The following is a 72089-nucleotide window of genomic DNA, read 5'->3' as shown; positions in this document are numbered from 1 at the left end:
TGGTGTATGAGTGTGGTAACATGATGACCAGTGGTGTATGAGTATGGTAACATGACGACCAGTGGTGTATGAGTATGGTAACATGACGACCAGTGGTGTATGAGTGTGGTAACATGACGACCAGTGGTGTATGAGTATGGTAACATGACGACCAGTGGTGTATGAGTGTGGTAACATGATGACCAGTGGTGTATGAGTATGGTAACATGACGACCAGTGGTGTATGAGTATGGTAACATGGTGACCAGTGGTGTCAACACATAACGGTTAAATATTATTAAGTGTTTTTTTTCTTGAGGTGGTAGTTGCTTTTCCCAAGATCCCTTCCCACTCTGCCTTTTCTCAGGAGTGGGCGCGGCCTGAGCGGGAGCAGTGGAGCAACTCGAGGGAGTTCCTTTTATCTTGCATCTCCATGGCCGTTGGCATCGGAAATGTGTGGAGATTCCCATTCGTTGCCTTGGAGAATGGTGGAGGGGCGTTTCTCATCCCATATCTCTTGGTCCTCATTTTCATCGGAAAGCCACTCTACTATCTTGAGTTTTGCTTGGGACAATTCGCCTCCTTCGGACCGGTCAAGCTGTGGGAGTTGTCGCCAGCATTCAGAGGTAATAGTTAGCAGACTTGATTTATATATCCCTTGTTTGTTCATAGAGAAAACCCTAGATGATATGTTGTTTGACAAACAGAAGTACTTTAATATAAATGAGAAAGCAGGCGAGCAATTAAATTTACCCTGGATCGATAATCTAATCTAAAATAAAGATCCACGGAAAGAATTTTCCTTTTAAAATATAATTTCAGTCAGCGTGAAGAATGTGTTGTTATTCTTCCATTCACGTTAAATAAACCTTATATTTGAACACAACCACATATGAGTTTTTCTCTCTCCCTTCCACAGGTATTGGCTATGGTCAGGCAGTCTCAACAATGGCAGTTTTGACCTTCTACACCTTCCTGATGGGCCTTTGTGTATTCTTCTTCTTTGCCTCCTTCCATAGTGTGCTGCCATGGTCAATATGTGGTCCATGGGCCTCCAGCAATTGCTTAAACTCCAACACAAACACAACCCTCCTCAACTTCTCCTCCTTTACCACTGCCGCTGAAGAATACTTCAGGTAGGAATACAGTATCCAAGTAGCTGTCATACACATACCATTGTGTGTGTGTATGGGTCTTTGGGGTCAACAATACACTCTTTTGTTTGTTCTGTAGAGATTATGCAGCAGGTACCGATAATAATATGACAACTCATTTTTCATTCATGATGCCTATGATTTTTTTTTTTTTTTGTAAATGCCTTGCCTGTAGTGTTTTTGTCAGTGGTCATATGGCAGTGCTTTAAACCTTTACTGATAAAAGTGTTGTAACTCATCACATAACACCAAGTTTGTCAGTATTTCCTGCCAGATTTGTTGTCACTAATTTTCCAGCAATCCTTGAACCATTTATATTATTTCAAAGCCTTATCAGTTTCTTTGTGGGAAAGCAATAACTCTCTCTAAACCTAAGACTCCAAAACTGGTTGATTTTCCTGCTTGTAATAATCTTCATACTAGGAGATGACTAGAGTTCATAATAAAGGGAAGAAATTCTCTCCCGGAAGGTAGAACAATGTGCTCTTGAGTTCCATAATAAACCTAACCACTGAAACTCTTGGTTATGGGATACTTCAATACTGCACACTACCACAATATCAAACTGAGAGTTCTAACTTTTAGCAATTAGAACTCAATGCTCAATATAAATGCCACTCATAAGACTATATTGCTTGTTATAGAGTTGATTATCACTGCATGTGAATTATTCTACACTTTATTAGTCATTTGGGCCGGCGGTCACATTTCTGTTGCCCATTGTTGGCAAGAAATGGGCATATACTTACTCCAGTGTTGATAAAGTTTGATATTCAATGAGCTCACACTCAGTACTGTCAAAACACTCTCTTAACAGGTTGTTCCAAGACTTTACAACTCTCATTTCAAAAAAGTTTCCCTGACAAGTTTCTGAACTTGTGGTCTTTTCAACCGTAAGCTGTGACCTCTAGTGGGGCGGGCATTTGCCAACTGAGTAGTGCCCTTTGAGACATTTATAAACTTATATTAGTCACCCCTTGACTGCCTATAGTATAATCTAGGCCTAGGCAACTGCAAGTGTTCTAATATCTCTGGGTACCTGAGGTGCCATAGTCTAGGCACCAGCATGGTGACCCTCCTTTAGATGTTTTCAATCACCTGACAGTCTTTAGCATATCTTGGGGACCAGCTGGGATGGCAGTGCTCCAAAAGGGAAGCACCTCACGGGGTACGGACCATCTAGATCAGTGGGCTCTGAAACAATGTGTCACTACCCAAATTTGGGTCGCCGAGTTGTTCAAATGAGTCATAGATGCCGAACTGTTAAATTTATTGTAAAACCGTTCTCATCTTCAATGCCACAAACACTCCACTTCTGATTTCATTTTGCTACTGACCAGTACATACACGGTGTTGCTCATGACAATGGCTGGTTTGTTTTGAATTTTGTTTAAACACTGTTGTGCAATTATGTATGGGGATCAGGTTTTTCTAACTTGCTTTGGATCGTTTCATGCTGTGCCAATTTGGTAGTTATCTCGTTCCTTATTTCTTCTCCATTTTTTTTTATCTTTGTGCTCCTGGATTTTAATATTGTGCTGCACTTGTTTTAACTCAGGGTGGAGAAACATACTTTCAAAGGTACAATTTTAAATCTTGGATTCACTCACAAAACATGACTTTGCAAGTCATCCTGAGGATGGGCAGGCACATTGTCAAGAAGCAAAGCTTAGACCGCTCCTCTGGGGATGCCATGGACTGTCATCTGGTAGTGCCTGACAGCATGCACGAAGACATTGTGGAACCAGTCCTCAAAGATGTCCCGCCAGGACACAGGAAGATGATCCATGGATTTGTGCAGCACTCTTGGCCTCTGCGCATTTCCTACCACCATGGGTTTAATTTTGTGTGTGCCAGCAGCATTGGCACACAGCAGCACTGACACTCGCTGTTTGCTGGCCTTGAGTCCATGGGTGTTGCTTTCCTGCCAGGATGCCAAGATGTTATTGGGCAGGGACTTCCAAAAGACACTTGTAACTTCCGCGTTACATTTCATTGTCACGGGTGTGTTGCAACAACTTCTCTTTAAATGGCTGGACAGTAGCCACATCAGCACTGGCGGCACTCTCGCCAGCTTCTCACCTGTTGGAAATCCCTTGGTACTTATAAAATTTATAGTCACCCAAAGCTCCCATGGAAGTTAAGCACCTCCAGCAGCATAGCTGTACACATCAGTATCCACTGTTTTGCATTTCACGGCACCCATACAAGGTGGGTGAGGCTACCTTCTTCATTAACAGGATGGGGGCAGCCTAGCAAGAACGGCCTGGCTTTCTGCAGGCACCACACACCACCGCCAGCACTTCCCCCTCCACTGCCGCATACCCGGTTTCTGCCGAAGAGAGATGCCGTTGGGACATATGATACGCCTCCTTACCGTTGGTATGCCCCAGGTGCATCCTCTTACACTTCATGACATTGAAACTCAGCAGCCATTTCTTCGACCATTCTTGGAGCTCACAGAGATCCTTCTGCAGCTCTTCACAGTCCGCTTGGTTCTTGATTTCCTGAAATAACTTGGCGTCATCCGCAAACATTTGTATGGAGGAGTGTACAACGTCAGGCATGTAATTTATGAAACAAACAAACAACAGCGGGCCCAATACACTGCCCTGTGGTACCCCGCTTGTGACAGGTACAGATGATTTCGTGCCATTAATCACCACACACTGCTTGCGGTCTTGTAGAAAGTCTTCTATCCACGCTAGGACATTTTTCCGAATTCCGTACCCTTACAGTTTGATTTTCAGCCTTTCGTGCGGTACACTGTCGAAAGCCTTGGCAAAATCTAGGTATATGCTGTCGATATTACTACTCCGTTTAGAATATGGGTCCAAATATTCAATACCTTGAGCAATTGTGTTAAGCTGGAGCGCCCGGGCATAAAACCGTTTGGTAATCCCTTACAAGGTTGTTTCGTAGTATATGTTCCATCGTGGCATCTCTCATAATACTTTCAAGTACTTTACATAATATGCTGGTCAGGCTCACCGGTCTATAGTTGTTTGTGGAGTGACAATCGCCCTTCTTGAAGATAGGACTCACATGAGCCATTTTCCAATCATTGGGGGCCTTTTGTTCATCCAGGCATTTACAAAACAGGATCTTCGGGGACTCTGCAAGCTCGTTGCACAACTCTCTTAGCACTATGGAATGCACCTTGTCAGGGCCGGGACTCTTATGGACTTTAGCTGAGACAATTTACTTCTAATACCCTCTTCTGTGAACACAATGTGGGTCAGTGCTGTGTTGAACCGTCTGTCCTCAAACGCAGGAAGATTAACCGCATCCTCTCTTGTGAACACCAAGGAAAAGAAGCTGTTTAATGCCTCACCTTTCTCCTGGTCAGAATCTGTGTAACTACCATCTTCAAGCCTCAGGTCTGATACTCCTACTCGCGTTTTTAATTTCGACTTTGCATAGCGGTAAAACGCCTTTGGGTTTGACTTGACCTTTGGAACTCCTTTTCAGCCCTTCTGCACTCTGCCTTTGCTTGGTTCCTGGCTCTTGCATACATCCTCCTGTCCTGCTCATCGTTTGACCCAACCCACGTCTTGAATTTCTGTTCTTTTTCTTAACTTTGTTGACCGCCGCATGGTTCATGTGTAGGGATCCCCCTTGTATTCCTAGAAGCACTGGATTTGGTCTTGGGTATATATATTTATCGATCAAATGAGTCACTTTACTAGCTATGATATTCAGCGGAGTGTCTGCGTTCTTGTGCCTTAATGAGTCAGGCCAGTGGATATCCCTCATCTCTTCCCTCATCCCGTTGTAATTTCCCTTGTAATATTTGAACCTTGGCCTGGCCTTTTCTTGAACTAGGTACCAGTTAAATCTGAATATGGTGACTTGTGCCAACTGGGGCAAGATGTTCCAGTTTGGCCACCATACCCTCCTCATTTATTATGATGAGGTCAAGTGGCTTGGGTGTTTGCTTTCTCTGTAATGTGTCGGGTCTCTAACATGTTGGAACAAAAAATTATCTCTCAGAGTTTCTACAAAAAGAGTAGCAGTGTTATTCAAGTCATTTGGGGTGAACTCGTTTCTCCAGTCGGTGTCGCCATAGTTAAAGTCCCCCATGATAAGGAGGTGGCTAGGGTTGAGCATCGCTGGGTTGTCTATTAAGGCTCTTAAGTTCCTTTGATTTAGTGGGCCACAGGTTGGGTGATCTGTAGATACACCCGAAAATAAGTAAATCTTCTCCCTTTAATTTAATTTTACACCACTTGGACTCTTCAAAAACATCCTCTCCCTGTACACTCGCCTGGCTGGCTCCAGCAATATTGAACTCGCATTCCTCTGGGTCGATTCTCCTGTTCTTGCACAACAGTTCTAAAACTCCTACAATATCGGGTTGGTGTACCTTCAGTAGTGTTTCAAACTCCTCTCTCTTATCAAGGAACTTGTTAATATTAGTGTACATGACATCCAAGCCAGAATTTGTTCTCGGTAACGTCTCTGCTCTCCGCCCCCGCCCCCCTCCATTCTCAGAAGCTGCAGCATTTGCTAAGTGCTGTTTATATCATGCATGACCAGTACACAAGATTAGACTTTGTTTTTACATATTTTTTAAATTGTCCTGAATATAAACACATGGGGGGGGGGTAGGAGGTCAGGTGTATGCCAACGATAGCCCAGTGCCTGGGCATTAATAAATCTTCATTAAACAATATTTCTACAACACTGTATTTACTTTACATTTCAGTGTACATTATGCTATATAAACTTATGGTCTGTATTTCTTATCACACTTTTCATAATGGGCTTTATGCATTAGTTATAATAATAATAATAATAATAATAATAATAATAATAATAATAATAATAATAATAATAATAATAATAATAATTCCTGTTCTGGATAATATAAAAATATTTATAATAATAGTAATAATAATAATAATAATAATAATAATAATAATAATAATAATAATAATAATAATAATAATAATAATAATAATAAAAATAATTCTAATTTTATCTTTGTTTCAGGGAGGTGGTGCTACAAGTGGATCCCCTTGGGTTCAATAATGGCATAGGGTTACCAGAGTGGCGTTTGTCACTATGTCTGCTTGCATCTTGGGTGATCATCTTCATAGTGCAAGCAAAGGGTGTACGCAGCTCGGGCAAAGCAGCCTATTTCACTGCCATCTTCCCATACTTGGTGCTCTTTGTCATGCTCGGTCGTGGAGTCACACTGCCAGGTGCCTCCAAGGGCATCCTCTACTTCATCACCCCAAGATGGGAGAAGCTGCTTGAGCCTAGGGTCTGATGTTTCACTCACTTGTTTGTTTCACTGTCTGCATTGTTAATTGACGTGTTGCTTGCTTCTGTGTTCTTTATTGTTTTCTTCGTTGCTTGCCTCCATTTCCTTAATTGCTTGCGTCAATCAATTTCTGCCACATTGCTAGCCTAACTTACCATCTGTGAATGAGTTTAAGTTATCACTATGTACCAGTATTTTGTCAAAATAGCTCAAAATCAGTAGACCAGTTTTACCATGTAAATTCAAAGTAAGGTCAAAGCTGCACTACTTACAACTGAATTTTTTACTTTTCATTACTTTTCCCTCTCTGGGGAAAATAATTTAAGAGGATATAAAATTGCAATACCAAGAATAAAATTCAAACTCTTTCTTTTATTTTCCACCAGGTATGGTATGCTGCTGTGGAGCAGGCACTTTTCAGCTTGACTATTGGGTTCGGTGTGGTGGTGATGCTCGCCTCGTACAACAACTTCCGACACAACGTCTATCGCGATGCTACCATCATCTCCTTTGCTGACACCTTCACCTCTCTCCTGGCTGGTTTCACCATCTTCTCCATCTTAGGACACCTGGCCGAGCTAATGGATGTTGAGGTATCAGAGGTGTTGAAGGGAGGTGGCACAACATTAGCCTTTATCAGCTACCCAGATGCATTGGCCAGGTTCCAGTATGTCCCTCAACTTTTCTCTGCAATGTTTTTCTTGATGCTGTTCACCCTGGGTCTGGGCAGTGCTGTGGCCTACACTGCCACCATTATCACCGTCATTTGTGACCAGTTTCCTCATATAAAAAAATGGAAAGTGACACTCTGGGTGTGCATAGTGGGGTTCTTGGTGGGGCTCTTATACACCACCCCACAAGGACAGCACATTCTCACACTTGTCAACCACTATGCAGGTGTAAGTAGACTGAGCTCCACCTACTTGAATGTAGAATATATGATTGACGCTACATTTAGGGTTTTGAGAAATGACATTTGAGTTGCACTGGAGTAAACTTACAATAATTTTTGTCTATGCAGGGAGTATCAATCATGTTTCTGATGATCCTGCAACTGGTGGCCGTTATGTGGGTATACGGCCTCAAGAAGTTGTTATATGACATCGAGTTCATGTTGCACAGGAAGACAGGACTCTACTGGAAGATTTGCTGGGGTGTCCTCAACCCACTCTTCATCACCATTGTGTTTGTGTTCAGTCAGATTACTGCCAAGCCCCTCACCTATGGTGATTATGTCTTTGGCAATGTAGCCACTGGTAAGATTCTCCATTGCAATATGTAAATGTGAAAGTTTTCATTATTTACAAATTCAATATAATCATTTCTGGTCATTCTGACCACTTGAGATATCTTCATCGTCCACAGTTATGAATGTTTATTTTTCTAGTCAAACAATTGTAGTCACAGGAAACAAATTCTTTCATCTTTTTTCTTAAAAGCGGAAGGACACTAAGGCACATATGAAGTCTAATAAAACACAACAATTGTGGTACATGAAATCAGTGCTTATAGTCACTAGTCTAAGAATAAAACAAAGTACTGTATAGTACACCAATAAAAAATTTCATTTCTGACTTGTAATAGGCAAAGTTATGGAAGCATAAGATGCAAATTACATTCACTGACATTTGGTAGTACAAAGTACTGTATATTTTGTCAAAGACACAAGACCTCTGTAAAGTTTCATTGGTGGGAATGAAAATATCATACAAGGATTATCAAATGGAAAATGTTTAGGAAGGACAGACAGATTTTCTATGAGGTGATAGAACACACAAGTGAACTGAAAAAAATGACTGGTAAATAAACGGACTAATAGATGAAAGAAATATGAACTGACAAACTGACTGGCAACAATTAAAAGATAAGTGGACCTACATATCTAGCAGTACATTACAAGTTTGAAATAATTTTTTTGTAAAGAGATTTACTTGAAATTGCCTGGTTTTCAACAGATCTTTCATCAGTGTTCTCATGTTACAGGATTTGGGATTGGATTGGCAGGGTTTTCTGTGGCAATGGTACCGTTGTTCTTCCTCTTGGAGGTGTGGAATAAGAAGAACACTGCTGGCATCTCTACCCTGTGGGAGGTCATCCAACACACCTTCAAACCTACTTCTGCCTGGTCCCCCATGGATCCAGACCTAAGCAAAGAATATCACCACTTTCTTGCCTCTAAGAAACAGAAAAGTACAGAGGGTAAATAACCAATATCCTTTTGCATTTTGCAACACAAGAGACCCCTACAGTAAAACAGGAGTGAACTTGCTTAGCAGAGTTTGTAGCTAATGTAGTCATAAGTGTACAACAGATTTTACTAATTATTTTTTAAAGCACTATCACTCCTTGAAGTACTGTACATAAAAGAATCCTTGTATAGTATTTTCCATTTATCTATCCACAAATCTATGCAGGGTGATTCACAAAGATGAACAATAAATTGCAGGGCGTATTCCTGGGACAATTCTAGGCCACGATGTATGCAGTATACTACAAGCTTTGTTAATAAATTTGTTAAACTAAAAAAAAACTAAATCAGTAAAAGCATAACATTCACTTGACTTAATACTCTCTATGTGTCTGTTAATAGTTTCTAGTGTGACACATCTCATCACATCGGTGTTTAACATTTGCTTACTACCAACAGGAGTGTAATTAATAGGATCTGATATATCCAGCCAAGGAGGAATGGCATTAATGGGTTCGTCTGGGCTAACGAGCCGAAGGATAAAACAAAAGAGAGTCTTTTGTGGAAGATTAGCGAGATAGTCGGGATTACTTAGATAGAACATCAACTCAGTTTGAGCTGTAGTTTGGGGATCATTGTTCTTCAAAACTTTGACACAAAACATGGTATTAAGTAGAGCTATCCTCTCAGATAGGGAGGGCAGTCCGAGCTCTTTATTCATGCTTACAATTCTGGTTGATTTTGGGCAACCTAGAATGATGCGCATGGCTTCATTTTGCACTACCTCAAGGCTGTTGAGTTGTTTAGGCGGAATAGTCACAAGATGGAGAGCATGATAGTCAACTACAGAACGAATGAAGTGAAGATAGAAAGTACGAGCATAGGTGATGTTAATTCCATAGCCCTTGCCAACAAGGGTTCTGAGGGGCTTAATGCACTGCATTAGTTTGGCACGAAGGTTGCCGACAAAGTTGCATCATTCACACAAATTCCAAGATATTTATAGGAGCTACATAGTTCCAAAGGCATGCTGTTAATGTTAAAGCCAAGAGGCAGAGGGTGAGCAGGACGAGGTTTGAGGACCCTCGTCTTGTCAACAGATATTATGAGACCACATTCCACATTCTTCCGAGCAAATACATCCAGCAAGGCTTGGATCCTGAGCTTAGTCTGTGTCATAATGCAGATATCATCAGCATAGCATATTACTGTACAGCCTCATTTGGCTGAACTGGAATGTCAGCAATAAGCTTGTGCATCAGTATATTAAAGAGCATAGGACTTAACACTCCTCCCTGAGGCGTGCCAAGCACATAATATCTCATTCTGGCACTTTTAACTCCCCTAAACAGAACACTGGCATACCTGTTGGACAGATAACCTTTTATCCATGTCAGGAGGTTACCTTGGATGCCAAAATTAGCTAGTTGCTCAAGTATAATGTCTCTATTAGCTACAACAAAGGCTGATTTAAGGTCTATGAAGGCTGTTTGTGACTTATCTTTTGAGTGAACAAGATATTCTGCCAAGTATGTCTGTGTGCTACGCCCGGGCAAACTGGCTTTTACTGGTGGTTCTGTGCAGACAAACACAGGTAGAACAGGCAGTGCAATTGTAATATATAAATAAAAAGAGATGATAGTGTCAAACAAGCAAAGGCTGAACAACTGGGCCAGCACAACACAAACTGAACTAACTGGAATCTACTTAGCCACAGACTACCTTGAAGGAAATGGAGGTGGGGTGATATTCTGTGACTCTCAAAGTGCTTTGAAATCAATGAACAGCCCGTCAGGCTCTATGTCTAAAGTTGTATGTGATAGTAAAAGATATGTGATAACTGCCAATGAGAACAACTTGTATCGAATTTGTGTGGATTCCGTCCCATGTTGGAATTAGGCACTGTATCATGACCGTGCTGATAGACTGGCCAATGAGGCATGAAAGAAAGAAAATGTTGACCGTGACCTTGGCCTGTCCAATGCTGTACTTAAAAACATTAAAGTCAGAATCATGACCTCTGATCTAGAAGAAGTGAGAAATGCAGAGACCTGGCAGTTTTAGCATTAGTAAATATGACAAATTTTGTGACAAGAGGTACCGGTATGGCCAGCATAAGGACAGAACCAGACAATGTGATGTAGTCGTGGCCAGAATTAGGCTAGGATACAGACACATCTGGCAATTTAGTAACGGTGTACCCATACCGGAACACGCAGCATGTAAACTTTGTGATAAAGCTTTAAAGCATACACTTGAACACTATATTATTGAATGTGACACTGTCAGAGACTTCAGGCCACCTGGCTTATTGTATCATGAGCTTTGTAATTACTACATTGAATCAGGGGTGTTTGAGGACATTCTTGCTGTTTATCCCAAATTTGCTAGCCCAGACTGATTAGTCTTCAATTAGAACCAATGAATATGAACCACTGTCTTGCATGGCAGTGAACAGTGACATCACCCACATGACTCTTACCTATACTGTATATACTGCTTATGAATATGATGTATTTCTTTGTGTACGAACCTCTGCCCTGCATGGCAGTGAACAGTGACATCACTCACATGACTCTGATATATATACTGCTAATGCATATGATGTATTTCTTTGTGTATGAACCTCTGTCCTGCGTGGCAGTGAGAAGTGATACCACCCTCAGTGTCAAGACCTGACTGAATTACTCAGAATAGGCAAACTGTACTCCAAGCTTTGTCAATAAATTTGTTAAACTAAAAAAAATGATAAAACAAACTCTGCCAGCTCCTTGAATGGATAACAATGTGATGCGTCCATGTAGTTATGTACTTCATTCCAAAACAGGACAGTTTGTGAAACTTCATTCCACTTCACAAGATTGAGATCCTTTCACTGACTGTCTGAGTGTCTATACTCATGTAAGTATAATTATATAACTAAAACCGCTAGAAATCCGGCAGATATCATTTAAATCAGCAAAAAAAAAAACACGCCAGCAGCTAGACAGCAAATTTACACGCTAGATGGTGGGTTAAAACATTTAGATTTAGCGGGAAAACCACTAAAATGTCACCACTGTATTTGAAAAGTGCAAGTTGCAACTATTTAGTGAAGCCTGTGAAGGTGCCAGATGCTGTAAGTTATGCCCTGCTTACAACAGCTCTGATGAATTTGTGTTATATATTTAAGCGTACTCATATATTTGCATACATACACAATGCATACATGTATCAACTTAAAGAAAAAAAAAATTAGAGCAAAGTCCAAACGCAGTGTTGCCATATTTCGTGTAGCTCTGGTAACTATATAAACACACACACACAAAATAATAATAAAAGTATGCTCTTAAGTTTAATTGTAAGATTTGCTATTCGATATCAATTTTTAGCGCATGCACCTTATTGCTTGTCACCCAGTTATTGCTTGATCTAAATTATAATGGTTGAAAATAAGTTGTATTTATTAACCTTGGCTCATGAATGTATCTGAGGCTCTGAACCTACTGTTGGACTAGCGTATTACTAACCTTGCTAACAGGAAAGTGATATATTAATAGAATTAGTAAGTGATGATCATAGAAGTACAGTGAGAAAGAAAAATGTCGAAATAGAATAAGTAACTAATATATTATAACAGACAACAAAACACTGCCCTAAAGTTAGATTAACGAAGAAATACACTGGGCGATTCACCTAATATGGTTGAAGCGAAGATGAAAAACAAAAACAATGACACTTTTTTCGTGCATTAGCCCACCCAGGCACAGGTAACTGACCCAGGCACAGGTAACTGACCCAGGCACAGGTAACTGACCCAGGCACAGGTAACTGACCCAGGCACAGGTAACTGACCCAGGCACAGGTAACTGACCCATATCAGGGCCTGGGAGCGAAAATATAATAATAATAATAATAATAATAATAGTAATAATAATAATAATAATAATAATAATAATTTAATAGAAAAAATGTATAATAAAAATATAATAAAAATAATAACCATAAACCAATAAAAAAAATAATAAATCAAGGCGTGAGAAAATATATACAGTATGTATGTTGTGTTGTCAATAGTAAGATAAACAATTGAGACCCTGCAATTGTGTCTAAATGGGGCAGAAAGTCAGATCAGGGTCTACCATTAGACAACACATTATGCTTCCAATATCTTCCCAGGCAGTAAAGTGTACCTCCGTGTTTGGTAGCTGCCTACTCCACTACCTAGGATTAATACTAGTTTACAAGACTTCTGGGTGGGTTTTATTTCCCCTTCTACTGACAGAGGCTACTGGGGAAAAATTATCAAACAAATCTTAAAATAAAAATAAAAGTATTAACGAAAATCATATTACAGGAAGATTAAGTTATTGTTTTCTAGTATTATAAACAGGAATCTCTAATCTCATGAAGTAATTAATTATGATTTCTTCAAACTGTCCGTATTAAGATAGGTAAAATCGAACTATAAGCTTTAGAAACTGAGGCAACAAGTATTAGAATGGAAAATACGACCCGTCCGTCTCTGCGGAGCTTGGAGACTGCCAGAATAAATAATATTCAAATTCTGTAAGAATTTCAGAACAATTTAAATTTAATTCTTGGTTAGTTAAAAGCGTTAAGCATTTATGGAGAAATTGTAAATATGATACCGTAAACTATTTCTGTATCTGGTATATCTTTATGTTTATATCTTCTCGTGTAACGAAAATAACATTATGAGAGGTACTCAATAAATGAAACTTTTCGATGGAATTTTAATTATAAAGTAGGTCTTGATAATACCATGACTAGCTGAGATGTTAAGTGAGGACTAATAAGCTGATAAGTAGTGTGTTTGGCGGGAAGTTGAGTAAAACTAGTTTGACCCCGCGAAACTGGGACCACGGAGAAGCCGACGGATGGACGCCATTTGTATATCCTGGGATAACAAGCGTCACTCTAAGGTAAAAGTTAAGTATAACCGGCGCTGTTGTTTGGTTAATGTATACTCCTGGTGTTGTATAGTGTTTGAAGAAGAGAGAGATAGGGAGGTTGATGTATGGTATGGTGTTGCAGGTGTGAGGGAGACCACAACAAGAGAGTAGCGTCACTGGCTGCCCCTAAACATGGCCGACGTTGATATTGATCTCTACGGCGACGTGGAACAAGACTTTACTCAGGTCAGATACCTTTATTAACCATCATGTATCTTAATTAATTTTCAGATATTTTTTTTTCTTCGTTGAGATATGGTATAGGCTTTCCGTTGGCAGAGGCTGTCAGTGACCAATCTTGCCAGCATGGGGGTGAACTGATGCCTCAATCCATTTTACTATTGTAGATATATTAACTATCAGTACAGGTATTATAATTTGCTGTTTAGTATTCTAGATCAACTAAGTGGTCCGATCAAACTAGAATCTTAATTTAGAGGTTTGGTTGGTTTTATAAGAACTTCATAGCAAAAATAATGAGTACTATATTTGATAAGTGGCTTTGGGTAAAATATTCACTGCCTTCATTTATATTTGTTTTGTGTACTTTCTTTTAGTTGGGTCTTAAGGATACCACCATGGGAAGCTGGTCTCTTACATCAATACAATTACATGTACCGGTACTTTATGTACTGTAAAACTTGGTAATGTCTGAGAACAGCACTACCACCAGAAGGAGTTGTTAGATTTCGTTAATTTTTCCCACAGATGTTCTTATTTTAGGAAGTATTTTAAGAAACGGCATTTAATAGAACCTGACCTAACCAACCAAAGAAATCTAGCTAATCTTACCTAACTTACAAGCTGCCTGCCATATTAAACAAAAAGTACTTACTGTATATTGATATCTGATGCTGACGAGAGGAACTTTGTTTATGCGTCATGGCTTTTTATTTTTTTATTTATTTTTGACGTGTGTGTACAAACGGACCAAGGGGGTCGGTTATATACAAATAAACGACGCGGTGACTTGGCATATTTTTAGAGGAGTATTTACGGTAAATAATTAATTTCACGTACAAAGCATATAGCCATCATTTTAGTGTCATATGAGCAGTTTTCACTGTTTTACCCTGCAATTTCCCTCATCCTCCATGCCCTACCCACTACAGGTGATTTATTATTGGAGGTAGAGAAAAACTAAAAAATAAATCTTATAATTAAAATAAAAAGTTGTCACCTCTTCTGTTTTACTTACTGTAGTGATAACTTCTGTGAAAAAAAGAAAAAATTCGAACAACTCCTTTTTGTGGTAGTGCTGCTCTCAGAAATTACCAAACTTAAGTAAATGGGTACTGCACGATTGTTTAAAATCATGGTAACTATTTGGTATGACCAAGTACGGAACTCTCTTGATTTGTATACAGGGAGATGAGAAAAAATGCTTTGTAGCATTTTTGTCAGAAATTTGGGTAAATATTCGTTTTGGCACCCAGTTAAGTTTGGCGAGAAGGAAACTTTATATTTTGGGTAATTTTGATGTGCTGAACATGAATCGGCTATTTTTTCTCATGCTAATGCATAATATTCTAGAAGCTGTGGAAAATAACGTAGAAACCGAACACAACATTACAAGGGAGTACCCTTACCTTAGTTCTGTTTGCTGTGAGGGTAAAGATTTGCAATAGCTTGAAGGAAGTGGTGCAGTGGTTTCTTTTCATCAGAAAATTCAGAAAGGAACAAATACTGGGCAAAATACTTCTAGTAATGATGACCTGTACCTCCTGTTACCAGCATGAAGAACCCATGTCTTAATAACAGCGTTATATTAATTTGTACTGTATAAGAAATGACAGTTAATTCCATATAAGCCGATCACAGTGTGCTATTCAATTTTTAAAGGTTTGACTGGCCGCCAAAACGAATATTATCTGAAATTCTTATTTTTTATTTATTTTTTACATTTCGATTACACTTAAAAAATATATATATATATTTGATCACACACAGTGGGCAGGGCTTTAAAGTAGAGGAAATTTTGGGCTAAAACACACAAAACGTCAACAAAAGCTAACCTTACTCTTACAGACATCTTTAAAAACTGCCAAAGTGCATAGACAACAGCGTGTGAAATCATTATATTGTACACAATAGTATTCTCATGATTTGTAAATTAAAAATGTACTTCTTGCAAAGAGAATGGTTTTGGTTAATGTTTGGTAGTGACCAAGCAGGGACCTGTATATTGTTTGTATATAGGGAGATAAAGAAATTTTTTTTCCTCCGTAGTGTTTTTGTTGGAAATTTGTATTTTTCACGTTTTTCTGACTTCAATATCAGGTTTGGTTCTTTAGGTTCCTTTGTTTTCCTTTGCCTTGTTGGGTTAGGTTAGGTTAGGTTTACATCGAGAGGTTAGGTCAAGTCCTTCTGGTTTCTCTGGTTAAGTTAGACATGTACATTATACCTGTACTGTATTGATATTTGAGTTGTAAGGTTTAGTTGTATATTTTTTTTTTGTCAAAAATTTGTTTCCTCTACCATTTTTGGGATGGTCTTGATAAACCAAAGAACTTTTGAAGAGGCTATGGTACAAGGCATGCACAACAGTATCGGTTACAGCACAAATGAAATAAACGTAACCCAAAGGGTAAGGCTCACTGAAGCCTAGTATGGAAAGTGTACTTAAAAAAATTACACGTTGGTTTATACGATTACAGTACGGGGTACAGTGTATCCGATACTGTACATATAAACAAAAACTGTCTTACCACAAGTTTGCTGCTTAATAATTATGGCAGATTATCACATTGAAAATGCACATGAATAACAGTAAGTTAGAAGTTTACATTTGGGAGGCCAATGAGAGTTACCGAATATAACCAATTACAAACCTCACCCAAGATCAATTGGATAGGTTAGTTATGTTAACATGTTTTGATGCATAGAATACAAAACCATTGGAGGAAACGGAAAAAACTTTTGGGTTGACAAAATCGTCTTCATACTGTTCTGTGGCAGTAATCGGACAGTTATGTGACGGTTCTTGTCGCTGTCATAGCACCGATGTTATGGAGGCTACATCCCATTACTGTACAGTGCTTTAAGTAAACTCTTAGGTGTTTGTGTTCTTGTTAGTCCATCTGGTTCATGTTTTGTATATAAGTATTATATTAACATTTTGTGAAAATCTTGGAAGAAAACTAATCGTTAATAATTCTATGGCGACAAATTAAACAGTTACACCAAACTCAAGATATAATTGTGTCTTTTCATGTTTAATATATATTTTATCATTTATTTAACTACCTTACAAGTCAAAAGCACCGCTTATTATTTTGTTGGGTTACCTTTACATTTGTGTACTGGTAGCTAGTCTATCCTCTGAAATTAATACTACACATCATTATGTGAAGCATTATGAAGTTTGACCATAAAGTATTTACTGGTGTCTTTGGCCTCACTATATTTCTGGCTCTAATCTTATGTTTCTAATTTCATTTGTCTTGAATAGGTGCAGTTGAATGCAGTGCTTGCCACATTGCCTCCTTATATGCTGAAGGTTTAGCATTCTCTCTTTTGTATCCTCATATCCCACTCAGCCTATGAAACCCACTTTCACTGATGCCTTCAATGTTTTATCCTTTTCTCCTGGCTCTAATAATATCATGAGAGCTGTACAAACTATGTACTGTATAGAAATTAAAATTCTGTAGTATGATTTTGCAGGTATAGGTACCTCTATTTTTGTTTGAAAAGTGACTTTTTCCCATGTGTGGTCTCCTTAAACTAGTTTTGTCAAGTCATTTAAATGTATCTCAGGTTTTTGCCAAATTTGAGAGGAAGTGAAGGATTTTCAGGTTTCTCTACTTTATAATCAAAGTTTATTTTCCAGGTTGTAGTGAACTGAATTATACTGGTAAATAATTTTCTTTTCATAATTTATAGCAGATCTTTCAGTAGATATGCTTCAAAATATACTCCATCACACAAGGAACAATTCAAATTGGGTCGTTCTATGGAAAGCCATGGTTGTTTTGTGGAAAGATTGGACTAGGACTTAAAGGTTGGGAAGGAGTTCAAGAATTTGGATTGGGATTTTTAGGGTTCTCAAAATTTTTTGGAATTATATATATATATATATATATATATATAATAGTTTGATATATATTGTATATGAAGTTTTATGCCATAGTTAACATTTGCTTTGATTTGTAAATTAAAGATATTTTGTACAGTCGACCAAAAAGGTATTGGCCTCTTCCAAAGTGAAGCATTGACTTTCTCTGAAAGAAGAGTTGCATTTTCAACTAATTAAGGGAAGTTGGTAACCTTGTATATTTATTTTTAGGAGCTGTCATGAACAAACGTGTCTGGGATGCTCGTACATTACTGTACAAGTGATTTTTGGATGAATATACATATACAGCTCCTCCCCGACTTGCGACCTACTCGACTTATGACCTGCCTCAGTCGTACCAAAATTGTCAAATTACGTATTTTCGAGTCCCAACATCAGTACACATAAATTTTTTTCGTTTGTAATTCACTTTAAAATGGCTGGCAAGCTTAAAAGTGAGAGTTTTGTGGTGCTGAGAAGTAAAAGGGACACCCATTTTAGATTTTCTATGTATTATTTAAGCATTTTCTACTTACGACCTGGATTTGGGTCTAACCCCGTCGTAAGTCGGGGAGGAGTTGTATTACTATTCTTCCCCACCTCAAACTTTTGGCCCTCTTTTTGTGACTTAAAGTTTGATGAGGAGTCTTCTTTCACGTGATTTTGAGAACCCTTTATATGAACAGTTAATGGGAATATATATACAGGCAGTCGTAGAAAAACCCGTCCCCAAAAGTCGTAAGATGCTACAAAACATGTTCAAAATGACAGTTTTTGGTTTAGTGTATACATTATGATTATAAGAAGTTCATTGATGATTTTATGCTTAGGAGAATTATAGTGCTTGAATCTTACTGAGAAACTGCACATCTACAGTAGTTTTAATGCAGTGCGAGACTGCGAGGCTGGTCCAAGACATTTGGTTTTAAGTCCACTCTGTGCATATATGCAATTGGAGATGTTTTGCTTACACTGGATTTGATTTTGGATAAGGATATATCTGATAAAGACATGCTAAATTTATATTTTCTGCTGATATCTGATCATACTGAGAATAACAGCGCTCCTAATCAAACTTACTACCGGTACTATATTGCTCAGTGATCCTGTGAGCTATGATAACTAGAGCACTCCATGTATTTTGTTTTTGGCTTAGTTAACCACGCACAATACTGTGTTGTTTTTAGTTTCTTTATAAACTGGCCAAGTCTGGTATGGGAAGTCCTGAGATGCCTGTGTCAGTACCTCAGCATCATGTGATACTACAGAAAATATTTGACAAAAAGTGGAATTGTTCCTATAATTTAGTATTTTCCTTACATAAATGAAAATCTGGGACAATTTTTTCCTCGCCTTTGGATTTTTGCAAACCAGACCTTCGTAAATTGGGGACTGCCTGTATATATTTTTTGTTTGTTTTTCATCCAGACTTCCATTATTTTTATTTATTTTTTCCGAACTGGTCTTAAAATTAGGGTATCGCTCACTTAAACCATATTCAAATTAGAGAAGGTTTTAAATTGTTTATTAATTTTACATCAATGGGAAATAATATTCTCTACAAGATTTCAGAGTAGCCTGAGGGACGAGTTGCCTGACAAAGTAAGCAAGAGTTTAAAATGACAAAACATTCATATACGTATATATACTGTATACAGTACTGTATATGATTACAGTATAAGAATACTGTATTACTGGTTATTTTCTTGGCAGTCTTTGAATTGTGTATCTTGTTACATGCTGAAAGAATTTTTTTGCAGCATATTCAGAGACTAAAAGATGATAATATACATTATATTGATTTGCCACACAATTTGCTGTTGAGACGAGGCATTAATTTTTTTTCCATGATGCTGTGCTCAAATGGGATTAATGTGCAAATTATTTTTATTCTTTAGATGCTCCCACTGTTGAATATAGACTTGCAGTGGAACCCCTGTTCATCCATAAAAAAATCCTCTTTGGTAACTTGGAAGGGTGTGCAGATTAATAATTAAATCCGGTATGGAGCATCATATCAAGAATTTATAGGTTTCATTTAGGAAAAAAACGTGTGCCAGTCTTATTTCCCAGAATTACGACTGTATTCAACTTGTAAATTTTGTCGAGAGTGGGTGTCATGTTCAGTGTTGGTCAAAGTCCTCTATGTCAAGCATAAAAAATTTTGTCAGGTCACTTCTGCAGGTTATTTTACAAGGAGTACAGTATTTAGGTTTAGTAGTACCTTTAGAAGAGAAACAAACCATTTGTTTCACCTTAGAAATGTCTGTAAAGGCTTGGTAAAAATTTAAAATAAATATGCGAATTGATTAGTTCTGGGAATCTAGTGGAATAGGTTAATCTGTTAGCCTTGAGATAGTTGCAGTCAGTGTACCTTTTATTATTTTTGTATATACAGGGTATATATAGTAGATATAATTTTTCCACGATTGGAAGGGTTTGTGTAGTCTAATAAAGTATTTAGTTTGGTTCTGGTGTCATATATGTAACTGCTGCTTATGTGCATCAAGAAATAAAAAGATAGTTATACTGCATTATAATTTTCATTAGGTGGTGGTGAAGGGTATGGAAAAATAGTAATGTTGGAGAATTTAGTGGAATTTTGTCACACTCATTTTGAAAGTAGCCAGAAAAATTCATCGGGTGAATTTAAGGATACTGTATTTTTTTCACTATTGGCAGAAGCCAACCGGCATACCACTTGTAGTTTTCGTTCTATTGCTGGAGTCTTGACTATTGATTGCTGATGTAAGTAGTCTTCAGTTTTATCTCTGATAAATGATTTTTCATTGATGTGACTATAGACTTTAAAAATCTTGTTATATTGAGTTGATATATGAAATGATCAGGAGTAAACTACAGTAGATCATAAGAACATAAGAATGGAGGAAACTGCAGCGGGCCTATTGGCCCATACTGGGCAGTCCCGTTTACACCCAACCCCTATTGCTCATATAAGCATCCAACCTATGTTTGAAGCTATTCAGCGTATTCGAGTTAATGATGATATTTGGTAACTTGTTCCATTCATCCACTACTCAGATGGATATCTTCAGGGCTTTTTATGGAGTGGGAACATCATAGCAGAATACTATAATGTACATCTGGTGTAGCAGCTAGGAAGAATGACTCATTAAATGAGGGAGGAAAGGACTTGCTGGAGTGAAACAAAAAAAGTAATAGAGTACATGGTTTATGATTGCTCTGCAATAAGCTTTCAGACTTGGTTAGCTTTGAGTTAAGTGCTAAGGTACATCTGTCATTAATGTGTAGATATTACTGTACTGTAATGCATGGTGTTGGATATGTGGTATGGAAATCATTAGTTGTGGTGGCTTTGTTAGGGTTTCTAATTACTTTTTTATATAAATGGGGGGAAGTCAACATTTTTTAGGGGGAGGGGGTTCTGTACTCCTTCATTCAGGCATAACTAAATTGGAACAAGAATAAATATAATAGATGGGAGAGTTGCTTGGGCATTTTGTGATGTGTATCATTGAGATGAATTGACCAGTAGATCTCTTGAACTTTTCTTATGGTAGGATATGGTAACACTTGATACTCCACTGAATTGCTGCTTGATGGTTTACTGTAACCACTAGAAATGCCATTAGCTCTTTAATTTCTTTCAAAATATACTAGATTTTACTTAAAGCAGTGCCACAGAAATGGGAAAATCTAAATTGGCAGTTTGTAGCTATCAATTTTAGATATAAATTAAATGCTCAAGATTTAATAATGACTAAACTTCTTTTTTAAATGTTTCTGAACTTATCTAAATTAAAAATAATTTGCCATACAAGTTTTCAGCATTTTTGTACAATCTCTACATTATACACTTGTAGTCTGTCTTGCTTTCATTTTCTTGTTCCTTTCCATTAGTGCAGTAACAATGCCAGGGAGAAGTGGGCCACTTGCAGGGATGGTAGTGTTGTAGGCACAGTACTATAATGTATGTGCCTAGTTGATGTGTTTGCAGTTTGATTCTAATTACAGTACATTTTCATTGTTATTATTCTTTATTTAACATCACTTCACTTTAATTGGGAGCAGATATATGCTCTTCACTTTTAAGTTTATGAAATTTTAATCCCCTTTATTCCTTACCTTCTATCCTATTTCTTTAAATTAATTAACCCTAGTATGGGTGAGCTGAAACAGAGATGTTGTGTTTATGCTCTGCAGGAGGTGAAATATTTGATAGCCTAGTTTGTTGCATAATTGCAGAAAACCTGCTAGTGTGAAATGCCTGTAAAGGTAGTCACTGAAGTGTTTGAGATTCATTCATTCATCATTGCACAGCAATGTTAATATAATTTCTCAAAATTATATATTTAATTCTATAATGCATTGTTATTTTGTATGAAGGGTTCAATGCATTTTTGTATTATCTGAAAAGCTTGTTGTTTGAAGAGCTTCAAGGCTTGTTCCTTTTGGATGCAAATTGGGAATACTGTAAAGTTTCATGTTACGAGGTTTAGAGGTATCATGCTCTGTTTGATAAATCTCTTAAGAAGCATTGTCCATCATATATTTCTAGGCGCCTGGAGCTGCACAGTTTCTCTTTCTACCACTTTTTCCATGCTTCTCAAAATCATGATATTGAACATAACCATATGTCCAAGAGTTTTACGCTTTCTTTAAATATAACTTGTATTATTGCGTATATTAAAAGTGGTGAGTAAATTTTTGTTATACAGTGGATTTGCAGACCTGGAAATGATAATTTTGTCAGTCAGTCAGTTAAGAGTGCATAAAACTTTAGCTTTTAAATACAAGATTTAAAATTGTTTCCTTGTTTTAATATAAACACTTATTGACAGTGACTAATTTTCTTGATTAAACTCATTTATGAAAGGATTTACCCTTTTAAACACTACACTACCTAGATTAGACACTGTTCTTGATTTTTGTCCTTGGCCTGGTGACTTGGTCTTTGATAACAAAAGCTGATTTTTTTGTAATTACAGTAGTGTATTATGCTTGCATAATTTACTTTTGTCACAACACCAGCCAGTCTCTTATTGAGTTTCTCTCATTAAGGATAGATAATTTTTTTTATCCTCCTCCCAGGTCAAATGGGCACTAGTAGTCCGAATGGTTAGGTTATGTTAAGGATAAACTTGTGTAATTACCAAAGCTGAAAAGATTTATTTGGCTTTTAATGTTGTCTGGGAAGTTTCACTATTTTTGGGTACTTGGGTAATATTTTTAGTTTTTCATTCACTTGCAGCAGACAGGGTGTTGGGTTTATTGAAGATAAGAGTTTTGAGGAAGATCTCAGATCACAATTATGCGAAGGAAGAGGCTTGGTATTTATATTTTTTTATTAGAAACTTGCTTTAGTATTGCCTGCAGTTATATCAATCCTACTTGCTACATAAAAGCTAATCAACTGCCTTTTATTTCCAGTGGAAAAATTTTGCTCAGTGAAGCAAAATCATTTTTGCTACCAAATTTGAGGGCTATAGCTTTCACTTAACAGTATCAGCTTGGTCAGGACTTCACAAGAGAAAAATGGTTGACCAGTACTGAATGTTATGTGATGGATTATCTGATCAGCAAATTCAGTGTGATAGTTTATGGTTTTTCTGTTGAAGATGGCACTTATACTTTAGTATGAGATCAGTTACTCTGAATGATATGATTTTTTATGCAGTTATATCTTCATTTCATTGCTCCTTATGGCACTTGAATTAATGTAGAACCGAAATTAATAGTAGAATGAAGAAATTCACCTTTTACGAAGCACAGTAACATTTTGCGTAAATGAATATGTGGAATGGTAATAATTATGTACATCAGGTTGTGATAGGCATTATGAATATTGACTAGCCTTCAAGCAATTTGGTAGCAAAGAATGTTAAACAAATTTGTTTTTAAAGAATTAGCATAGGTTTTCCGAGTTGTCAAGTGGGCAATTCATGTTGACTCAAAGTTTTTAGTGTATGTGCTGATGATCCTTGTCTAAATATTCACTTTGCCATAAGTCCTTTCTCTTTACCTTGCTAATGAAGTACCAGTTGAGACAGACGATCAGGGGTATGACACAAGAGATTACAGTGACCTTCAGATTGACAGTTTCGGTGTTGTTCATTCCAGGATCGCGAAATGAGCTGGTATGAACCGAACTCCTGCGAAGTTTAGCCCTGCACCCTCCACCATTCTGCATATTATATTATGTCTGAAAAACTCGATCCTTCTGATATTATGTCTGGCCAGATGTTTTGAATTGCCATCCTTGCTGGTTTTTTCATTCACTGAATTAGCTAGGTATATGACTCCATGATCTCAGATACAAATGGCATTCATTTGTTTTGCATTGTAGGGACGTCTCCCGATAACATGCCTCATCTCACATTTAAATAACTAAGAATAGACCTTATTATATATTAACGAAATGAAAATTGTTAGAGGAAGCCCCGTCATTTCTGTTTGATGATTGCTGTATTTCCATATGTTGTTCAAAGCTGTTTATCAGTAGATGTGTAAAAACCTACAAAAACAAATATTATTCATATAAAGGAAAGATGCCTTCAATTCCATGCTTACATATTTTTTCATCCCACTGAGGTGGGTAATGTACAGAGTATTGGGGATTGAGGTTAATATGAAAGGGTTACCCTCCGGATTTGTAATGCTTATGAGTATCTGATAGACTTTTTTCTCAGTTATATACACAGTACCTGATTTAGATATGTCTTAAAAATCCAAGTCATGTGATTTGTTAACTGACACCATGGATTTAATATTTATTACTCGTGAAACAAGAATACAAAGAGGTTTGTCATGATTAATGAAGTTTTGCTAACTTTGCCTCAATTGAGAAAGGCATTGGTGCAATAAACTAAGACTCCTAATGCCTTTATTAGCTTTTAAAGAATGGTTTCACAAAACTATATATTTACTATAATTTTTTTGCGTTAATTCAGTCACCTAAAACAAGCTCATGCAAGTCAGGCAGTGAAGCTGTCACTGCCATTGATGATCTCCGGATGAGCTTGTTGAAGCTTCAGTGTGATGCATTACAAGGGTCATTTAGTTGTAAGGGACTGTGAAATGTGCTCATTCCAAAAGTGTAGTTATATATATTTTATATAATTTGGTAAAAGGATTTTGTCTTAGAGTATTTTAGTTCTCTAGAAATTTAGAGATGGCATTGAATGAATTTTTTTGGTTATTGATGTATGTCTAACTAACTTATAGTTAAAAGTTTTATACTTTGGGTTCACTTTGGTAACAATCCATATTTTGCAATGCTCAACACTTAAATTGCCAGTTTCACATGTAATGTTCTTCTTGGCTTAAAAGAATATTTCTAGGTTATGAAATAAATCTCCATGATAAATTGTCCATGGGAGTTGGATAGTCTAGTACGAACACGTGCTTATACAGTATATCACTAACTAGTTAGTTGTTCTTTATACTCAGGGTTAGTCAACCACTGTCAAAGGCACATACTGATGCACATGTTTGTCTATTGACGCCTAAAAAGGAATTTTAAGTAAGCCAGTGTGTACCTTAGCACCTCACATTTTCATGTGGAGCTCATTGTTGAGTTCCAATTTTGACATGTGGAAAGAGTGTATGCATTTAACAGAATCTGTTTCTTTTTTATAATATATATATATATATTGGGGAGGTATTGCACTTAGATATAACTAGATCATCTCTGCGGATTAATTGGTTGAAACTGGTTAACAAAAGTCAGTTTAGTAAAGGTTTTGGGATTTAGCATGACCAGCAAGGATGAAGCACTAGTTGTTGTACAAGGAAAGGCATGTTAAGCAAAAACAACCAAATTGTTGTATTAGTGCAGATTTGTTCATGCTTTTTATAAGGCTTATCACTATTTTATTAATATTATTTGGTACATGATGCTGCTGTGTTGCAGCTTTCGGCGATCTTATATGCTATTAATACATACAGTATTTAAAGGCCAATCTGCCTTCTATGGCTCAGTTCAGCTTTACATTTATAAAAACCTGTTGTTCATGATTCGCTTTTGTTGCAATATGCGAAGTTTGGATAGTTCTTTGCTGTACTTTCTCTGGTAGTGTTTTATTTCAGTACTGTCATTTGATGGACAAACTGCCTTAAAGGGTTGTCATTAAGAAAGTGGCAGTTCACCTGGGTCACTGAAGGTAGAAAGGCATAAACACTTTCCAATGTGTATTTGAATAAAGACATTATTTTATGGTTTAACTGTGGCATGGAAAGTTTTTATCATCATTATTACTTTTACTAAGGGGAGGAGTATAATATTAAGGATTTGATAAGATTATTTGATTCTTTACTGATTAATATTTAGTAGATATTGTTTTTTATATGAATATTAAACATCTGTTCTATTTTGAAAATTTTCTGCTCAACTAGGAGACCTCTGAACCTGTGTTGTGCTGCAATCTGTAGGTAGTGTGGCATAAGATCAAAGAAGAGAGACTTCTTTAATATTTCAGGCTAATTGTTGTTCTTTACAGGAATGGCAAAGACAGCTGATTATATTTATATATATAATATTTATATATATATATATTTACATTTACTTATATATGACTAGTCTTACGTGTTTTTCTTTTTTCGTATGGTGTAAAATTTTCGTGTGGTATTTATTGACTTCTGATCTTGCACTTATATATAATTTTTATCATTGTTTTATTTGGATGTTATAGTTGTGTAGGTTGCCCACAATTGCTTGATCAGAAGTGATTAGATTCTACGTGTTTATACTTTTCTGTTCTATTGCTTACTGAAATATGACCAAAGAGCCAGTTGTGATACAACTTTAGTTTGTAAAAAAGAATAATTATCAGAATTGGCCTTTTTTTATGTGACTGGATTAGTGAGACAAGCATTGACACTGCTTCAGGAATCTTAAAAAAAAATGTCAAGTTCTTGCTAAGCATCATCCCTTTGTAGCTTAATGTAGAACTTCATGAGGCTGATTTACCACGTGTTGTAAATAGGAAAATAAGCCTATGAAGGTCTATGAAAGCTAACGTGTTGTAACATGCACTCCTTCTTCTTAGCATGTTGTGTTGCCAGTTAGTAAAAGATAATGTCCAGAAAGTTTGCATTATATATGAAGGTGTGATTATGGTGTGGGTTGTATCCCCAGCCTCTGTCAGTCACTTAAATTCATGAATATTTCACCCTTTTTTTATAGGTTATATATTATTTTTGTGATATCTGTGGATTAATATGAAGAGTGAGTGTAAATTGACTTGCTTTAGGCCTTTTGCTGTGTTGTACAAGGAAGAGCCTGTAGTAAATAACTTTTTTTTTATATTTAACTGCAAAAAAGGGATGGCTTTATTGTGTTTGTCAGTCATGTGATACTAAGATTTCAATTTTCAAAAAGGTAAATCCATTTACAGCTAATTATGTACAACTTAATTTTTAAAAGTAAATATGAAAGACAACTGAAGCTTGTTGAAGATACTGAAGCAGTGTTTGTTAGTATATAGAGTATTAATTTTATACAAAAAAATATGTAGGACTTTGATATGTTACGCGTGTTGCGTATTTGATATAAAGCTCAACACAACACACTACTATGTCCTTATATGTGTACATTATGCACAAAATTCCTAATGATGTGTGTATGTAACTGCAAGTATGATGTCAGAGAGAGAGAGAGAAGGTTGATGATGCACACACACTCATGGTAAGGTTGTCAACTACATAGATCTTAACTCCTTGAATCTTCCTGTGACATAGTCAATCTAGGTGTAATGATTAACTTTTCCCAGACAATTATTATTATTATTATTATTAGATCTAAAAGAATGGCTCTGATTGATGTCTAGTACTTGTTTATAGATCACTGATTATTATTGAATAATAATTAAATGTGAAACTAGATATAAGTATTTTAATGAGTACAAATTTCGGTGCCTAGACATTTACCAAGCCTAATGTAAACAATTTTGTTTTCAAATTTTGTGGTTGTATGTGTGAGATTGTAAAATGTTGAATGTGCGGCCCTCCTGAGTCTAATGGCGGATGATCGCCCATTGTTATGTAGGATGACTTTGCTGATGGAGACCTGTATGATGCGGTCCTCACGGGCGGAGGAAGAGAACGCGAACGTGAGGCCCCTCCCAGCCCACCCCCAGCCTCAACAGAACGTAATGGAGGCACTGCCCCTACCCGCCAGTCATCTTCTCAGTCTCAAAGAGGACGGTCCATGTCCTCTGAAGAGCGTGCAGCCTTCTCTGGCCCCGTGCCACACACTGGACGCAAATACCAACTGTATGTGGGCAACTTGACCTGGGTGAGTGGAGAGTTGTTTGAAGATTTTTTTATATTGTATGATTTATTCTTATTTATAACTCACTGGTTAGCATTCTGGAAAACATGTTCTTACCCATTGCCTAAATCTAATTATAAATTATGCCAAACTTTAGTAGCTTTTATATTTGAAGGAAATTTCGTATTCGTGCTTGCGTGTTTATGATCTTTGTGCTGTGATGTCTATATACCACTTCAATGTAATAGAAATGTGTTGTAAATGGCTATAGATGCATAGTATAACAAGGAGATCTCTTATTTATTTGAAGTGATTGAAAATGCTATGCCATTTTATTAGTATTTATTAGGAATATTTTGAAATCATGTGAATGGTTTGTTTTTCTGAAAGCATTTACATTGGAATAATTTTTAAGGCAAATTGATAAGTCAGTGTATGGCTTGCTGCAGTAACCATTCATTTTTTCACATTTTCAAATTTTTTATAATCTGCAGGTCACCACAAAATGAATTCAATCCAAAGCTTCTTTAATTTGTAATATTTTGTGATATTATCCATAAAAATTGTGGGATGACAAGAAGGGTTCATATAGTACAGAACATTAATGTATTTAATACACAACCAGAGCATAATAATGCCATACCAACCTTGCCTAGCATAGATTAGCTTTTATTTTAAAAATTTGGAGTCCATGGCAGTACCAACTGTTACATATAATCACTGAAAGGCAAGAAGTTCTGATGGTTTAAGTAAATAAAAAGAATGATTTGCAAAACTTGAGCAGAAATTAGATATTTGAAACGTTGGATAAGGTCATGTTGTGTAGTATACAATATTGTAGTTCCTGTGTCCATTTACCCACCTTGCTTTTGGGAATGCAACAGGATTTTTTCTTCATTTACGTGGATAGTAGCCTTTGTACAGTTCTGTAATTATATTTCCTGGGTGCTGTAATGTACAAAGGACATTATCAGCTGTCGATTATAATTAATTTATCTATATTTCATGATTGTTGACTGTTACAACTGTAAAATACAGATGTATGATAGATTTTAAACTTTTGAGTTCCCGGTATGTTACATCATATGTGTATTGTGTTGGAATTGAGTTTATATTCTCATAAGTTTAAATAATTTGCAGTGATCATACTCTCAAGGTTTGTGGAAGACTGAATGGTAATTTTTTTTTAAGGTGATAATTACCACAAATAAGTAATTCAACAAAGCCAGTGTTTGTGCTCAACTTTTGCTCTGGGAAGATAATGCCAGAGTGTGCTAGTACTGTAGTATAATCTTGGTATTTAAGGAAAATTTTAGATGCTATTTACATATTAGTCCATGTGTGATATTGTGAACTAACAGAGAAGTATTACTGGTGTATGAATAATACTAGCTTCTGTGTTACCGTTGTAGTTATACTTTAATGATCTTCTTGGAAATTTGTTGTAGAAAATATTAAGAGCATCAGTGTCAACTGGTCAGCTGTTGATCCTGGCAATCCAGTGTTGTTATTTGCATTGACCATGTTCTTATATATATATATATATATATATATATATATATATATATATATATATATATATATATATATATATATATATATATATATATATATATATATATATTTTATATATATATTTATATATATATATATATATATATATATATATATATATATATATATATATATATATGTATATATATATATATATATATATATATATATATATATATATATATATATATATATATATTTATATATATTTATATATATATATATATATATATATATATATATATATATATATATATATATATATATATATGTATATATATATATATATATATATATATATATATATATATATATATATATATATATATATATATGTATATATATATATATATATATATATATATATATATATATATATATATATATATATATATATATATATATATATATATATATATATATATATATATATATATATATATATATATATATATATATATATATATATATATATATATATATATATATATATATATATATATATATATATGGTGTACTATGAAATTAGTAGTACAACTGGACTCTAAAAGAGAGATCCAGGGTATAAATACTTGTTTAGTCTTCTTGTTCACTGTAGTATTTGTTACCATCATCATTGTCTATAAAGAGCTTTTCTTGCTGCTTGGGTCTCTGCATGTATACACCTGAGTATTGTCGAGTGTTGTCAAATGTCACAGCCTATATCTAGAACAGAAGGGGTTGTAAATATCCAAAATAAAAAACTTTAAATTGACAACGTGTGATGGAAAGTATCCTCCCGAAACTTTATTGTTGCTCTGTGTAGCTTAGTAGCCATTTGGCTGATGGTAGTGCATTTAGGGAAAACAGAAAGGAAGTTTTGTATTTATTCAGTAGCAGGTGTGTGGTTGATGATCTCCAAGCTTGAGTACAATTTTCTGGAACTCTTGGAGGACTATACTCTTGGAAACTAAGGTAGTATTTTAAGGTAATTTATTTATGTTGTACAGATAGAAGGTATCCACACGATCTTACTTAGTTTAGCCAAGTTTAATTTGATTGCAGACATGAGGTTTATTCTTGAGTTCTTTGACTTTTTTATGCTCCTTTTTTTTATTTGATTTGGTCTTTGTCTACCAGTTTTTTTTTTTTTTTTTTTCCATAAAAAAAATACTAATCTAGACCACTTCCTCCATCCTTCCTTTCCCGTAGGGAATCCCCGGAAAACTACCACAAAGTATTCGGCATACACTAGCTCATATATTAACCAATTTATATACAGCTATTCCCCGACTTACGACCTACTCAACTTACGACTGCCTCAGTTGTACCAAAATTTTGTCAAATTACGTATTTTCGAGTCCCAACGTCAGTGATTGCGCTGTGTACTGACAACATTTTCGTTTGTAATTCACTTTAAAATGGCTGGCAAGCTTAAAAGTGAGAGTTGTGGTGCTGAGAAGAAAAAGAGATGCCCATTTTAGATTTTCTATGTATTTAAGTATTTTTTACTTATACCTTGATTTGGGTCCTTAACCCTGTCGTTAGTCAGGGAGGAGCTGTACTACAAAATCTCTAAATAAATAAATTAAGAATTTATGGACAAAATAGGGACTTTGTTGTTGTTAGGGTAATAAAATTAATGTACATTAAATTTTTACATTGTAAATTTGCTACTGGCCATTTTGACTGATTCTTATTTGGTTTTGGAATGAAAGTTTAATTTATTTAAAAGTCAAAGGTTAACCCAACTTTGATTAATCTCATATTACTTCATTTTCACAGTAGTCACCCCCCCCCCCCCCCTCCCCCTTTGTGAAGTGCACTAAACTAAAGAGCACAATATTCCTACCATGTTTGAATCCTCTATGGGGCCATTTACATCAACATATTGTGAAACTCCCATGTACAGTACAGTACTCGGTAATGGACAAATAAAGTAGTTACAAAAAGGGGTGTTTATTTTTAGTTTGCATATACTGTATGAAAGAGAGAGCTAAGCTTAGCAGTGTTCCTTATATCACTACTGATTAATTTTTTTTGTCTAGATTTTGCAAGACATTGAAATCTATCACTGCACGAGTTTTGGTTACATGGGGTATTATTTTTTATGGGAATTTAGTGAACCTGTTCCTGCATTATGTTGTTGTTCATGCGGATCCACTACATTTTTATCTTGCACATTGGTGTAGTCTTTTTCATACCCTTGGACTCTATTTTGTAAAAGTCAAATCCACATTAACAATCATGTTTGGTGTTTGCAAACCTACTACAGGTCTCTCTTTAGGTGTCCATCTTTAAAAAGATATTGATTGTTGCTCTTCTATGCCTGTTACTTTTTCCTCATATCCTTAGCAGACCTTGTAATATGATTAGTCAATATTGAATTAATTTTTTTTTCATGCAACTATTTTCTGATGATCCAGGCCACAGCCATACTTTTCAGTTACTGATTATTGAGTGTAGGCACAGAACATATGGTACCCACATTGTGTAGTCAAGTTGTTGATTTGTGTGTGCAAAACAAAGGGCCAAAAGGTAGCAAATTCTGTGGTTTGGATATGAGTGAGACTGAGTTTTGGTCATGCAAGATTTAGATTGTTCTGCACCCTTGAAAGATGTACAAATTTGGCCAGTTGTAACTTTTGTTCTGTTTTATCAGCCTGTCCAATAAACCATATAGACCTCAGAAGACATTGAAGTCTAAATGCACTATACTATCCACAAGTTGAACAACAATGGAATTGAAAGACACTTTCACTTAGAAGTCAACCATTCACTTAGTTCAGCAAGTTGATCAGTCAGTGAGTTGCACTTTTTTAGTCTTTTTGTAAAGCTTGTGCTATACACCACTGATATTCTTTAATTTTGAGACGTTATTCATTCTTCATCACTCGTACTAAGCTGGCCATTCATGTATATTAGCAGCTTACCCCATTTGGCAAACATGCTTCTCTGATATGTCTAGATCAAACAACTCAGATGTATTCTTTATCTTTCTGTCTTCACTTACACAGACCTTAAAAATATAATTACCTTTTCCATGTCAGCTCAGTTACTGTCATCTTGTGTGTATCTCAAGTACTAATATACTTCATAAACAGACTATATTTTGTCTTTGGGTTCTATCAGCTGTGTTAAAAACTAATTAGGTGCCCCTAATGTACTCCCCCAAACCACATTTGCATGCTAAAAGTTTTGGGAGATGTTCCAATACTACATGTATATTAGGGCTGCTGGGTCATGGCCTTTGCAAGCCCCACATTTCATAATTTTTAAGATAGTCCAATACCAAAAAAAAAAAAACCAGAAGAATATGTTCATTGCTTGCTGCATATAATATCCACAGACCTCTCACCCTTTTCATATCGTTTTAACAAATCTAGTTTCTCGACTTAAGCTTTTACACTTTCTTTAGCTTTTGAACCAGGACTACCATCACTTGCTCATGTTGAATAGGGATGCAAAAATGCCGTAAGAAATCAGAGAAAGTTTTTCTCCTTTTCCTGTTCAGAAACGTGAAAACAAAAGGCCTGCCAATCTGCGACTGTTTATACTGGTGATAATGGCGTCACCAGCCCAGCAGCCTCTGTGCGCAAGGGTTTATTTTGGGGGGGGGGGTTTAGTTATTATTTATATGAAAATGTAATTTTATTTTTTATTTTATTTTTGTCATAAATATAAAGAAAATAATGGTGTAAATTGAATTGGGTCCTAAATTATCCAGGGTCTTAAATATGAATCGTCGCGAGTAGAACCGTCGTTATCGGAGGCTTTCCTGTACTTGCCCTTTATATGCTCCCATATCTTATTGAGCTGCTGTTGGCTTCTAAGAGGTACACTGCCAGCCGAGTTAAAGGCATCCGTCACTGCTTCCCAAGCCTGTTTCTTCTTAGATATCAATCTAAAGTTCTGTTTTTTATCGAACAGAATACCCTTTCGCACTTCTAGTAACTCAACTACGAAGGAATGCTCCTGTGTAATATAGCTTGCTCTCCTCTGTATTGCCTGCTTTGCTATTGCTCTCAGGTACTCTTGTTGTGATGAAATGGCAGACCAATTGTTCTCTGAGCAATGAGGAAGGGTTACCAACCACACCCCTACTCCTGATGTGCTGTAAGCATGACAATTAAAATATGGGGGCTTGCCTATACCTTCGATGGTAGTGAAAGTGGGGGTCCCAACTTTAGCTTTTAACAAATAGCCTGAATTATTTCATTAATAAGGTACTTATTTATGCAGCCTTGTTGGACATACAGTACTACCTTAATTTTTTCCAATCACCAAGGTTTTATGGTACTTCTGTTTGTTCTCCCAGGAATCATTCACAATTCTTCTTTGAAAAATTTTTGTTTTGTGATTTTATTATTTATCCTACTTACATTTATCTTTGGTGCCATTGTTCAACAGATTCTATATACAGCACTACTTTTTTGTAGACATTGGTAAGAAAATGTCTTTTAAAGTAAAAACAAAATATCTTTACTAGTTTATGTTCAAAATTATCATTCTGCACATTTAATGTCAGCAACATACCCTAACCTGTTCAGATTAACATAGATCCATTCACTGACCATGTTCCAATAGCAAGAGTCCATTAAACTTTCAAATACTCTGTACAGTGATCCCTCGGTTAACGAGCACAATTCGTTCCAGAAGGTTGCTCGTTAACTGGAACCATTGTTTCAATGGGTTTTGGGTAATTGGTTCCAGCTCATCGAAAATTGCCTAAAATCAACAAAAAAGGTAGTAAAGTACACTTACTTTGAGGTGTGTATGTAGAAGGGTCCTGGATGATGATGGGAATTAGAATGGGGGTGGAGGAGAAGGGAGAAGAGAAGGCATTGGGGTGGAAGAGAAGTCACCCCATGGTGCCATTTCACCCATAAAATTTTAGTACTCTTGGTGTAATTCAAGATTATTTTCTTTAAGTCAACACTGCACTGCATTATATACAGTATTGTCAATATGTAAAATATATTTCAAAATGACCAATAATTTGCTTGGAAACACAGAAAAAAAAGCATTTAGTTGAAGAGAGTCTCAAGCAAGATGTTACCTCCTCTGAAAAGACAGAGACTGACGCCTGATTGGTGTGTTGACAGGCTGTTTGGCGCGCATAAAACTAGTTTCCTGTACTTCAATTATGTTCAATAATTGTTAAAATGACTAAAAAAATTCAATATTAAACTTAAAATTATTGAATAGTATAAACTTCTTGATATTTACTAAAATAGTAAGGAATATAAGCCCTTGAACCGATCACTGTATTGGCGGACTAATACTACAGCTGGTGGACCGCCAAATGCAAGCGAAAACATGTTTAGGTCCGCTCATAAGAAACTCATTAATCGAGGGATTGCTCGTTAACCGAAGTTATGAATCTTATGGAAGGTAAATCGTTAACCGAGGCGCTCGTTAACCGAGGGATCACTGTATTCCATAAAGACTTGAAAAAAAAATTTGGGCTGTTTTAGTATTTTATATTTTTTAAATTGTGATGTGACAGGCACTTTAATATTCTTTTTGAAAACTTAGCTTGTTTGGTAAAGTATAATCAGACTTGTGTGAACTGGTACACCCTTCCCTATTCCTAACAATGAATGCTTTTGTGATCTTTTTTACAATCAAGAGTATCATTTTTACATTCCTTTATGTCTGCCTGCCTCCCCCCCCATTTCTTTTTTCATTATTACACCATGGGCTGAGTCCTGATAGCCTAGATAAGAAAGTACCTAGTACATAATCTGGGGAAAGCAGCTGATTTACAATTGACTTGATATGCTGTTTTTAATCTGTGGAGGTTAAAAATTCATTCCATATATTTTGTAAGCTGAGGATATGAGGCGTGGGATATTTCCACTTGCCATTTTAGCTATTAACTGTTGCTTTCTGTACTTCTCTTGCATCACACACACACTATTTTCAAGTTTCCTCCTTCCTTCAAGACACCCTGCTCAGTGTTAGAGACAAGGGTAATATTTAAATAGGAAGTGGGAGATAATTTTAAGAAAACGTAGCTAGATTTAGCCTAGGGCACAAGGCAGTGTTGATCCAAGCCATCTCTTTGTGAGAGAAAAATAGGGTAGTTAACCAACTGTTTTAGTATTTTTTTTTAAGGGGAGGAGGATAATTATGGTGTCGACTGTTACTAAAAGGTAAGTAATCTGAATATGTTGTTGATGGTAATATCAAATTTAAGCTGTTAGTATCATACATTTGAGTTCAGTGTAAAAGTATTTCTTATGGTTTCTAAGGAATACCGTAATGTACAGAAAGAGATCGTTGACATCTGGAAATCACAGGAAAGGATTGGACTGGGTATAAAAACCGACAATGGATGTTTGAAGTGGATGGAGTCTTGATGTTATGGAAGGTAGGAGTAATGTGGTATAAAGCTGAAAATGAAATTGACAGTGAACACAGGCTGCATGACAACAATGGTACCGGTATACAGTATGTTGTTGACATTTAGATGAAATTTTCCGCAATATCTGTGATTTAAGTAGAGATTGTCAGAAATAGATCTCTTCAGGAACATATGATTAGCTGTGCCTAAATAACAAAGTCCACAAGGGGGTGAGAAGGTTGCTATTCTAAGCAGGTGCCTGTTATGTATGTTAATGTTGTATCCTATAGATGGGGTTAATGCCTAAACAGTAAGGATAAGTAAGGTCATGAGTGTACAGTATAGAAAACTGTTGGTTTGTAATTTTGGTCCGTAAAAAGTTCTTTGGTTGAAGTAAAGATACCGGTATGCAGTACAGAGAAAAATGTACAACGCTGCTTAAAAACAAGAAATTTTGTCCTACTTTGGTTCTGTTGCAAAAAATGGTGAACTTTAGGAGTCACACTTCGAGTCATTCTAATAAGCGTCGTCTGTTTTACATATTGCGTAGTTACAGATAAGGTGTGACGAAAGGAGGAAGGAGTATAGGGAGATGAGAGAGAAAGTAAAGAATGGCTTCACATCACAAAAGAAGGGAAGATGATTGAAGGTAGTCTCAAGGTTCACAAGAAAGTGAGAAACAATTCTAAAGGGAACTAGTAGAGTGAGAAACCCGAGGGAAAAAGGGGGGATGCCATTTACTAATGAAAGATGGGATAAATTGGAGGAAAAAGATGAAGTAATAGGAAGATTGGGGAGAGTGTAACAAGTGAGAGTAAGTTTTGGAATTATCCTGCATAAGATGGGGATTGAATAGTGTTCAGAGTGAAAAGGAAAGGTAAAGTAGAGACTGGTTGTAAGCAAGTTCAAAAATGGTAATTCTTCAAGAGTGGATGGATTAAGGAAAGATAGAGGGTGTGTGTGTGGGGTAAATAGAAAATTGTAACATAAGTGCCCAAGTTTTTACAGGGACAATAAAGCATGTGTATGAGTGTTGGAGAAAAGGGAAACTGTTTCCAGTGAAAATAAACTCACGTATGTGTCTTTGTCAAGAAAGTTTAATATTTTAATGGATGGGTTGGCAAGAGGTGAAGGCAGAGAATGATGGTCAGGATGTAAGATTTTGCGAGGCAGGTGGCATGTGATGCATCTGATGTTTGTAGGTGAAACTGCTGTATTGCGTGATTAAAAAAAAAATTACAAATGGTAGTGAATAAGTTTGGAAGTGTGTGTGTATTGCAAAAAAATGAAAAGGTTCTGAAAATAAATAAAGGAATGGGAAAATAAATGATAATGTGATTGAAAACGGATGGGTGTCGACAATTGGAATGATTAATGAATTGAACCACATTGTAGTGGAAGGAGAGAAACTAATACAGCTACTCCTCGACTTACGACGTACTCGACCTGCGACCTCTTGGACATACGACTGCTTCAGTCGTACCAAAATTTTATCAAATGTATTTTCGAGTCCCAACGTTAGTGATTGCGCTGTGTACTGACAAAATTTTTGTTTGTAATTCACCTTAAAATGGCTGGCAAGCCTAAAAGTGAGGGTTTTGTGGTGCAGAGAAGAAAAAGAGACACCCATTTTAGATTTTCTATGTATTACAGTGGCCCCTCGGTTAACGAACTCAATCCGTTCCAGAAGGTCGTTCGTTAACCGAAACGTTCGTTAACCGAAACCATTGTTTCAATGGGTTTTTGGGTAATTGGTTCCAGCTCACCGAAAATTTCCTAACTTCAACAAAAATGGCGGAAAAATTTACTTACTTTGAGGTGTGTATGTAGAAGGCTCCTGGATGATGGTGATGATGTGCATTTGAAGTGGGAGGTGCAGGAGGAGAAGGGAGAAGAGAAGGAAGTGGAGGTGGAGGAGAAGCATTTTACTGCTTCTTGGAAGGTGAGTCACCTTCCATGAAAATGTCAGGAACCTCTGGACTGACAGATTCTCCACCATGAACATCCTCTCTCCTTCTTGAAGTGGAAGGCTGAGGGCTAGCATCTTGTTCCCTCTGCCTTTTACTGAAGAAAGTGTCAATTGTGGTCTGTGGGGCATCTGTCCTCCTCACCATTAACTTATGTTTAAAGAAGGAGACCACTGAGTCCTCAACATGACACAAAGTTAGTTCAGTTTTTTCCACTTCTGGGTGCTTTGAAGCCAGTTCCCTGAACTTCTCCCAGTGGTAAATCACATCTTTCAACTGTTTAGCTGACATATGGTCATCACTTTCAATTTCCTCCTCACCACTGTCAGCCTCTACCCGTAACATCTCATCCAGTTCCTTCAAGTCATTAGGAGTAAGTTCCTCCTCATGAGACATCACAAGCTCTTCCACATCCTTCTCCTCCACTTCAAGACCCAATGACTGACCAATGGACACAATCTCCTGGTCCAACTCTGTGTCATCCTCAAATCCCTCAAAATCATGGACTACTGATGGCCACAGTGCTTTCCATGAAGAATTGAGGGTTCTATTGGAGACTTCTTGCCATGATGACACAATCAATTTTACAGCCTCCAGGACGTTGAATTGTGTCTTCCAGAACTGTTTCAGTGTTAGTTCAGGATCAATGGAAGTTGCCTGATGACACCTCCTAAACATTTTCTTCATGTACAACTTCTTGAAGTTGCTGATCACATTCTGGTCCATTGGCTGTATGAGTGATGTAGTGTTTGGAGGCAAAAACAACACTTTCACAAAGTCAAATTTATACTCCAAATTTCTGGCAAGGTCAGGGTCATGACCAGGAGCATTATCCATGAGGAGAAGAGCCTTTAAAGGAAGTTTATTGGTGGTTAGGTAGCTCTTGACAGAGGGGCAAAACACATCAATAGCCCATTCATTAAAGAACTGTCTTGTCACCCATGCCTTACGGTTGGACTTCCAATAAACTCCAAGCATTGTTCTTACCACTTTCTGTTGCTTGAACACCCTGGGGTTTTCAGAGTGGTAGACAAGCATAGGCTTCAGTCGGAAATCCCCTGAAGCATTGGCACCAAGCAATAGAGTGAGACGGTCTTTCATGGGTTTATGCCCAGGTAAAGAGGCTTCATCCTTGGTGATGAATGTTCTTTTGGGCATCTTTTTCCAGAACAGCCCAGTTTCGTCAACATTGAACACTTGCTGTGGAAGATAATTTTCTTCTTCCATCAGTTTTTTAAATTCAATTAAAAACTTTGCTGCCCCTTCTTTATCAGCACTAGCAGCTTCACCATGCCTAACAACACTTAAAATGTCACTTCTTTTCTTAAATTTTTCGAACCAGCCTTTGCTAGCCCGAAAATCTTCAAATTCTGTTCCTGAAGAACTAGGTTGATCTGTCTTTAAATGTTCATAAATCTCCCTGGCTCTTTCACAAATGAAATCACCAGAAACTGAATCACCTTTCATCTGTTTTTCCCTAATCCAGATGATAAGTAACCTCTCAGTTTCTACGATTAGGGATCTACTTTTAAACACTCTTGTAGATTTGTCTCTCACGTTCACTTCCTTAAATTTGTCTTTTTGTGCAAGAATTGTCGACACAGTTGATGCCGACATGCCATATTCTTTGCATAGCGCATTTGATTTAATACCTTGTTCGTGTTTTTTTATTATTTCCTGCTTCATTTGGATTGAAATCACTTTTCTTGATCTCTTAGGCCCCATGCTGGATTCAAACAATGGCAACACGTATTTTTCAAAGTTAAACTAGCTGTAAATAAAGAATATTTTCTTTAAAATAACACTGCACTGCACTATATATTGTCAATATGTAAAATAATTTTCAAAATGACCAATAATTTGCTTGGAAACACAGAAAAAAAGCGTTTAGTTGAAGAGAGTCTCAAGCAAGATGTTACCTCCAGTGAAAACAGAGAGAGACTGACGCCTGTTTGCTGTGTTAAGAGGCTGGATGCCGCGCATTAAACTAGTCACTTTACCTTCAATTTTGTTCAATAATTGTTAAAATGACTAAAAAATTGAATATTAAACTTTTAAAATTATTGAATAGTATAAACTTCTTGATATTTACAAAAATAGTAAGGAATTTAAGCCCTAGAACCGATTAATGTATTGGCGGACTGATACTAAAGCTGGTTGCCCGGTCAGTGCAAGCGAAAACATGTTGAGGTCGGTTCGTAAGAAGTTCGTTAAGCGAAATTTTTTTCGTTAAACGAATTGAAGATCCTTATGGAAGGCAGTTCGTTAATCGAAATTACGTTAACCGAGGTGTTCGTTAAACGAGGGGTCACTGTATTTAAGCATTTTCGACTTACGGCCTGGATTTGGGTCCTTAACCCCGTCGTAAATCGAGGAGCAGTTGTAGATGCAATGACAAATGTTGGAAGAGAATTTTATCAAAAGCAAAGTTAAGGACGAATACAGAGGAATCATTGAGCTGGTATTATTCTATAAAATGTAAAAGAAAAGAGCAATAAAAATGACATTACAAAAGCAATGTGTGGGATGAATAAAATGCAGAGAATTCGAAATACAAAAATAAACTGGAAGTGAAAGAAATATCTGGCAAAGAGCAAATCAAGGTCTGGTCAGGTGTTTTGGACTTCGAGAGAATGGTTAAAAAAAGTGTACGAGCTGTAGGATTGGTAGAGGAGGGAAGACCAAGAGAGATGTTGTTTTATTGTTTATTACTGTATTGTGCTTTAACAGCTAAGCACTGTTTCTAAATTAGTATAAAGACTTATTCATCAAAACTTTAAGTCTAAAAAATAACATCTCTGGGTGAAAGAGACAAGAAGTAAAGCTGGAGGTCCAGGAAGCAGCAGTCTGTTTGAATTTGCAGTGTACATGGAGTTGAATGATTTTTAATGTATGGCGTGCACTGCTGCTATTAAGTGATGCCAGGTTTTGTGAAAAGACAGATTTAGGGCCTTGTGGAAGAAGTTTCATTTATGAACATGAATATAATAGTAAGAATGAATGAATGGCAGTGATTAAAGGAAACTACCAATATGCAATTGCTCTTTCCATCTGCCCTACCTTGTAGTGGAAAATGTTTGAAAGTGTTGAGAACATTTTAATTTAGTAAATGAAGAGTATATGATCCCCTACCCTCATTTCTTTACCTTGAGAAAGCTTGTGAACACCCCTACACACATGTTACTGTTCTATCTCTTATAATACTTATGCTCAACAAAAATATGAACAAAGTTATTTCATGTTGTTGCTCCTCAGAAAATTTTAAATGGCAATTGCTTATTTTCACAAGTATTGCTGTTTAATGCACAGCTGTTTACACCAAGTTGCTTGAAACATTTCACATATTCTTTAGTGAAGCTTATCCAAAAAAATTGGAATAGGTACAAAGGAAGTGAGGTTTAACCCAGCTCCCCTTATTAAGCATGAAATCTGAGATGCTCAGATAACTTAAGAATGGAGGAAACTGCAGCAGTCCTGTTGGCCCGTACTAGGCAGCCCCGTTTACACCCAACCTATATTGCTCATAAATCTATCCAACCTATACCCAGCGTGTTTGTGTTAAAGATGATATTCGTTTAACTTGTTCCGCTCATCCTCTACTCTATTTCCAAACCAGTGTTTTCCTATCTTGCACTTAAATCTAAATTTGTCTAATTTAAAACCATTGCTATGAGTTTGCTCCTGGTTAGATAGTTTAAGTACCATTGTTATATCACCCTTGATTAACCCTGACTTCCATTTACACACCGCCATCTTATCGCCTTCATCTGTCCTTATACTCAATGTTCCTAATGCCTGATATTAGTCTTGTATCCTCCTTTGGATGCTTTTTAGGGATTTGGTATCCATTCTACCACGGTGACTAAAACTGAACCACATACAGTAATCCAAGTGGAGTCGCACAATTGCAAAATATAGTTTTAGGATAACCTAGGCTAGTCTTGTAACTAACACTCCTTTGTATGAACCCAAGTACTTTGTTAGTCGTTTTTCTAGCAAATATGCTTTGTTTTCTTGGTTTAAAATTCCTACTTAGCATTACCCAAAAATCTTCTCAGTTAGATTTCTCTAATTCAGTGTTGCTCATCTGATATTTGGTTTCTCTGTTTGCATCTTTTAAGCAAGGTACTTTACATTTTCCTCATTCAATTTCATCTGCCATTTTTCAGACCATGCAAATTTTTTGTTTTAGCTCTTCCTGTAGTTTTGCAGATTTCATCAGATTTAATTACACGCCCTATTTTAGTGTCGTCAGCAAATTTACTTATGTTGCTGGCTACACCTATATCTATGTCGGTTATGGATACAATAAATAGTAATGGTCCAAGTACTGAGCCTTGGTGCTCCACTTGTGACATTACCCCAATCGGATTTGGTGCCATAAATGCTTACTCTTTGTTTCCTGTCTTGTAACCACGCCCTAATCCAGTTTAGAATATTTCCTCTAATTCCATGAGCCTCCACTTTACTTATTAGTCTTTCATGGGGGACTGTCGAAAGCTTTGCTAAAGTCGAGGTAAACCACATCATAATCTTGTCTGTCATCTACTGATTCGAAAACGGTTGAGAAGAATGATAATAGATTTGTCAGACATGAACGCCTGCTTGTGAAGCCGTGCTGGGAAACATTGATCAATTTGTGTTTCTTGAGTTGATTTTGCATTGAGTTTGAAATTATTGTTTCCAGTAATTTGCCTACAATTGATGTTAAACTGAACGGGCAGTAATTAGAGGATAGTGATCTATCTCCCTTCTCGAAAATTGGAATCACATTTGCTATTCTCCAGGATTCTGGTACTACTCCTATTTTTAATGACATGTTAAACAAGTTTACTAAGGACGTACAGTATACTGTAGTCTGCATTTACGCGGATTTTGTTTACACGTTTGGTCATTTACGCTGTGCCTTGCCAGAATGTAAATGCTTTAATTACGCGGTAAGCGGCACGGGCAGGGTGCGCACAAGGTCGCCCAGTCATCAAAACATTACCGAGTTCTCCACCCACCACAGCCGGCCCAAGTCAGTGATAGTGAGGATATGGACTTTGAGGGGTTTGACAAAGAGGCCCTGCAAGCCTCTGTGGTGGATAGTGATACAGGTGAGGGCCAATAATCTGCCCTCTGCCTTGGAACCAACCCCCCATCCCCGTGTGCCCAGCCATCTTTTCTACCAACGTAAATGTTAAAAAACCTAATTATATTGATATTTCTCTAAAACATTAATTATATGTGCATGCCATCATAAAATTAAGATTAATTTTACTACAATGTACGTATTGTGTCGGAAAAAGTGGAGTTTGGGAGTCAGCCCAGTCTCTATTTCAATTAATCCCATATGTTCTGTTAAGCGGACCTCCACGGGTTCAATTGACTGCGTAAATGCAGACTATACTGTACTAAGTTCTTCCTTACATTTCTTTAATATTTTGGCAAATATTTCTTCAGGACCTGACAACTTAGGTTTTATTTATCTATTTGTTTACTTACATCGTTATTAGTCACTATAAACTCGCTTAATCTATTTTCTTCACTCTTTAGAAAGTCGGTGCCTAGGGTATCATGTTTAAGTTCTCGGATGTGAAAACTGATGGAAAATATCTGTGCTGATTATCGCTCACTTCTCCATCATTATCAGCTTGACGGAATCTGACTGTATTGGGCTAAACTTATCTCGTGTTTTAGTTTGAAACGTTTGGAAGAATTCCTTAGGGTTTGACTTTGCCTCTCTTGCTACCTTCAATTTACTATTTCTCTTTACTTTTCTTATCTCAGAGTTAACCCTACTGGTCAACATTTTATTATAATCTCGGAGATAAACATCACCATGAATGATTCTCCTACCTTTTTGTCCAATAATATTCTTCAAATAATTATTTATCCATTTGGGGTCATTGTTATTTGATCTGAGTTTCTCTTTGGTATATTCTGCCTACAGTATGTGCATTAAGTAGATCTCAATTTAATTTGGTATGGTACTCGTCAACCTCATATCTCATGGTCAGGTCACACACTGTAGGTATATTATGTGTGGTCAAGTAGTTCACCTCCAAATGTAACACTCCTTTTCTCAGCTGCCTTTTCAACCTATCAAAGTTTGCCTAATGGAATTTTTGGACTTTAATGGAATTTTCCTTGCAACTGACATCAAGTTCCTATTTTGAATATACCTTCTTTGTGATTGCTGTTCGCTAGTTCGCTCCCTACATCGATATTACTTACGAGGTTTTCTCTGTTTGACAGAACTAAATCTAGTACATATTATTCCCTGGGTGGGCTCAGCTATATATTGACTTAGGAAACAGAACTGAACTGTTTCAAGAAAATCTTCTGATTCTGAGTTTCCTATAAGGTCGGTCTAATCTTTTTGACTAAAGTTGAAGTCGCCTTCTATACAGACTGCTGTGTCTGGATGCCCTGCGTATATCATCCCAAGTAAGTTGCCCATCAACCATATCACGATAAGGTCTATTTATTACTCCTATGATTAATTTTTCTTTACCATCTGTTAATTCTATCCAAATTGTTTCTGTATTCAATTGTTTTTATTTCCTTATTGATTTCACGCTTCAAATTATCCCTGACGTCGATTGTTACCCAGCCTCCTTTCTTAATCTGCCAATCAGTATGAAATAAATTATAACCTTTAATTTAGTATTTGACAGGTAACTCATGCGAGTCAAAGTTAATCCATGTTTCGGTGAATGCTATTATATTGATTTTTTTCAGTACATACCAATGCTTTGATTTTATCCATTTTGTTTCTCATACTTCTAATGTTTGCATAGTTAATATCACCATTAGAGCGATTATGGATAATAAGACCAATTCACGTTCCACTCAAAGTTATAATTCAGTCAAACTTGTTGGATACAATTCATTCCTGGTATTTCAAATAGTAATTCATGCATAGGTAATCATACTTAAATGTGTAATCCACTACATATTCACATCACACTCATAGCTATCTTAGCTGTATAATTTGTACATTCTTAACCTCTATAATGAGTACTTAATGTGCCATATTTCCATGTTGTCACAATGATAAACGATACAATGGACACAGTCTATCTGTATAAACTTAGGTACAGGTTAAACTTAGGTACTGATGGTCTCAAACAGAACAGGTTGTGTGTTCACTCTATGATGGGGAGAGCTCAAATGCCAGTGCACTTCGTCACTAGCGCTACTAGGGATGACACATTTTGCTGTGTCAGGAGTTTCATGGACAAAACAACTCTCCTCTGCTAATACACCACATCCTTCTCATGTCTCTCTGTCTCCTCTTATTTGATACTCTACATATGGGAAGGCACTCCCAATAAACATGACATGACTTAGAACCTATCATAATATTTGTTCTAGGGTTATCCTATTCATTACTACTTGCGGTAACTAGTAGATATTTAGGTTAGTCATGATCTGAGTCCTCGCTCTATCGTGTATAAGTTTTAACTAACTAATTTAGCTTTATCATCATTCCTCGACCCCCGTGCTTGCATGTTCCTGTAGCAGTTTAATGACTAAGAGATCTTTCAAAATGCCCTCTTGAAAAAGCCAGCCAGGGTTGCCACCCTGTCCCTTGATAAATGTGTTTCATCTGTAGCATAAAGGTCCCTTCTGCCATGGAAGTTGTCTGTTGTCAATGAATGGAACTAATATTGCCTTGCAATATCTATCTAAGGTGGTCGTTGACACCAATTGCCCTTGACAACCATTCATTGCCAACACTCCTTCTAGGCAGGACGTCACGTATGATAGGGATACCTCCTTCACCCTAATCTGGTCAAGGAGCTTTTCACTCCTACACTGGCTAATATCATTGACTCCATCACTGAGGCAGATACAGTAAACCCTCTTTTATCCAACCTATATGTGGGAGGGGTGGGTCTGAAAAGCTGGTAAGTCTGATAATTGAGGTACTGTACAAAAAAATTGAAAATACTGTATGTGTGAAAATTTACAAAATTTGGTACGAAGGCGCTCGGCTGTGGATGCCATATTCGTTATTGTTCGGTGGTTGGTTGATGCTCTAACAACATTCACTTAAAATCCAATTATAAATTTATTTGAGCCCTAGAACAATGAGTGCTAAACATGCATTATGCAACACTACAATGCTAAACGTGCATTATACAACACTACAGCTTGTGGTCACAAAAAGAAAAGGAAAGGTGTTACATTAGAAGTTAAATTAGATGTGGTAAAGGTATTTGAAGGACACTGGGTTGTGGACCTAACAAGAGCTGTCAGTTTGCAGCCTACAACTGGAGAACAATGATTGCTAAAAGTGCATTATGTAGCACTACTGGTTGTTGTCACAGAAAGAAGAGGAAAAGTGTTACAGTAGAATTTAAGTTAGATGTGGTAAATATATTTAAAGAAGGACAGTGAGCTGTGGACATAGCAAGAGCTGTCAGTTTGCAGCCTACAACTGTAGGTAAGAACAATTTGTGGGTCGGTTAAACGAGGGTTTACTGAAATGGGTTTCTTCCCATTACCAGACATGATATTGTCAATTCAATCTAATGTAGTCAAAAAATCATTCTGCACCTTTATGATATTATACAATTTGACACACAGAACCAAGAATTCTGAACAACACTTATTTTCACTGGTGATTCCTGTTAATTTCTCTTTATTAACTCTATGTGATATAAAGCAATACATCATACTGGTTATACAATGCATCACATAACCAGAAATACCAGCCTTACCAGATTAGCATGGCCTCAGTCAGTGATCGTTGCAGAGGCCATCGGACCAAGGGGTGCAGAATTTTTTTTTGCTGATTGTACCACCCACCCTAGCTCCTGACAAACTCCTTCACATCCTCCCTTTTCTGTCTTTATTACAGAATGCTCCGTCTAGGTACCTTACCTAAGAATCACCAACAATTAATGGTATCTTACCTTTTTTGTCAGCCTGTCCATAACTCTCTTACCATGCATTTTGTTCACCAATAGACTAAAGGGGTTAGTACACTTAGCTGTTGCATTGGCGTTTTTCACCACCAGTCTTGTCGTTCCTCTTCTTACTACCTTTCACTAGTCTTGTGTTGTTGTCAGACACAGATTCTACATGTCTCGCATCTTCCTTCTTCATCCTCGCAATTAATTACTTCAACCTCAAGTTTTCACCCTTGACCCTCTCAAACTCAGCCTTCAGAGAGGCACAGAGCTGTTCACAACTAGACTTGGTTGCACTGTCATTTAATCTCCGGAAGCTAATCTGCTGTGACCCTTCCTCTAGCGGGTTCAGCACACCATGATTTATTGTGTTTTGATTTATCACTTTAATCTTAATTTTTTTGTATAACTATTCGATTGTTGATCTTAGAAGATAATTAATGGAAAATTTCAGTATTTGTAATATTTCATTATTGAAATTTGTGAGGGTGTTATTCCAAAAGAGTATATACTAAAATATGTACTATGAACAATAAGGAATTTATAGCAAAGAGGTGTGTTACCAAATTCACTCTCTTAGGCAGATACATACACGATTTAGAACAGCAAAGAGTTGATTGTGTTTATCATTTAACATTGACTCTCTAAACATTTATTTAGTAGAAAACATTGGCCTTGCTGATTGGCTGTTGCCCATATACCCAGACAGAACTGTAATGCCAGGCAACTTTTTCGGAGGCAGAGTGCACTTCCAATATATCAATGGAAGGTTTACATTTTTTTTTTCACTACATGGGTGAAGATCTCCGAGTAATTGTGCAAGGAAGTTGGAGAGGGTGTTGTCTAGGTAGGTTTACATTTAGCATGGAGATTAAATGTTGTTTTCTTATGGAGAGAAAGGAAGGACAATTGGAGATATGCATTCAGCACTGTGCTGAGGTTCTGTATGAACTGTGCAATGTCAGAAAAGAGGCAAATTAATAAGATAATGGATAAGTAAAGTATAAAGAAAATAAAGAACAGTGACTATGTATGTGGACTGTTACACAATGTGGATCAGTACTGAATTTGAGAAAGGGGCCTTATTTTATAGTGTGACTTTGACCATTTGACCCTAAAGCCTTATTCTCTGAGTATCTTGGTATTTTAAGATAACCTTGAGAGTATACTGTTACTATAACCCCCTGAGAGAATATTGTACTGTTAATATAACCCCTGAGAGTATACTGTTAATATAAGACCTCTGAGAGTATACTGGTATTTTAAGATACCTTGAAGAGTATACTGTACTCTTATATAACCCCTGAGAATATACTGTTAAATTAACACCCATGAGATCTTACTGGTGCTTAACATACCCCTGAGAGTATACTGGTAATTTAACATACTCGAGAGTACAGTACACCCTCGCCAACCACGGGTTCTGGGTATCCACTGTTTTTACTCTATACCATTTTACCAACCACAGCATTGAATTTTGAGTACTGTATACACAGATTAGTGTGGCATCTTTATCCCTCTATGGTCTAATAAATGCCTTTGTAAATGAGGATTGAATAAAAATAATACTAATAAATAAAAGAAAAAAAATGTTGCATTACTCTTTGGCAATAATATCACTTTGTAGATGGGTGACAGGAGCGAGCTCCCCCATCCCACAATTGTGGGCTAACTCCCGCTGATGTAAGAAATGATTATTCTCCATGTTTTTTGCTTTATAATTTTTTGGGGGGGGGGGCTCATTCTGTATGAACGAGTGTGTGTGCATGTAAAAAAAAATTTTTTATGTACCTGAAACTACAAATTGAAAAAGAACAAAAACACAGCTCAAAGCTTAGCCTGGTAGGGAGAGGATAAGATCCCACTCCTGCTTCCCCCTTCCACTCCCACGAACCGACACGAACTCCCGTGGATGTAAGAAATGTTTGTTCTCTTTTGACCTTATGGTCGTAATTTCTTTTTTTTTCTTCTCTTTTTTTACACATTCTGTATGAATGATTGTGTGTGCATGTAAGAGTAAATTTTTATTTATTTTTATTTTTTTCAAAATTATATCTACCCGAAAATACGAGTTGAAAAATAACAATAACACAGTTTGGCCTGATGGGGGTAGAGCTAGGGGAAAGTAGCTACAGGTACAGTTTAACGTGGCGACCTGCCAAGTCCACACACACACACACATATCCATGCTCTTCATTTTTCTTATTTTATAGCAACATGCCATATGCATGAAGATATATAAAAAGTTATACAAGTGCTCCTCTATTTATGAATTAGTTATGTTCCTGAGGCTTGTTTGTAAGTCCAACTTTACTCTTGTAGATACCAAACATATTGTAAAAAATGGAAAGATAACGGATATTTAATACAGCTATATCCTTTCATACAGCCTTAAAACCTGGCTCACTCTTCTCCTCTTTGATAATGTTTATTCTATCTGGAATTTTCTTCAAAATAATCCAGTCTCATCCACATTAAACACCTGTTCTGGCAGGTAACCCCCCCCTCAGTGATGATATTTGTATCTCTGAAAGTATGTAAGTTGAATGTTCTTAAGTAGAGGAGCACCTGTATTATTATTCAATTTATATTAAACTATTTATATATGTATTTGACTCGTATTTAATTAAATGTACATAACAGGTATTTTTTAGTGAAGAAACAGCCAACTTAGTTAGCTTTGATGAGTGTTATCCATGGCCATGGAACCTAATCCCCTATTTTCCTTAAGAAGCCTTTAGTCTTGCGTACTGTGGATTTGCCAACTGCGAGGTTTTTCAGGAACCTAACCCCCGTGGTTGGCGAGGTACTATTGTACTGTTTTCTGGTATTTAAATATGACCCCGTGAGAGTATGTTGATAATATTCCTTTTGAGGGTATATTGTCACTAGTACTGAATAACATAACACAAAAATAATAATATACCTCTTGAGAGTATGCACATATTACAATATACCTCAGAGTGTATTAGTGCGTTGACATCCAAGAATTTTCTGGTATAATACCTGAGAGTAAACCAATATTATACCTCCTGAGAATATAATGAAATGGTACAGTAGGGTTGGGATATATCGCGACTTTATATAACGATTTTTTTTATATTGCGGCTACCAAAATTATCGACATTTTCTTATATATAGCGATAATTTGTTTTATTTCACGAGGGAAATCGGGCAGGAAATATTTCAAATGTACCGCCAAGGCAAACAAATGCGTTATTTGCTTACCAGAGGCGCCAACATGGCTGCTCACTCAGGCATTCCCACTCGCCCGCTCAGTCTTTCTGAGCGAGTGACGAGAAAGCAGCCAACTGCTCCAGATTACGACATCTAAGGTGAGTGTAAATGGGTTGCTATTGATGTGAAAAGTGAAGTGAAGACAATGGAAAGCTTAATGGAAAAGATTTAATACTGTAACTAATATTTTTGGTTTGTTTATGTATGAATGTTAAGTGAGGGTGGCAATGTGTTGTCTGTTGTTCTCGGGATGGCGCGTCAGCTGCCGACTGCTGCAGATTACGACTTCTAAAGCGAGTGTAAATGGGTTGCTATTGATGTGAAAAGTGAAGTGAAGAAAGTGGAAAGCTTTAATGGAAAAGACTAAATACTGCAACTAATATTTTTGGTGTTCGTTTATGTAGGTGTTGGATTGTCAAGTGAGGGTGGCAGTGTGGCGTCTACTGCCGTGTCTGGTGTTCCCAGGACGGTGCGTTAGCTGCCGAGTCTGGTGTTCCTTGATATTGATGTTGAAATAGCCTGTTGTTCCCAAGTTCATTGGTTCTTTAGTTAGTAAGAAAATAACTCGTTAAGTCAAGTTTAGTCACTTTTTTGGGCCTCCAGAACCTAACCCTAGTTTCCCCATTGATTACATATAATTATATATCGCGATTTAGTATATAGCGGACATCGTTGGACCCTATCTCGCGATATATCCCAACCCTACTGTATTATAAAATATCCCTTAAGATTTGGCGAATGGTGTGGTGTTACCCCTCAGTGCTAATCTGAGTATTTCAAAATACCTCCTGAATATGCAGTCTTGTTGATAGCATTACCCACTGATATTATGCCAGTGGAGAAAGTATTAGTAATTATAGCCTCAAATCTTTTGAGAGTACATTGTGGTTTACCATACAGTCATTGTGAATGTAATTATAATAGAAATGTCAACTCCACACCTACTTATTGCAGCATTTTTGTAGTCAAAGAAGTAAGTGGTGTTAGACTTACTGTGCCATATAATCTGAAACCCATGACAAAGAATTTGGGTAAAGTTTTCCATTCAGACTCAAACCTTTGAAGCATCACTGTCCCTTTACCCAAATACTTTGTCATGGGTTGTGGAACATGAAATGGGGGGGAACATTACTTTTCTTTGACTACATACTATTCATAATCTTGATAAGAATTTGTAGACATTTGTGATTCAATGTAACTTTAGCCAGAAGCCTATTTAAAGTAAGTTGAAAGGAATTCCTGGAGCTGCAGGGTGTTCCACTTAAATGAACTTATAAGGGGTAATAAAGACTGAAAAGATTATTGGTATTTTCATTTATAGTATTTGTCTGCCTGTGATCACAGCATGTGGGTTTCATATACTGTAAGGCAGGTGGCCGCTGACTTGAATGAAACTTGTTCTCAAGTTACAAAGATATCTTCAACAGAGTTCACCTTAAATTGGGTTGAGAGGTTACAGTAATGCATTAGTGATAATGTAGAAGATATAATATAAATAAAAACACCAAATAGCCTTTTCAGTCTTCATTACTCCCCATGGGGTCATATGCATGAAGCACCCAGTAGATCTAGTGCATGATGTTTTGCTAGGTAGTGTAATTGTGAACAATAATAAAGAGGCCCACAAAGGCTTAACAAGGTAACAAATTTAGGTAAAGACATTTATTTTTTTTTGCCTACACATGATTTAAAGCTTGTCAGGGAATAAAAAAACTATTGTAGTTGTATTAGCCATGCCTTTTTTAGAAGGAGAAGCAGTGGGAAAGTTTTTTTTTTATCAGTTGCCATATTACAGGGTAGTCAGAACTTTGATTAAACACTTTATCATTAACCTACCGACTCGGCCATAATTGCTATAACATCCTCCAACACGACTCAACAACTTCCTATTTCTTTTACCTACTCAACTGCTTCCTGGATTTCCATCTCTCCTTGCTTCTTGAGTGTCCTTTACCTCCCATCTTTTGATCTCCTTAACCTATTGATTTTTCCCAATCCCATCCAACCATTTAGGAATGTGTTGGAAGATTGAATCCCTTTGCAATAATATTAAGACAATTATATTTAAGAATGGATAATACAAAAAAATAATTGGTAGATTTAGTTGTATGTACCACACACTCGGGGTTTTTTAGTCTGTTTTATCTCAGGAGGTATTTATTGGTAATCAGAAGGTATTTTTCGAGAATGGCTGGGGTTTGTTGTTGTGGTGACTGCTGAAGCTCTCGCATAACTGTTAATACAACAGCTTCACTACTGAAAATTTTTTGCGTGATAAAAGACCTTAACTGACCTTATGATTTCACTAAAATTATCACATTATTCTTTTTGCTAAGTCCTTGCATGTCAGCCAGAACCACTGACAAGTTTTGATGGGTAATACAGTAGTAGTACCATCTTTACCAGTCAAATTTAAGATCGTTTACAGAGTTGGGCATGAACAAATTAAATGTTTGACAATACTACTGTTGGTAGAATTTGAACACCTAGTTAATTATCTTTAATTCCCGTCATAGAAACTTGGCATAATAATAAGTTTTGTGTGTCTGTTCGTTTGTTCTTTTGTGTGGATTTGTGAGAAAAGACGAGGTCTTGAATTTGGAAATGACGGGTGGTTAACTGGATGAAGTACAGTAATGAATTGGTATGCATGAAAGAGATGAATTACACGAGACTGTGTATAGGGTTGCCCGAGTCATATGAAGGAGATTGATGTGAGATGGAATATTGAGGTAGTGGTTGATAAAGAGGTGAATGAGGATAGATTTAGAGAAAGGCAGTTTGGAGTTGTTTGTACTAATAGTTATGTGTTATTTTCAGTGGACAACAGACAATGATATTGCTGCAGCTGTCCAGAACCTTGGTGTGAATGACTTTTTGGATGTTAAGTTCTTTGAAAACCGTGCCAATGGTCAAAGTAAAGGTTTCTGTGCCATCTCTTTGGGCTCGGATCCCAGCAGTCGTCTCGTAATGGAGAAACTTCCTCGTAAGGAAATACACGGCATGAACCCTGTGGTCACCTTTCCCAGCAAGCAGGCCCTAAATCAGGTCAGGATAAGTATGCTGAAACCAACAGCTGCAGTGTTGAGTTGTGACAGATTTCTGATGTAGGTTCCTTACCCACGACAGAAATTAAAAAAAATGTCTTCCATTATGTACTTGTTTTTACCACCAACTATTTTGACGAGCCCTTTGAAAGCTTATGAAAATTAGTTTCTATTTGTTATGAACCATGGATTAACCAAGGAAGTGTTAACATTATATCTTTCAGTTTGAGTCTCAGAGCAAAACTCGAGCAAGTCCTCAGCATCAACATCGTGGCGGCCCTGGTGGTCCAGGTGGCCATCCAGGTGGAGGCCCAGGGGGCCCCGGAGGACCTCGAATGCCACCACCAGGTCGTGGCATGCCTCCACCAGGGATGGAACATAGACCACCAGGTCCGCCTGGGCCCCACGGTCCACATGGAGGTTCACATGGCGGCCCACACGGAGGCCCCCATGGGGGTCCCCATGGTGGTCCTCATGGTCCTCATGGTCCACATGGTCCTCCTGGTGGACCACATGGTCCTCCTGGTGGACCACATGGTGGACCACATGGCGGTCCCCATGGTGGCCCCCATGGTGGCCCTCATGGTGGCCCCCATGGTGGCCCCCATGGACCCCCTGGACCTCATGGACCTCCAGGTATGGGTCCTCATCATGGACCTCACCAAGGTCCTCCACGTGGACCTCCACCTCACAACATGCAAGGTAAAGGCCTTTTGTATTTGTTCATTATACTTATAATTCTGTAGACCTACACCACTCAATTATCTTAACTACAGTACTGCTCATGCATTTTCAGCCATTGCTCCGTGTGGTCGGAAACAAATAATATTCGTTTTATTGAGAGGTGATACTTACTTGATTGTTGATAGATGATAAATTTAAATTGTAAGATAGGAATTTTTATGAGTTTTCATGATTGCCATGGAGATTCTTTATTTTCTGTAATACTGAATGGTGTACGCTAGTGAAGATAAAGAAATCAGCGATTGGGAGGTGGCCTACATTCTGGAGCTGGAGGCTGGATACTGTATTCACAACAGAAAATGCTTGAAAATTGGGTGGTATAGAGGCCTTTTTTTTTTATCATCTAATTCTCTGCTGGAGAGGGAACTTGAGTATGCATTCAGTCTGTCAGTCTGCATGTCCAAAAGTTGTAAAACACAATAAGTTAAACAAACAGCAGTGAGAGGGACCTAGGAATGAATGCAGTTGATTTTTGTTAGTCTCTGGGAGCTTTGAACATAACTCATATAAATATCGGTGAATTGTAACCAACCTTGAATGTAGACTAATTTGTGTGTGTGTTGTTACAGTTTGTGTAATTATTCTTGACTCTAAGGTGGGTAGATTATGGACTAACTGGGGCATCGAGGCATTAGTAATGGAAGGTTTTTTATTTATTAGGGATGAAAATTTGGGGATAGGGGCATGAGTGGAATTAAAATTGAATTACTGTATATGTAATATAAATAGTTAATGCAGTAAATCCCTTCATATACATAATTTCTAGAACTGTAATTTGCTTGAGAAAAGAGAGCAAATTCAATCCATATATTGTCAGTGTGGATGGTTGTATGCATAGTTTACAGTATGTGTAAACCCTACTCAATGAAAGTGCTGTACATACAGGTATTGGCCATCAAATGATATTGTGTGGGCTGCTTTAATATTTTCTGGATCAACAGTTTAGCCCTTCTCCCCCAGCAATTTCTTTTCTGCACTGTTTTAGACATGTTATTGACGGTATCACAACACGTGTTCTATCATGCTACTGTTTTTGTGAATATTGCCGCGAATGTGCATAATGTTTTAGTATGGAAATATTTTCAGTATATTAGTTTCCTCCTCACAAAACGGGTTTTATATAGGGCAACGTATAGATCTTATTTGGGGAGACATCAGGCATAAGGCCTTCTTTATACATGAGCTGATCACGGAGTGAGAAGTAAAAATCCTAGCATGCATCGTTCATCTGTGTGGGACATAAATTTTTGACAATGGAAAAGACTTATCACTTAGGGTTGGCCAATTTAAACCAGTGGTTTAAAATTTTTAAACCATGGTTTATTTGTATTTATTTATTTATTTTTTGTTTATGCCTTTTTCTTGGTTTTAACAAGTTTTTTGTTGGTTTTTATTACTTAAAGTTGTTTTAATGATTTATAGTAGATTTGGAAAAGCTTATGATAGGGTGAACAGAAAAGCATTGTGGGGGGTATTACAAGTGTATGGGGTGGGAGAAAGGCTATTAAATTTAATAAAAGCTATAGTAAGAGTAAATGGGAAAAAGTGAAGCATTTGAAATAATTGTAGGTGTTAGACAAGAATTTGTTATGTGCCTGTGGTTGTTCAGTATATACATGGATGTAAACTATTATACGCTGGTGAAAGTGGTAATGAAAAACTTTTTTACTGGGCTGCACACATCTCGGCTCCTGATTATAAGTTTTTCCCGTGCATTAAGATGAACTTAAACTTAATTTTTTGCCTTTATGCATGTAGGATGAGACTGGGTGACTGATCAATGCTTGTGTTTTTCAAATTTGCCATTTCACAGTGATTTTTTTGAGATGGAGAAGAGTATAAAATATTGCTAAATCATCCTTAATGTTTTGTTTATGATTACAGTATTAGCATATTAAAAAGTTATGGAAATGGGCTAAAGCTAAAAATAATACAAATTTAAAAAAACAAAACATAGTACGGTAGCATTAAAAAAACATTTAAACCAGTGGTTTATGTCAACCCTGTTAGCGCTGAATATAATATACTCATGATTGCTTCATTAAGCAGATAAGAATGGATTAAAAGTTTCATATTTATGTTGGACCACATGTATATTTTGTTAGATGCAATCTATTATTAGTGGATTTTTACATTGGTGGTTTCCTTTCGTAGATAATAATTGTGGATTCAAGCTAATCATTTGATGGGAGGCATCTGCTTATTGAAGGGTCTACTAATAGGAAGTTTTGATACATTCAAGTTAGTTGTTGCTGTATTGATAAATTTTGCCATATTTTAGGTCCTGGTCCACGAGCACCTCCACCACCTGGTCACATCCAAAGACCCATGCATCCTGGAGGCCCAGGTGGACCACCACCAGGACATGGTGGTCCACCCCCTCGTGGACCACCTCCCAACATGGGTCCTCCACCAGGTCAGCATGGACCACCACCACCTCGTGGACCTCCCCCTCCCATGGATCCAAGAGCTCCGCCACCAAGGCCAGACTTTATACAAGGTAGGTCTTTAGTCCAATGAACATATTTTGTTCATTTCTCTCACAGGCTTTTTGTGATGAGATGTCGTTCAATATAAGACAAAGCATTTCATTGAGGAAAGGCATCACAAGTGGACGGTCTCCATAAACCTGTAATGGTGTGTTCTGAAATGCAAGTGTTGATACAGCACTCTGCTTCTGTCCTAAGGGATGATGGTTCACACCTAGGGCATGCCCCAGTCCACCCAGTTGTGATAACCTAACTTTATATTTGAGGAAGAGAAAGTGGTTAAAGTGCATTGACGGTCTTATTGCCTTCTTGTGTGCCAAAGGCTTAGAATTCATTGTATTTTATATGCACTGGCCCTTATGGGCCATCAGGCCTATGATATCCACTTTCAAGTAGATGTACAAATATTAGGGTTCATTCGCACCTGGAAAGTCATGGAAATTCATTATAAGAATTTCAAGCTTGGAAACTCTTGATCTTCTTCTAATATACAGGGTGTTTTTTTATCAGTAAACCCTCATCTGCATCGATCAGGACGGAGGCCATTTCCAACGCCTGTGAATCCGAGACTGGGTAAGTCAATTTATTCTTACTTTTTAATGTCCATATGCCAAATATGCCAAATATCATATTCCTCGAAAGGATGCTTTATGAGCAATCGCAATAATTGTGGATTTACTGATTAAAAAACACCCTGTATTATTGTGAGAAATAATCCATATATGGTATACTTTCTGAGAATAGTAATATGGGAGGTGATGCAGATTTTCTATTTGTAAAAATGTCGTGATTCCCTGACATTACATTGACAGAGTTTATTTTCTTAAAATTTTAAGTGCTTGTCTTGATACTGTGTGATCAGTTAAAATATTTTACAACGACATTGCTCAATACTGTCATTTTTAGGATATATTTAAAGATTTCTTGTTTTATTATGGAATAATGTCTTGGGCAGTGAAAGGTTGGTATAGAGCTGTAGTACAGAGCTGATTGGTTTAGGGAAGCAGGATGACTGAGATGGAGATAAAAGGCAGGGATAGAAGTACTGTAGTACATGGTACTAGAGGTAAGGGGGTGGATTTCCAGGAAGTACCATTACATGAATGATAGGAGAACATGATGTTCGGTGGTGTATGGGGTTGTCACAGTAGTTGAGAGCAAATGGTGAAGGTGAGTAAAACGAGAATATTTTTCTCCTCATTCCTTTCCATGTTTGTTTATCATGGCTGTCCTGAAATTTAATTTTTTCTCTTTCTCTCTCTTTTTTTTTGCCACCATGCACTTAGGAGAAGGCTTGGATGAGTGAAAAGAAATGCCTATGGATTTTGTGATTAGTATTTTGAAGAAGAATAATGTCTTGGTGAATTTTGGTCTTAATTATTCAGTATTTAAGATTTTGAAGTACATGTATAGTACTTATCCACATAAAACATCTGTAAACATAACTGGCATATCACTTTTGCTTTGTCAGCCTCTAAGCTGCCCTAATGTCTCACTGAATGGATTCTTAACAGCTTTGAATAATTTTTGAGTGGATAAAAAAGATGATGTTTGTCACATATTCTTTCCTTAGTTCATTGACTTTAAAATCTTTGTACCTCTTCACACAGAACCTTTCATTTGTTATTAATCTTGCTTCTTCCAAGTAATGTTCAAACACTCCTTATGCCACTACTCTTAGTACATCCACATTAGTCAATTTCTATTTCATTTACCACACTAATAACACACTGTCAGTTCCCTTTCTTCTTCTTGATGCTGTTCTAATGTGTACCTGTGGTTAGGTCATGTCTGAGTTTAATTTTTTACTTCTCATGATTCTGACTAAAAAAATTGATTATCATATGTTAAGATAAGTTTGTTAATTGATAAGTGGTGTGGCAGCTACATATTTGTCTAGTGAGCTAATAGAAGTCTTTGTACTTTGCTGACCTCTCACAGTCAAGCCTCAATGTAATATACATGTGGCAACTGAAATAGAACAAAGAACTATGAATGTTTTTCCTGTAACCATCCTCTTAAGACTTAATGATTATGAAGAACTGGTGATATTGAAATGGTTTTTTGCCAGGAAGTTACAGGTGAACTGTTGGAAAAGAGGTAATGGTTGTACAATTTGACCATTTGCCCTAGATGATGTTAAATGAAATACTTCCCATAGTGGGGTCAGAAATACCGAGGGGAACAAATAACTGATGGTAGTGTTTGTTGACAGGTGGCTTCCCGGCCACGAGCAGTCCCCCCTCGGTTCCCCACAACCTGGCACTCCCCGCGAGGCCTCCTATCACGCAAGGTACCCTCACCACAGGCTTATATGGCAATGGTAATGCGCTGAGCACCTCTGTTTGTGCTGGGCTGCTGGTGTGTGGTGTGGGTTGTCCCTTTTCCTGTGCTTGATCAAATGATCAGGTTTTTTATTATTTAATTTATTTTCATTTATATATTTTTCTCAGGGGTCAGGGTTAGATTTTGAATGCTTATTGACTTATTCTGCTGTAGAAATTTGTTCTTATTTTTTGAGTGATAGTCTAACGTTTTACACATTGTTCATGCAGGCTAATCCTTCATTCATTTTATTTATATATATATATATATATATATATATATATATATATATATATATATATATATATATATATATATATATATATATATATATATATATATATATATATATATATATATATATATATATATATATATATATATATATATATATATATATATATATATATATATATATATATATATATATATATATATATATATATATATATGGTTCCAAACTTATGCTAGGCACATGGTTCTACTTACAAAGATGAATAAATTGCTATAATGTGTGACCACAAATTTGTCTTAAGCCACACCTGAGTATAGCTAGCTGGTCAAATGGTTCTCTTTGTAAATTAAATAAGTCGCTAAAGATTTATGAGTATTTTCCCCGTTAGCCGGAACAATTGGTGTAGATCTCTTCCAAGGATGAAAGATTTCTGGGTCGCAAGACGACTCTCTCAAACCTGGAAAAAAATCACACATCCCTGGAATTTTTCCGGGTACTGGGAAAATTTCCAAGTTTAATCTCGCATGGATAGACAATATCACACATCCCCAGAATGTTTCTGGGTGCTGGAGGAAGTTTTCTGAGAGTCTAAACTATGCATCTCATCTCAGCTCCAAACTATGAATTGCATCATATGTCCCATTGACAAACACTCTTCCATAATATTTAGACCATGGGCACAAGGAAAATATTTACAGCTAGCAAAAAATTTTATATTTTTTTTTCACACTATCTGTTGTAATAGTGTTAGAGAGATGAATTTGGTACCATAATGACCATGAATAAATTCTCTACAAGACAGTTACAATAAAAGATCCTTAAACAAAATATTTTGACACAATATAATGATGGGGACTCATTCTTTCATGATAAAACATAAGAAATGTTGATACCAGAGTTTTTAAGGGCAGTTCTAAATAAGTTTGAAACTTTTTATTTTACTGTATATATATATATATATATATATATATATATATATATATATATATATATATATATATATATATATATATATATATATATATATATATATATATATATATATATATATTATTTTTTTTTTTTTTTTCAAAATCATCCTGACTAGGTTATCTAAAAGTTTGGTAAAATGAAGTGTTTAAAACTAAAAATTTGTATAATGCGAGCTGTCAAAGGAAGGTATTTTTTGAGGCACGAGGCTGCCAGCAAATATATTTAAGGCTTGCGAAAAAGTGAATGAACTTTTATTCACATCTGTTCTAATTGTGTTTGATGAATTTATCAAAATGATCCTGAATAAATTCTTGACAAGATAGTTCCAATAATAGGTCCTTAAACAAAATTTTTTGACATGATATAATGATGGGGATTCCATTCTTTCATAAAAAATTAAGAAATGTTGATATTGGAGTCAATAAAATCAGTTCTAAATAAGATAGAACCCCCCTTTTTATACAACATAAGCCTGAATAGTTTATCTAAAGTTTGGATGTTAAATAAATATATTAAAAAAAATCTATAAGAATTGGGTGTGCGATGCATGAGTGGAGCTGTGTGTCACAGTCAAGACAGTGAGGAAAGTTTTCCCCAAGTCTAAACGATATATCACGCATGGAGCTATATCTATTTAAGCTAATGCTTCTATACACATACAATACATTGGAAACAAACAGAATAATGTATACTACTCCAGAAAATCATCTGTTAACATTGTGGTTACGTTCTTGTAAACCAAAGTTGTGTGAAACAACGTTAACACTCTTGTGTTTGGGTAGGCACTCTCCCCCGAGATGCTCAGGTTCTGGCCTGTTACTCATCACACCACACTTGACTGCACCAAACAAGAGATATTTGTACATAATGAGTCATAGCAAGCTTACTATTTTAGATAAAAATGTGGGATTTGTTGCATTAGCATTGTAAATAAATTATCTACAAAAAGTTTTATATGAGTACAGTACAGTAAGATCTCATATTTAGCGCGATTTCATTTCGCGTTTTTGAATTTCGCGAGCACTACCTAATGTAACCAAGCCTTATATTTGGCATAAAATATCGTGAGTTTCGTGAGATCCAGCAAGCTGAATGCTGGCCACCGTCTTGAATGACGTCACAGCCCTCATACCAGTTAATAATTTCTGCTACAACCCGTGTTTTGTCAACGCGAATTGGTTGTAACGCTATTGATGAATAGGGGCATGCTGTTTGTAAATGCGAACTTTTGCATACGAACGTTGGCTATAACACGATTCCATCCTCAACGTTTTAAGCGTGGCGCGGGGTTATGCAATGTAAGTATTTTTTGAGAGGTACTCTTTAAATTTTGTTCTTTTTTTGGTGGGGGGGGGCAAATTTAGCTGTTACCCATAAATACTGTATGAAAAGAATAAGTAAAAACAATGTTTTGCAGTGCAGACTAATAACGATTTACACCAGCGCTCTCTGTTTACATCACTTGATCAGTTGAATCACGTGGTTTCTGTTGATTGCTCCGTGATTTTTGCTGTTTTCTCCAATTTTGTTGTGTTAGATGTAAATATGGAAAGACAAGGTATGAAGAATGTTTCCAAGAAGCGTTTTGGTGATCGAATTGCTGGTGGTGAACATAAAGGAGACTTACAAGAACGCAACTATCGCGTTGTAGCCCGCGCCATCCTAGCGACCACCCAGGCTGTTATTGTGTGCTTTTTTGGGTGGTGCTACCACCTGTCGAGTCAAGATAATGGCCTCTACCTCTACTGGGGGTCCTACTGGTGCTGGTAGGGGTGGGACAGACCCACTTAAGCGGCCAAATAAGGAAAAGGAGAAGCAGGTCTATCATAATGGAGTTGAGTTTGCCAAGTGTATCGATGCAGGATAAGCAGCGTGTGATTAAGTTACTTGAGGAAGGCCTAAAAACTAATGAGATAAAAAAGATTACTAGTTTTCCGGAGAGCACAATCAGGTCAATAAAGGCAGAATTTGTATCATTTGGAGGTTATAAATGGGAAAATCAGAGGTTGATATAGAGTGGCCAGTCTACAGTATATTGTTATTTTTCCCATTAGTTTGTGTTTTTGCATTTGGCGCATTTGAATTTGGCGCAATTTTTCCAGTCTATATTACTCGCGAAATACAAGATCTTACTGTAATTACAATAAAATAATTATTTCTATGTAAGCGCAAGTAGAAGGCATTAGGAGGTACCACACAATCACCATGTGGGGCAACCTTCTTGCACTTTGTACGTTTCCCCACAACTCGACCCTCGCCAACAACACGAGGCATGGTTTAAATCTCAAAACACTATTATGTATAAATAAAATCACTGTGATGAACGAGAAGTCAGCACAAGCCACGAGAAAATGCTTGGGAAATGTGGGTCAAGGTTATGTCCTGTGTTGTTGAAACGCAAAGGGAGACCGGTGTGGTAACCTAACCTTGGAGGCCAGTCTGCATAGTTGCCAGAATACGCCGATATTGCCAAATATGCATGTTACGTATCTCGCGTTCATACGCAAAAGTAAGATTTATTTTATTTAAATTTTTTACTTCATATGCAAATTTGTGTAGGAAAACTCTAAAGTGATCATTTTTATAATAAGCTATATTGTGTATAAAAACCCCAAGAGTGTTAAGTGGGTAAAAATTTTCCCAAAGGATACATAAGAAATAAGTAGGTTACATTCCCAGCCTCCCTTCACCCCCATAACATGCCTCACAAATAAGACATTGTAAACACGATTGTAAATACCTGTATATTTTACAATGTAAATGCATATAGATATAAACTACAATAATGTTTAATATTTAGTGTGATATACTATATTGTACTCAACAATGGCCAAAGGTGAAGCAAGATAGTGGTGGGTGATGGCGAGTGGTAGGAGGGGGGGCGGTGGTGGGAGTCACTGAGACCCAGAGGACCCGCCCACTGCCCCCATCACTCCACTATGAGTGCGACTTGTCTAGTAGCACTCAAAGACAAAGCACTTCCAACACTGGTCTTAATTTTGTCAGCACTAACACGAACAATATGCACTGTGGTAGCAAGTAATCTCAATGCTACCCCTTTTTCAACAGCACGCTCTCTAGTTTCAGAGTTACATAAAATATCCATCTTCTATGCCAGACTGATGATTCTCCTTAGCTTCTTGCAATTAGCACTACTAGTAAAATTACCTGCTGGTTGTTTTGAAGCAATTTCAATGGGCAAAGTAGAGTAACAACGTAAACAAGGTGAACTTGAGGTACACTGAACATGTGATGCATCCACACTTGGCAGAAGTGTAAGTGAGATTGATGCTCTGCCGTGGTGATGTGCAGCATCACTGGGTGGGTGAGTGAAAGTATTTTGCAGAGTAAGGAAATACAGCTTGACTGACAACGTAATAATGATTTTACACAATATTGTGTAGAACTTTCATATAGAAATAGTACTATACTGACTTGATAACAAAACAACGTTAACTGGGACAGCATTAGGAGAGGACTTAATTTACTGTATTGTACAGATCCACAATCCCTTTTTCGAAACCCTTGGGGCTGGATGTGTGTCAGATTTCAGAACGGTAGTACGGTACATTAACGAGCACAATTGGTTCAACAGAGTCACTCGATAACTGAAGATCTCATTAGCTGAATCTATTATTTCAATGGCAGGGAGATTACCCAGTGCCTAGTTATCAGTCATATAGAGGAGTTTTAAGTTTTTTGCTTATAAAAGTCACTGAATTGACTTGGCAGAATATAACTTACATTGCTATAATTCTTGTAAGATAGTGATTAATGTGAATATAAATATGCTATAGTTTGCACTAGACCAAAAAAAATTAGTAATTATGTACATTTTAGTACTGTACAGTACAGGTTTGCCCTTAGGACAATTATTTATTTTATTTTTTCACAATATGTATTTAGGATGGTGTGTGCATGTAAAGGAGTAAAAATAAATGAAGAAAATTACATATACAGTATCTACCCAAAAATATGAGTTGAAAAACTAAAATTTTTATCTCTTGTGCAAATTATATGATGTCTATATTCAAATTATTTGCTGTTTTGCAAGGATTCCAGCAATGCAAGTTATATGAACTAAGTGATCCAAGCAGCTAGACCACATTCATGCTTGGCATGTGGGGGAGCATGATGCAATCTTTCAGAACTTAATTTTTCTGGAAAATGTACGAATGTACAGTACTGTACAGTTATGTAACTAATAATTTTTTATATCTTAACACTGTTTTCTTGGCTGATTGTGTCCTGGTACAGTATTGTACAGTACTGTACAATACATATTGTATGCAAAAACAGTACCTAGTGACAGAATAACCTAAAATGGCAGCAGAATATGAACTACTGTAAGTGATCCAAGCAGCTAGACAACCCACATTCCTGGCATGTGGGGAATGTGTTGGAACATGATGCAATCTCTCAGAACTTCCAAAAATTTATTCCCAAGCCCAGAATAGAGAGGTTTCGAGAGATTTCTCAGAACCTTCTCAGAATTTTTCCGGAAAATGTGGCCAATTTTCATCCTCGGGAACTCGTTCACAGACCCGAATAGAGTTTTTTCACGTAATTTTTCTGGACTGATTACAGTTTTGACTATTGGAAAGTTCAGGGGATCGGGGATTCTGGCTAACGGGGAGATTACTATTCATTTAGCTGAAGTTTTTTTTTTTTTTTTTTAGATTATGAATGTGCTTTCCATTTTGTGTTAACATGGTGTAGTGGTCCTTTGTTGAGCTAGCAGTCATGAACATTTGTGTACTGGTTTATCAGTGAAACTGAATTGCTTCACAAACTTCCAGGTAATTAAGAACCTCACTTACTTTATTTCACTCAATCCCTGATGAAGGCACTGGTGGGTTGCCTCAAATGCCTTTACAGTGGCTGGCAGTTATCCAAATCTGGAATGTTTAAGATAACATGCCAACCATAAATTAATAACTTCACCCTCTTCTTTTTTCAGACTGACCTAATCATAATGTGAATTTGTTCATACATACACACAAACAAACATATAGTAAAACAACCTCTTGAGTGCAACATCTGGTGTGTCGGGTATTGTGACTATGTAAAGTTTTTATCACTAGTTCCCATTCTTAGCCCAGTTACTGAATTAGATCTCAAAGAATTAACATAAATTGTTGTAAAATGTTGCAGTGCTGATTGGCACCTGTATTTACCTGTAAACATGGATTTCAAACTTTAATCATCTGTCTATATATGTAAATGAGTAATAATAGAAATGCCTGTACAGGAACATTGTACTCTACTCATCATAAGTAGTAGAAGAGAAGGGATTTGTAGGTTCATTGAGCAGTCACTGCAGCAGATAGAATTATTACTGCACAATATGAGTTACATCTCCTTGCGTCATGAAAAATAAAGCATAACTCATCTGAATCTTTGTAGGCTTTCGGCATTAGTGCCTGGAAGGATTCTGGAAAAGTTTCAGCATGGTGTGTGCATGTACTTCTGTAACACACTTACAGTTCAGTGTTTAGCTACACAGTAGAGTTACTATTGTATGTAATCTCAGCACAGTGACCATTTAGAGACCCTAACACATATTACATTAAGGAGTTAGTAACTGTTCAATTACATCACATACATCTATTTATAAACTGCATACTGTATTAATGTACTTATGTACCTACTGTAATACTGCAAAAGTGTTAATGAAAGTTGTGCTCTCTTGACACCATTATAATGAGCCTGAGACTCACTGCAAAATACTAAATATGATGAGGGGACATATGGGTGGAAGTGTTACCCAAGGGAAGCAACAGCCAAACTACAAAACCTTCCATAGTTGCAACACAAAGAAATTGCATCATATAAAAAATACCTGTATCCAGTATAGAACTGTTGGCTTAAAGAGGCTTTGTTTACACACACACTTTTTTTTTTAATCTTGGTCACTATTTTACCATTTAATGCAGTATGGTTGGAGACAAAAATTTTTACACACTCTTCTTCATTGTCTTTTAATCATTCTTAATGCTATTTTACACTGTTCTGCCATGTACTTGCCTTGTTCCCCTGTCACCTCACACCAGCTATCATTCATTGCCCATCGCTGTACGTCCTTCACCCTAAAATCACTCGATGCCATGCATGCTGTTCCTTGATTTCCAACTTCTGTGTTCTTTCCATCCTTAACCTCTTCCCCCTTGGACCCTTCTACCATTGGATTGAACATTCTTTTTACTAATCATTCATTTTCCATTCTCGTCATTTCTGCATTCCTCTAGAGTAGACACTGATTGACTTTCCAAATACTGTACTGTTTTCACTTCCACATCTCATTATTGTTATATTTCTTATTCTTTCTATCCCACATATTGCTTCAGGAACATCATTTCTGTTGTTTCTAATTTGATATCTCTTGTGTCAAAAGTTGGGAGTTCGGCAGTTAAGTGGAGACAGCGCTCGACTCCTGTTCCAGGGGTCTGTGGTTTGATCCCCAGGCACTCCTAGTTCACCCACCTGTAAATGTGTACTTAGGCTTACAAATTGTAAACTTAGGGATTGGGGAAAGTTGCTGGTGTTGGAATCAAAAGTGTAAGTATTTGAATAAAGGAAGTGTGACTAGATTTGCAAGAATATCATGGTGAGTTAGAAGGTATGCAGTGGAAAATTATGTATTGATCTATGTAAAAGAGGCTTGGCATGGAGCAAGTAGGGAAAGATCTAAATTTAGTATGTCAGTTTACTTGCATGAAATTCATAGGCAATTTTGTTGTAACTATTCATGACAATTTTCAGGTCCCCCACCACATGGAGGCCCACCACCACATGGTCCTCCCCCTCACGGCAGCGGTCCTCCAGCCCCTCATGTCAACCCAGCATTCTTCCCTCCACACAGTGCTCCTCCTCCTGCTGCAGCTGCACCTCCAGCACATTATGCCCCACCACCACCAGCTCACCAGGTAATGCCACTGTATCATTAATATTTTCACTGTTGTTTACAGTTAAAACCCAGACATTTGTTTAGAATCTTCTCAACAAATTTTTTGGCACTAACAATTCGTGGTAAAGTAAAGCGTAGATATTATGTTATTCATTGTGTATGCAAGTTGAAGATATGAGCAAATGTGTTTGTGAGTTTTCTTCTTACTGTTGTATCCTTTTCCTTTCTATACTTGTCTTACACCAATCTCCTCATTAATTTTCCTTTGTTCTTTGAGGTTTTCTGTACCTTTGTATACAACCATTGTGAATTTGGGTGAGGAGCAAAGATGAAGAGTAATTATATGATAGAAATCAGGTTCTGATGGTTAATTATAACTTCATTCCAGCATGGTGGGTTCGGCGGGGGTGATCACCGCATAGAAGGACCACCACCACTCTCTGAAGCGGAATTTGAAGACATAATGAACCGCAATCGTACAGTGTCAAGTTCAGCAATTGCTAGGGCTGTTGCTGATGCTTCATCTGGTGAGTGTCTAGTGGGGTTTTTGTCTGATTGTGTTATACATTGAGTAGGTTTTAAATTCTTGTCATGTCATCTATAATGTTACTGCTTATACTGTATGTGCAAATATATAAATACAAGTATATTGCTTTCCATATTGCTTAGTGCAAAATATAGCAAAAATGTACTTTTGCTTAATACAGTTTTCAAGTGGATCCATCACAAACTTCAATGTGAAGCTTGTGAACTTTTTTATTTAAATAGTAATTAGGTTTTACTAATTGTTTTGCTCTTTCTACATACCCTGTATAAGATGTAAAATGTTTTGCATATGTAGTGTAGGTGGGTATATGTTTACCTTTAGTGGCAACCATGTTCTGCCCTGAGAAACATGCAGAACCCGAGTGTCATAATGGTAAAGTTTCAATTTATGTGAATTGGTTATATTTACAAGTACTGTACTTTTTTCTATTCAGGTGAATATGCCAGTGCAATAGAAACCTTGGTGACTGCCATCTCCCTTATTAAACAGTCAAAGGTTGCTCATGATGATCGCTGCAAGATTCTCACAAGTTCTCTTCAGGCAAGTACTATATTTTTGGCTTCTGTTTTATTCTTTCTAATATATGGTGGTTTAAAAGTTGTAAAATTGGTAAAGCATTTTAGAGGGCAAAATCAATATGATCTTCTGTTTACAGGATACACTTCATGGCATTGAAGCTAAAAGTTATGGTTCAAGTAAAAGACGAGAGCGATCACGAACACCCAGCAGACGGCATCGTCGAGACAGATCTCGTTCAAGGGAAAGAGACTACCGTGACCGCTCCCGATCACATTCACGTGAGCGTGACTATGAGCGTCATCGCAGTGAAAGGGATCGTGGAACTTCAGATCGCACATCAGAACGTGACAGAGATTATGAGAGGTCATATAGCCGAGAACGGGAATATGACCGAGCCCGTGAGCGAGACAGAGAGAGAGACAGAGACCGTGAAAGGTATGTGAGCAAATGAGAAAGACAGATTGTGAAAAGTAATTGAACAATGGAAGAGAGAGAAAGAGGGAAAGACAGGGACAATGAAAGTAAGTGAACATGATACAGAGATAGGGATATTTAAAGATTACTGAGTGTGACAGAGAGAGTGAGAGATGGACCATGGCAGGTAAGCAAGAGAAGTGTGATTCAGTAGTGTTTAATTTTTTATATTAATTTTGTTCTCTGGGATTAACATATATTTGTTTGTTCCCTACCAGATTCATCATAGGGGTATATAGAATATGTGTTCTGTTTATCTGTCTATTTGTGTGTTACCAGTATATTACAATTGTTTTTTGTTTTTTGTAAAGTACAAGACAATAATGCTCATCAATTATTTTTCAGATAACATTAAAATTGGCTAACTGGAAGCTATTTTGTTTTTAATAGCTGTTTTTCTCTGTTGTCACTCATAGCATAAGATTTCTCCACTAAAATTTGGCAAGCTTGCATATTGTGTCTTTTTGTTATATTAAAAATGACAGTGGCAGGTATTATTCTGTTTTTAGTAGGTAACTGTTTCCATTGCCATTGATTACAGACAAATCAATATATATATATATATATATATATATATATATATATATATATATATATATATATATATATATATATATATATATATATATATATATATATATATATATATATATATATTGTAAGTTTTTTTATCACACTTAGCATAAATTTTTTGCATAATCCAGTACAATAATTATGTAGATTGAATGTATTTGGGATGTGATCTTTGGTAAAATGTTTCTACATGGATGTAATGCTTTTTGCAGGATGAACAGGAACTGCTAAAGATGAATAACATTGAAAGGGTGTTAGGGTGTTCAAAGGAAATTGAAGTTAAATGGTAGGAAGAATAAGGTTTAGGGTTTTAAGAGGAAGGAGTATATTGCACAGGATTTGATAAACCTTAAAGAATAGAAGTCTTGGTAAATAAGAGTTGTATGTTTGAGATTTAATTTAGGGAGAGAACAGTACATGGGAGGAAGGTGATAAGAGTGCTAGGAAGTATCATCAAGGAAAGAAAAGCTCGCTTGGAAGTCAAGAAGGAACTGATATATTTGTACATCCTTTAACTTTTGGCTGTGAGACTTGGAGCAGAATACCTTAAAATTCGGGCTGCAGAAATAAAGTTACCAGAAGGCTGCATTTAGGGTTACTAGCGTGGAGAGGTAAGAAATGGAGAAGTGTTTTGAATAGCAGAAAGGTCAGAGTAAACTGTGGAGTGGTGGAATGGGTGAAGATGGTTTTTCCTAGATGTTATGGTCATGTGAGAGGGATGCAGAAGGAGACTGCCTATATCTTGAAGAGGAAAGAGAACAGCACTTAAGGAGAACAGGGGAAGGGATATAGGGAATAGAGTGAGTAAAGGAGTTTTGTAGTAATAGGGTAGTCTGGAGGCTCTTCTGTCATGACTGCCCCCTCACAGGGGAGCTCTCTGCAGAAGTGAAGCATTGTAGATAAGATCACTAAAGTTTTCTTAATTTTTTCTTACACCAAAGTTTTAGTCTTTATAACCATGTTGAAAACATACACTGTAGTATGTCTGGGTGTCCATAAACTTTTGCTTGTCTGGAGAATAAATTTTGTATAGATATACTGTAGGTATGTTGATGAAACTTCACATTTATATGTATCTTCACTAGACAAAGTGCAGAACATCAAAGTCAAGTCGTGTCAAAGGTCAAGGTCACAGCTGAAGTTCAGAGATCAAAAATGGCATCCGCGGGGTAAATTTGCATTTGCTTGTTTTTAACCACAAAAATATCTTGTTTACAGAAAAGGTTACTTCAGAAATATATTAGGTGCATATACTATTTTAAGATAACAGCTTAAACTCTTTGAATTTGATATGTCGGTATTTATGTTTGTTTCATAGTCATAATAAAAACATTATTTGTGGAAATGAAGCAACCAAAATTTCAGGTACTATGATGAACGTTACCGGGAACGAGATGCAAGAAGAGAGAGGATTGAAGAACGTCCAGTTCGTGAACGCATCGAAGAACGCAGCACACGGGAAGATGTCAGAGAACCTGTCCGAGAACGTGAACGCGATCGTGACCGAGAAAGGGAGCGCGAAAGGGATGTTAGAACTAGAGAAGAAAGGGAATCATCATCTCACCGGTCCTCCAGACACTAAACCCTCCTCCTCTTCTCATCCTTTCCAATGTGTACGAGGAAGCTTTTGTTTATATGTAACAGTTTAGTCATTGTAGAAGTTCAGTTATTTCCTTATAGGTGTGTTGCTCTCCTTGTAAGGAGATGTATCTGAAGTAGAAAGGCTTCTTAACATGAGTGTTATGTGTGGAGCATGAGGATGGAACTCCTCTCATTTATTTATTTTTTATTTATTTATTTTATTTATTTTTTTATAATACTGTATACTGTACATGTATAACTTAAAACATGAGGGGTGGAATTTTTTTTTTTTTTTTTCTTCCCCATTTAGCTGGTGACCACTTGCATATGTGACTTGCACTTGAGTGTACCATTAAACTGATTGAAAATAATGCTAAATGATAACTGTAATTTTTGGGGTTGATATATGTAGAATTTTCATTTTTTTTTTTTTTTTTAACAGTGCATGTTGTAGACCACATCACTAAAATGTCTGTGTCTAGTTGTGTTACAGGAATTTAGTTGGTAACCATCAGTGGTTTGAAGAAGAGCTGATGGACAGTTTTATGAAATTTTTATCAGTTAAGTTCAAGGAGCTCTTTTTTTTCTGACGTAAATATTTTTGTTACTTTAAAATACATACTTGGGGAGTTAATAATTTCATTTTCACTGCATGTATTGATTATATTGAACATTTGCAATGTCTGTGTGTGTGTGTTTTTTAGGAACAAATTATACTTGAAGTGAGCATAGAGCATCAGTGTGTATGAGAGTTGTTAACATTGCAGGCATCATATTTTGTTTGTATTTTTAGTATGCAAATAATAACAATTCATTACCATTTATTACTTGGATCATCAACAGTTTAGTAACCATAAATATTTCACACTTACTTTGGTTTCAAACTGAAGCTCCTATGTCGTGATTTTTGTAAGAAGCGTTCTGCCTGTGTGCTGATACGATGTTCAGTTACAATAAATATACATGCAAAATGTGTTTGATTATGTAAAAGTGAACTTCATTGGTTATGATGGATTACATATTGATGCAGGGATCACTGAAAAAAAATTAAGTGTGAGGCATCCAATGAAGTGGACTGTCATGAATGATGAATTGTGAAGGATAAGCAAAAAGTAGTGAAAGAATAAAAGTATATTTATTACATGTCTTTATTCATAATTTGTTGCTGGTGTAAAACAGCATCATCATTTTACAGCCATTTACTTCACTTGTATGATTTTAGGCATTTCAATCACTTCATTACTGAACTGTTCCATTAAGTCTACAAAATAGACCTAAATACAAAATCACTTATTGTTGATTTCAAAGTGGTTGACAAGGATTTGATTATGGTGCAAGAAACTTAAAATATATGATGAAAACCACTTAATGGAATCTGATATTCACATTCCTCACGATGATCCCTGTTGACATATACCAGTAATATTGGTTTTTCCGCCATAATGAGGATGGCTATAATCAAATATAACTCGGACATACACAGGTTCTCTCAATAATTGATTGGTTCTGCTGTATTCATGTTCTGTTACACAACAAGCCCCAAAGTATCTAATATCTTACTGTATACCCCTTCACAATCAAGCATCATCTATCAGCAGCACTTTCATTCCCCAAATCAGTTTACTATGTATACTGGTCATTCAAGTACAACACTTCCTTATGTCTATCCCCCATTCCTTCTTGTGTAGTGCATAATTCACCTTGTCCTTCCATTGTCTTAGTCTTAATATCATCCACCTCTGAATTATAAATATTGTACCAATCTTTCATTTACCATTGTTCCTCTTACATGAAAATATATTTTTGTGTATGTATCATTACTCTTGCAAA

General features: G+C 36.6%; 2 protein-coding genes across 11 annotated transcripts in view; both read left to right on the top strand.

Moving 5' to 3' along the window:
• Positions 1-9004, top strand: part of LOC121880392 (sodium-dependent nutrient amino acid transporter 1-like) — a 17662-nt gene extending 8658 nt beyond the window's left edge. Inside the window, exons 3-8 of the mRNA XM_042387567.1 lie at positions 347-605; positions 899-1115; positions 6129-6402; positions 6789-7301; positions 7424-7658; positions 8386-9004. Coding sequence (XP_042243501.1) covers positions 347-605; positions 899-1115; positions 6129-6402; positions 6789-7301; positions 7424-7658; positions 8386-8609 — 1722 coding nt within the window. The 3' untranslated portion in view covers positions 8610-9004. The remainder of the gene's footprint in view (positions 1-346; positions 606-898; positions 1116-6128; positions 6403-6788; positions 7302-7423; positions 7659-8385) is intronic.
• Positions 9005-13430: 4426 nt separating this feature from the next.
• LOC121880391 (cleavage and polyadenylation specificity factor subunit 6-like) lies at positions 13431-70446 on the top strand. Of its 10 annotated transcripts, XM_042387564.1 has the most exons (15): positions 13497-13515; positions 13628-13731; positions 23705-23721; positions 27630-27878; positions 52667-52894; positions 53118-53595; positions 55919-56137; positions 56637-56699; positions 58342-58449; positions 66421-66584; positions 66954-67092; positions 67546-67652; positions 67768-68066; positions 69764-69847; positions 70044-70446. In XM_042387564.1, the coding sequence occupies exons 4-15, from the start codon at positions 27792-27794 to the stop codon at positions 70258-70260; spliced, it is 2193 nt and encodes a 730-aa protein (XP_042243498.1). In that variant the 5' UTR covers positions 13497-13515; positions 13628-13731; positions 23705-23721; positions 27630-27791; the 3' UTR covers positions 70261-70446. The 10 variants fall into 10 exon arrangements, with proteins under 10 accessions (XP_042243492.1, XP_042243490.1, XP_042243500.1 ...); XM_042387558.1 differs by lacking the exon at positions 23705-23721 and having other exon boundaries at positions 13431-13515; positions 58342-58419; XM_042387556.1 differs by lacking the exon at positions 23705-23721 and having other exon boundaries at positions 13431-13515.
• The last annotated feature ends 1643 nt before the right edge of the window (positions 70447-72089 follow it).

Source organism: Homarus americanus, unplaced genomic scaffold, assembly GCF_018991925.1.
Source record: "Homarus americanus isolate GMGI-L3 unplaced genomic scaffold, GMGI_Hamer_2.0 scaffold50165, whole genome shotgun sequence".
Lineage (NCBI taxonomy): Eukaryota > Metazoa > Arthropoda > Malacostraca > Decapoda > Nephropidae > Homarus > Homarus americanus.
This window is presented reverse-complemented; position numbering and strand designations above follow the sequence as displayed.

Bases quoted from the DNA above. Each gene is read 5' to 3' on its own strand.
- LOC121880391 (XM_042387556.1), top strand. From the start codon at position 13,678: ATGGCCGACGTTGATATTGATCTCTACGGCGACGTGGAACAAGACTTT. The intron at 56,138-56,636 runs GTAGGTCTTTAG...TTTTTTTATCAG, and splicing joins AAGGCCAGACTTTATACAAG to TAAACCCTCATCTGCATCGA. The intron at 68,067-69,763 runs GTATGTGAGCAA...TATCTTCACTAG, and splicing joins AGAGACAGAGACCGTGAAAG to ACAAAGTGCAGAACATCAAA.